Source organism: Camellia sinensis, chromosome 12 (genome assembly GCF_055761805.1).
Source record: "Camellia sinensis isolate YWXY chromosome 12, ASM5576180v1, whole genome shotgun sequence".
Classification (NCBI taxonomy): Eukaryota; Viridiplantae; Streptophyta; class Magnoliopsida; order Ericales; family Theaceae; genus Camellia; species Camellia sinensis.
In genome coordinates this window covers 88974259-89046347 of record NC_138972.1, presented here as the reverse complement: position 1 = coordinate 89046347, position 72089 = coordinate 88974259, and the positions used below count along the sequence as shown (strand labels likewise).

The 72089-nt window shown below is 35.4% G+C and overlaps 2 protein-coding genes across 5 annotated transcripts; both read right to left on the bottom strand.

Annotated features, from left to right (window-relative positions):
* Positions 1-15226: 15226 nt before the first annotated feature.
* LOC114265766 (phosphatidate cytidylyltransferase family protein) lies at positions 15227-24514 on the bottom strand. Its single transcript, XM_028206594.2, has 14 exons — positions 23873-24514; positions 23632-23744; positions 22600-22806; positions 22391-22495; positions 20735-20805; positions 20566-20646; positions 20262-20476; positions 18383-18572; positions 18212-18277; positions 17389-17477; positions 17178-17292; positions 16571-16622; positions 16391-16491; positions 15227-15745 (listed from the first exon to the last, which is right to left on the bottom strand). The coding sequence occupies exons 1-14, from the start codon at positions 24070-24072 to the stop codon at positions 15632-15634; spliced, it is 1719 nt and encodes a 572-aa protein (XP_028062395.2). The 5' UTR covers positions 24073-24514; the 3' UTR covers positions 15227-15631.
* Positions 24515-32244: 7730 nt separating this feature from the next.
* On the bottom strand, positions 32245-43038 carry LOC114265765 (ABC transporter G family member 3-like). 4 transcript variants are annotated; one of them, XM_082899179.1, is made up of 13 exons: positions 42777-42894; positions 42322-42401; positions 41762-42218; positions 41591-41670; positions 40575-40861; positions 38501-38672; positions 37843-37956; positions 37393-37521; positions 36921-37112; positions 36614-36700; positions 34455-34727; positions 33264-33371; positions 32245-32624 (listed from the first exon to the last, which is right to left on the bottom strand). In XM_082899179.1, the coding sequence occupies exons 3-13, from the start codon at positions 42135-42137 to the stop codon at positions 32370-32372; spliced, it is 2073 nt and encodes a 690-aa protein (XP_082755305.1). In that variant the 5' UTR covers positions 42138-42218; positions 42322-42401; positions 42777-42894; the 3' UTR covers positions 32245-32369. The 4 variants fall into 4 exon arrangements, with proteins under 4 accessions (XP_082755305.1, XP_082755306.1, XP_082755303.1 ...); XM_082899180.1 differs by lacking the exon at positions 42777-42894 and adding an exon at positions 42733-42771; XM_082899177.1 differs by having other exon boundaries at positions 41762-42401; positions 42777-43038.
* Positions 43039-72089: the final 29051 nt, after the last annotated feature.

Below are 72089 nucleotides of genomic sequence, written 5' to 3'. Positions count from 1 at the left end.
ACACATACTAACGTCTTTGTACATACTAAGAACATGGTAACGGTGCTTACATACGGCACAACAAAATAACAACGACAATGCAGAGCACATACACAATGGTCTTAAGCACACGCAAGGATTGTTGAATGTCTATGACATCAGCCCGCAATTGCATGGCAATTTCATCTCCGGGTGACGCATAGCCTTGGTTCTCATGGCTTCGTTCTTCATACCAACCAATCCAACTGACACAAGGCTGATGAGTGAAAAGTATGGAACTATTAGTTTCATGGGTTGTTAATGTTCATTAAGTTATGACCGGTAAAGATTGGGTCACTCACCACAGGGCGGGGACATACAAAGTAGAAACGCCCTGGATTCTTGGTGGACTTGGAAATCCTAACAATACACGGGCCATATCCACAGGCACACATTCGTCCTGGCCATGTACTGGAAGTTGCAGTAGAGGTGAACGACGCCATGCTACGATTTAATATAAAGTAAATTGACATGAATGAACATGAACACGATTGAGTACTCAAATTAATAAATCTATGTTGTAATATATTTTGATAATATTTTTTATGATAGGCAGCAAAATGGATTGGTGAGAATATATTTGTACTACATTTTTTATGATAGGCAGCAAAATGGATTGGTGAGAATATATTTGTACTATATTTACGTTTTTTAATATATTTATGATTAAATTTTTCATACTTACATGTAGTCATATCTGTTTAATAAAACTTTTACACTCTTTATTGTTGACCTCTAAATTTGTAATATATAATATTAATACATTAGTAATATCTGTCTAACATTTGTTTAAGATATATTGGAAATAAACTATTTTTTTAATATATTTTTAATATAAATTTGATATATTTTGTAATTTGTTGGTAATATATGTACATAATATATGTAGCTTCCTTCCCAAATGTAGTTCGAAAATAGTTATGGTGCTAATTAATTTATTTTTTAGAAATGAGAATTGACCATTTCGTGTTGAGTTAAAAATAAACGCAAATTAATACATCTAATCTGTAATATATTTTCAATATATATATTTTTTTATTTAGAAAACATTTTAGAATATATTTATGATATAGTTTTTCATAATTACATGTAGTCATATCTGTTTAATAAAACTTTTACACTCTTTATTGTTTACCTCTAAATTTGTAATATATAATATTAACACATTAGTAATATCTGTCTAACATTTGTTTAAGATATATTGAAAATAAACTATTTATTTAATATAATTTTAATATAAATTTGATATATTTTGTAATTTGTTGGTAATATATGTACATAATATATGTAGCTTCCTTCCCAAATGTAGTTCGAAAATAGTTATGGTGCTAATTAATTTATTTTTAGGAAATGAGAATTGACCCTTTCGTGTTGAGTTAAAAATAAACGCAAATTAATACATCTAATCTGTAATATATTTTCAATATATATATTTTTTTATTTAGAAAACATTTTGGAATATATTTATGATATAGTTTTTCATAATTAAATGTAGTCATATCTGTTTAATAAAACTTTTACACTCTTTATTGTTTACCTCTAAATTTGTAATATATAATATTAATACATTATTAATATCTGTCAAACATTTTTGTAATATATTTTTAGTCAACTGTTATTTTTCTATATTTCTAACATAAATTTCATATATTTTGTAATTTGTTGTTAATATATGTACATATATCTACCTTCCTTCCCAAATGTAGTTCAAAAAATATTTATGGTGCTAATTAATTTCCTTTTTAGAAATGAGAAATGAGTAGTTCATCCTGAGTAAAACATATATGCAAATTAAGACATCTAATTTGTAATATATTTTCAATATATTTTTTTTTTCATATTTTGAAAATATTTTCTGAATATATTTATGATATAGTTTTTCATAATTAAATTTTGTCATATCTGTGTAATAAAAGTTTTACACGCATACATTTTTAACTCTAATGTATTTTTAATAAACTGTTTGTTTAATATATTTCTAATATAAATATAATATATTTTGTAATTTGGTGTTAATATCTGTAGATAATATATCTACCTTCCTTCCCAAATTTAGTTGGAAAATATTTTTTATGTAATTAATTTATTTTCTTGAATTGAGAATTGACCATTTCGTCTTGAGTAAAAAATATACGCAAATTAATACATCTAATTTGTAATATATTTTCAATATATTTTTTTGGCTCTTTTTAAAACATTTATTCATATATTGATGATAAAGTTTTTCATAATTAAATTTTTACATATATGTGTAATAAAATTTTTACAGTCTTTACCTTGTAAATCAAAATTTCTAATATACATTTCACATATATTTTTTTAATATCTTCGTAATATATTTTTAATATATTGCTTAATTGATTACAATTTTTAATTTTTTTCTTTTTGGACCACAAGTTATATATATTTTGACAATTTGTTGTTAATATCTGTAACTTGTAACCCAGAGTTGGAATTATTTTTTTTATGTAATTAAAAAAAATTTCACAAATGGGAATTGAGCATTTCTATTACGCAACAATCAGGGGAATTGAGCATTTCACAAATGGGAATTTTTAATTTCTGTTAAGCACAAATGGGAATTGAGCAACTCACAAATGGGAACAGCATTTCTTATTTATATAAAAAAAATAAAAAAATAAAAAAAATATGGAGGATCTGCATTTGAAACTATAACCGAACAGATATTCCAATTCTAGACCAGATTTGCATTTCCGAACTTGTTTAAACAACGGTGCCTTCATACATATGGCCCAAATTTGTGATTCTGAAGCTCTATAAATCAGACCAACTATTTGAATCAGATCAGATATTATATATATATACAAATTTGCCCCAAATTTGTTGGATGCGAACAGATTTCGAACATCACAACAGATCTAAAAGACGAGATTTAGGGATGAGACAGATCGGTGGCCGGTCTGTGTATAATGTAAGTGTAATCAACCCAATAACGACCGTGAGCCAACAGATCGGCCATGAACCGATGCTGTTATGAACATAAACTACGCAGATGGGAAGAAGAGAAAACAAATCAGATAGGCCATAGATCATCACCTGCAGATCGGTTTGAGTGTGAGAGAGTTGGTTGTTGTTCGCCGCCGCGGTTTCGATCTCCGGTTGCGGTTTCGTCTGCCAAGGTCGATCCGACGGCCTCCAGTAGCTCCGTTCTTCTTCTCCTCAGCTTTGCAATGGGTGTGTATGAGCTCTAATGTGAGCCGCGTTTTGCAGATGGACAGATTTTAGCCTCTCGGGGCAATTCGGTAAATTCGCACCAGACAGCCTCGCCCAACACCCGCTCAATTCGATTTTGTCGTGACTTGGCTGAATTAGCCTTTTTTGTCGTGACTTGGCTACTTTAGCCTGGGATTGGCTTCCCAAACAGACGCAAAATTTGCCAAAGCATATAGAATTTGCCTAAATTAATCTCTGATTAACTATATATATGAGCCTTTCTCAGTCATTCTCTAACCTGCAGTACCTGAGGATTCTACTCTTGAACTTTAAACTTCGATTTGGTTCATTATAAGTATTGTGCTATCCAAAATTCAAAACAACTGTCTATGTAATAACTTACATTCTTGTCTTAGTCATGTTCATGTGTATTTGTATGATTTTGTTTTGTTAAGCTTACATTTGTAAACTTAGACTTGTTTTGCCTAGGTAAAGGTCATTGTCTTGTCTTGATACTATCATATTTTGCCTAAGTGTTATATACATGCTTTGTTCCTTGCTTAGTGTGTTAAGCCTAAGTCATCTCAAGCCTAGGTCATACTTTTGAACCTCTAACACCTAGGACCATCTTGGAACCACTTTGGTTGACCTCCAACTTCACCCTGGCATATTGGCCAAGATGTCATCATCTAGGCGTCCTAGACCTTTGATCCTTGCACCTAGCGATCTTGTTCCGGGATTGGTATGACCTAGACCGAGGTGTGGCACATCTAGGCCGAGGTGTGGCACAGCTAGGTCAAGTATTATCCTTCCTAGCCGAGATCATTGAGACCTTACTTGCCGAAGCCTTGTCTTAATTCGAGATCATTACTTGTCAGATTGCCCATGTCACCTTACTTGTTGTACACATTTTGTCATACTCTTGTCTTGTCACTCAGGCACCTTTTTTAGGAGGGCTAATCAGATGATGCCACGTGTCCTAAGAGTGGTTTAAGCCAGCTAGCAGTGAGGGAACCCATATCATTTTGTCATGTCTTTGTTCTTGAAGAGAGAGAAGCTCTAGGAGGAAGAAAAGTTCTTAGAGTGAGAGAACTAGATTCCAAGCTTGATTCTTAGAGTTTGAACCGTTAGATTTGCATCTTGAGGTTAGATTCTTGATCTACTCTTGTTGTTCTTTATATTTATCCGATCACATTATATGATCTAGCATGATTCATGAGCCATGCATTGGTTTAAAGTTTGTTTTAGAAAGAGAAAGTGATGTTCATGTGTTCTTAAAGAAAAATCATGTTATGACCCGAAAGTTTGTAACAAGCTCCATATTTTTGTGTTTGTTTTTCAAGAGATTTTTAACTATGGGTACCCAGGTCCATGTTTTTGAACTCATGCCATGAAATCTCATATTTTGTAATAAAAAGTTATAATTTTAGCATTCATGTTCTTTATGTTCTTCAAGGGAGGAACCCTAGATTTCCAAACTTCAGTTTTCCCTAGGTGTGGTTACCAAGACCACTCTTGCCTAGATCTCACACCTAGACCAAGCATCGTATCTCACCTTGACCTACCTTGCATGATCACTTGCACCGTTAGTCTATCTTGCATGCACACCTAGGCCGACCATGGTATACCTTTGCCGGCACCTTGTAACACCTCGACAGGCAGCTGCACACTGAAGCCTAGGTAACCACACCTCAGGCAAGAGGTGTGGGACCTCGGCCAAGACCTCCTGAGTTCACCCAATTAGGTCATTTTAGCTTAGATCATTTATGTGCATCCATTCCAAAACCTGGTTGGTACCCAGCATGTTTTCTCTAGATGAAAAATAGTGTTTTAACTCCCAGCACATGTTTTGTTTTGTCTTGACTTGGTTTTGAAAAGAAATGCCGGGATCATTTTCATTCATGTAAAACTTATTTTTAAAAATGCATTGCATAACCATCTTTGAGCATTCTTTCTTGTCTTCTTGAAATGCATTTAGTGGACTTTGCCATGTATTTGTAGGTCTTGGATCCTTGCTTTAATCCCCACACCCGAAGAGCTATGTAAGTAGTATTTTTAATAAAGCTATATTATAAAGTTTTGATAAAGCTTTGCTTTGTTTTGGAAAAGTATTTGATCAAATATGAATGATTATCCTTAGTTTTTGTATCAAGTATTATGTTTGTTTTGATGACATTCTTGGAAAGTCCTTAGTGTTAGGGAACTATAATGCAACTAGTACCCTTATTTGAGATATCTCTCTTATCACCGACGGTCTTGTACGGATGGGTTTGTCTAATCGATTCCGGTTCGATTATTCCCTTGTTTTGCCACTGACAGTTTTCCGCGTGGATTGTCTAACTAATTCCGGGTCTGCCACCAACGGTCGTGAACGAGTGTGCTTCGATTCCGAGACGGTTATTCCCTTGTTTTGTCCGGAATGTCATCCTTTGGTATTATGTAGATGTCATTAACATCCAAGAAGTTTTGAAAGACTTTGATTAATGAACTTGATTCATCCCATGTTTTGTACAAGTTATTATATGTATTTTTTTGATAAAGATCTCGGATATCATTCATTCAAACTTTTATTACTAATATTATTCATTGAGTATCCAAGTTCACCCTCTCCTTATACATATGTAGGTGACGAGCAAGAAGGCAGTAATGCCTAAGATGTTATTTGCAAGTTGTTTTCGGATTCATGTTTTGCCAGCATCTTAAAGATTATGCTTCTTAGCTTGTAATTCATTTCTTTTGTATATGTCGGCTTGAGAAGCCTTTTGATCAAGATGTAACATGTACTTTATTTTATTTGTATCCAAGTTGTAAAACCATTTTAAGATGTATGTCATTTCATTTGATTTATGCACAGCTCTTATGAACTACTTAGATTTAAATTTGCTTCCGCACATATAGGCCCCATCTATATAATAAGATAGGAGGGTTTTTGAAAATATACCAAATGTATTAGAGATACATTTAATCTCAAAGGCTCAGATCAACTCTAAGAAAAATCAATGGTTCAAATCAATAGATGATTCCCGCCCAAACAATTCCCCTCACCTTTCCACCTATCCACGTCTCCTCCCCACCTTCCCTCTTTATCTCTCTCTCCCTCTCTGTTCTTCTGGATCAGTTGAAATCTGATCTAGGTTGAAGAAGAAAAAGCAAAAGAGAACAATAGCAGGGGAGAGCAAGAGAGAAGAAGCAACGAAATCGCAGGGGAGATCAATCTCGGAGTTGGCTAGGGTTTCCGATTGAGCAAAAGAGAAGAAGCAGCTGTTATTATATAGATAGATATTCAAGTCTCAAAACCCTAACATATATATATATATATATATATGCTCAGATCTAGCTGGGAAGATCGTAGTTGGGAACAGACTCTGATTTATCGAGACATTAAAGCATGTAATGTATTGCTAGACTCCGAACTCAATGGCTGACCAGAGTGGTGGGAACAGTGGGTTATTTATCTCCGGAGTTGACTTGGACTGAAAAGTCGACTACAAGCTCCGACGTGTTCGTTCTTGGGGCTTTATTGCTTGAGGTTGTGTGTAGAAGAAGACCGATTGAATCGAAAGCTTTGCCAGAGGCGTTGATTTTGGTGGATTGGGCGTGAGAGGGCTGGAAAGTGGGTTCAATTTTGGAGGTGGTAGATCCAAGATTGGGAGGTGAGTTTGATGAAATTGAGGTTGTGGTGGTGGTGAAACTTGGTTGATGTGTTCGAATAATGTTCAGGTGAAGAGGCCGAGTATCAAACTTCGATGAGTCTCTCTCCAAGGTCTTCACCCTCACCGACCTCACAAATCGAAGATCGCAGATATTCATCGACACAACTCCGGTATAAATCGATACCAAGACACTGGAAAGCCTCTACGATGTGTTGTGAGTGAAGAGAAATGCGCCGCCGTCACCATGGTTTTCGATCGGATCTGTTGTGGATCGCTCTGATCGAGAGAGAGAGAGGAGTCTACCACCAACTTCACTACCACTAAACATCGACGCCGCCATCTACCACCAACTTCACTCTCTGCTTCGAACCCCCCTGGGAGCTCTCTGGTACCCCCTTCTCTCTCTCTCTCTCTCTGTATGTATATATATATATATATATGCTTCAAGTTTTTTATTTTTAATTTTAGTTGGATAAATTGTTGTTTGTTGGTGGAAGGTTATCAAAGAGACAACTGATTTTTGTAGCTCCTCACATCTTAAATTGTAGCCAATTCCAAGGTTATCAAAGAGATAGCTTTTTTCTTGGTTAGTAAATCTTTCTCTTTCTCTCTTTATATGGATGTGTCTGTTAATATTTTTGTGATATACATAGTTTTTTGGGTGGAAACCACATTGATGAACTTTGATAACTCCTTTTGGCCCTAAATAAAAATTGACATTGTAACTGTGTACTGAAATATGCTTCAGGTTTTTTATTTTTAATTTTAGTTGGATAAATTGTTGTTTGTTGGTGGAAGGCTATCAAAGAGATAGCTGATTTTTTAGATTGCAGCTCCTCACATTGTAAAGCTGAAGATAGCCATGTTATAGCCAATTCAAAGGTTATCAAATAAATAGCTTTTTTCTTGGTTTGTAAATCTTTCTCTTTCTCTCTTTAAATAGAAATTGACGTTGTAACTGTGTACTGAAATGTATATATTGAAATTTCTGACTGTAGGGGCAAAGTTTCAAGATCAAAAAATGTACCCATGTGTGCTCCCTACCACAGTTAGAGGGACTGTGTGTATTGAAATTTCTTTCATGAGTTGGCATATCTAAGTTTATACTTCAAAGAAATGTACCCATGTGTGCTCCCTCACTCTAAAATTCATTAATGTACCGATGGTTGCTGATTTTGTTTTCAAGTGCTAAACTTTTTCTGTGTTTTCGTTCTCTTCTCATTCTTATTTTATTATTTTTTTATAACTTTGTTTTCAACTCAATGAGGAGTTATCTTTGTTTGCTGCAGCATTGTCATCTAATTGTGATGATATAATAGATTTTACTTGCAAGAGTGATTGTGTTTTTCATGTTAAAAAATTGTCACTCACAATGGAGAGTTGAAACACTGATTGTATTTTATTTTATTTTTTGATCAGAGTGATTGTATTTTATTTTATTTTTTGATCAGAGTGATTGTATTTTATTTTATTTTTTGATCAGAGTGATTATGATTAATTGCTATTTACTGTCTGTTGATGGGAATCTTATATAATGGTCTTTCTAGCATGATTATTAGTAGCTGATTGGTGTAATTGGTTTGCTGTGCTTGGTTTAGCGTGTAGCATTTTCTTTTTATTCATTTATTTATTTATTATTTTTTTTTGGGGGAGGGGGGTCCCTAGCAAGAGTGTTTGGTTTGTTTTTCTATATGCTCATAGAAATTATTTTTGTGCTTTTTTGGCATTCATATTTGCGAGTTGTGATGTCACATATGTTTGGTTACTTATTGGTAGTTGTAAAGAAGTAACCTACTGTTAAGAGATGGAGGCTTCCCTTCCCTTGCATTGTAAAAGGGAAAGGTGAGAGAAATGGATAAAAAATTTAGCTTATATTTCATTGACATTTCCCTTACCTTTTTTTGTTTTTTTTTCTTCAAATTCCTATCCAAATCCATGATTTGTACTTTTATTTGGAACATATGATTTTTTTTTTATTGTTTTATAGTTGAAACCTATGTTATTTGATTTTGTTTTTGTTTCTGACGATTATTTGAGTTTCGATAGAGTTGTTTTGTGGCAATTCACTTCCCCTCTTTCAAATTCATTTTTTTTTTTTATAAAAATGTTTTAGTTGAACTGAAGGTGTTCAATGTTATGGTGATTATAGAACTTATCATTGCTTCTTATTTTTAGATTTTTTTGGACCTTTTATGTTATGGTGATGATGACTTAAATGTTTTTTTTTAAAAAAAAGATACAAAAGACATAAAGCAATTCAAGTATTGGTTTCTATTGTGGGTTAATACTCCTTATATCATAGTGGTACTTTTATATAATTTTCATTTTGTTATTCATATTTAGGGGCTTCTCTAAATTTCATCAATTTACATACAAGTTTAATTGTACTAATGCATTGTTCACAAGTTGTTTGACAAAATAAGTATGAGAGATTTTTCTTTTTTCTTTTCAATCTTTGAGATATATTATTTTTGAGTTTTAGCTGAAGTTCAAATGGAACCAACCACTGGAATAGAACAGCAGGGATTCATTGACTAAGGAAAAACAACAGTGGTGTTATAGGGTATGCTAGCCTTAAATCTCCTCTTGCAAAGGTACAATTTTCTCCTAACTGGTTTTTACATGAGTATTTGCTCATAAAAAAAAAATAATAAAAAATTGTATGTTGTTTTTGTGTTTGTGAATGGAGCAGAGTTGAAATGTTATAGTAACAACAGTGGATAGTGGAAGGAGAGCTCCGCAATAAATTTCTAGGCTTGAATGAGGAGAAGAGCTCTATTGATTTTGATGTAAGTGAGATTACCTTAAAAGTTGGTTTCTCGAACTCGGCTCACAAGGTAACGTGAACTGGTTTGTATCTCTCTATTTGGTTGTTTGACAATGCCAAAATCCAGTCCAGTGTTTTTTTCCTGGTTTCATTCAGATTTTAGTTTTTTTTTCCCCCGATTTTCCCTGCTCTATTTTTTACCCAAAATAATCTGCTGTTGTGTGTGCAATCTTTTTTTATTTTGTATTCAAAGTTTGATTTTTTTTAAATAAAGTATTTGTAAATGGAAAGTAATTTTTTTTCCAAACTTAGAATATGTTTTGTTCTCTCATTTTTGGGTGTTTGGGTTGTTTTCATGCATCCTTTCTTTCCAGGTCAGTTTTTTTTGGGTTTTTGTTTCACTCATCTGTGTTTTTATTTTTGTTGATTGATTGTTTTAATTGATAGGAAGGTTCCAATATCCAAGTTAGTTTTTTTTTTGTTTAATTTTTAAATGGAAAAGCATTAAACTTAAAATCTGTTGGGTGTTTGTTCCATTGGGTTGTTTTTTTTTACGATTTCCCTGCTCTGTTATTTTATTTTATTTTATTTTTGTGTTCAAAGTTTGATTTTTTTTAAATGGAAAAGTATTTGTAATGGAAATGTATGTTTTAAAATGGAAAACTTAGAATCTGTTGGCTTCAAACTTAGTATATGTACAGAAAAGCATCAAACTTAGAATTTGTTGGGTGTTTGTAACATTGGGTTGTTTTTTTTTTACGATTTCCTTGCTCTGTTTTTTTTTATTATTATTTTGTATTCAAAGTTTGATTTTTTTAAATGGAAAAGTATTTATAATGGAAAAGTATTGATTGCTAATGAAACTTCCAATCTGTTGGGTTCAGATTGTAATGGAAACTTAGTATATGTATATGTATATGTATTTTAATATCAAATGGGTTTTATTCTGTAATGTGTCCATTCATATTTTTTTTAGAATCTGTTGGGTTCAAATTGTAATGGAAATAACCTGTTTGTTTTTTAGAATCTGTTGGGTTTATATATTTTTTTAGAATCTGTTGGTTTAAGTCTTTTTCCCCTTTCAATGTTGTCTCTCCCCTTCTCTCTCTGTTGGGCTGTGACTGATATAAACAAACAGGTTATTTTAGGGTTTTGTTTACGGGTCATTTATGTTTTTTTTTTTTAAATCAATCTAATACATATTAATTCACTGGAAACTCCCACAACTTTTGAGTTTGTGATTTTTTTATTTTTTATTTTTAGATAACAGGGTTTGGTCAAAACCTCCCACTTGAGGGCATTGTAAAAATTATATCTGATAACATTGTATTTTCCAGTGAAGCAGTGTTGATGTGATAAAATTGTCACTTGGCTGGTTCGGTCTTTTATTAAATAGAATGATCATTGTGATTTTTTTCCCAGTTAAATTTTTGGGCATTGTAAAAATTAACTCAACTAACTGGTTGGGGGCTGAGAGTAGGTTTTTATTGATCCCATAACCCTGAAATATTGAATATACCATCTCACAAATTTTATAAGATAATAAGCCTGAAGATATGCAGGTAAGGATGTCTAAAACCAACCTTTTTTCCTTCGCGTCTTTTCATTTTTTTGAGGTTCCCATTGAAGTTGTTCTTTGTTTACATTCTTTGCAGCCTATCCCCAATCAAAAGATCCACTGGAGATCGCTTCATGGTCTCCCTAACAGGTAAATCCCTCTGATTATAACTATTAAATTATTTATTCCTTGAAGTATTTTTATTGGCTGTTGTAAACTCCCACAGCTTCTGAGTTTGTGAAACTCCCATAATTGTTTGAGTTTGTGAAATTGTTTTTCCAGTGATGCAGTTATATCTGGTAACATTGTATTTTTCAGTGATGCATTGTTGATGTGCTAAAATTGTCACTTCTGTTTTTGATTAAATATAATGATCATTGTAATTTTTTTTCCCAGTTAAATTTTTGGGCATTGTAAAAATTAATTCAACTAACTGGTTGGGGGCTGAGGGAAGGATTTTACTGATCCCATCTCACAGATAATAAGCCTGAAATATTCAATTCTCTTTATCCCATCTCACAAATTTTAGAAGATAATAAGCTTGAAGATATGCAGGTAAGGATGTCTAAAACCTACCTTTTTTTCCTTCGCGTCTTTTCATTTTTGTGAGGTTCCCATTGAAGTTTTTCTTTGTTTACATTCTTTGCAGCTCATCCCCTTCCCTAACAGGTAAATCCCTCTAATTCTAACTAATTAAATTATTTATTCCCTCAAGTCTTTTTATTGACTGTTGTAAACTCTCACAATTGTTTGAGTTTGTAATTTTTTTTCCCCCAGATAACATTGTATTTTCCATAATATAATCAAATCCAATTTTTTGACTTTCATTGGAAACTCCCACAGCTTCTGAGTTTATGAAATTTTGTAAGTTTGTGAAACTCCCACAATATTTTTAGTTTGTCAATTTTTTTTCCAGATAACATTGTATTTTCCAGTGATACAGGGCTTGGTCAAAACCTCTCACTAGAGGGCATTGTAAAAATTATATCCGATTACATTGTATTTTCCAGTGATGCAGTGTTGATGTGATAAAATTGTTGCTTGGCTGGTTCTGTTTTTTATTAAATAGAATGATCATTGTAATTTTTTTTCCCAGTTAAATTTAAGGTACCTAATTGTCTTATTAATATAATAACCCACATTCTGTTGGACCCTTTTTATGAGCTTGCATTTATCGATTCAACAATCTTACAGGGTCATCCAAGAGCAATATAAGTATATCTTGATTTGACCTGAAAACAAATTTATTCCAATACAAATTTTGTTGCATGACACCTGTCTAATATAAGTTTGTCGTGCTGAAAAATGCTGATATGTGAATATTCTCTCTTAGATGTTTGGTACCCATAGGACTACTGACTAACTGGGAAATGTTATGGCGTGATTCCCAAATTGGTGTGGTTTATCAATTCAATAGACAGATATCTGAATGTCTTATTGGTCACTGAAGGGTAGAGTTTAGAGAAGATAGTGAGGAAATGGTATTAACAGAAGCTAAGCTTTAATCTGCTCCAAATTCATGCAAAGCTGATGCTTTATGGCTTCTTTTAGAACTATAATATGCTCCTTGGTTCTTCTTTGATTTCTCTCTCCCTGTTCCGTCACTAGGATACCTATAAAAAACATTGTATTTTCCAGTGATACAGGGTTTGGTTAAAACCTCCCACTTGAGGGCATTGTAAAAATGATATTTGATCATTGTAATTTTTTTTCCCAATTAAATTCTTCAGTTTCAGTTCCTTTTTTTGCTTTATGTATCTGTTTGCTAACCACATGTTTCCTCTCATTGCGGTTTGAAATTATTTAGCTGAAATTGCTCGCTCCTCTTTCTTTGTTGACTTCATTGTCTTTACCAGTTACCAAACATAAAATTCCGACTCCGGAGCATGAACTGAACTGATTCTCACCAAGATAATCTCTTTATCCTCATATTTCTGCTCTGTTTTGTTACCCACAAAAGGTGCAAAAAACAAAAACATTTGAACAACTCTTTTGGGTTTAGGTTTACCTTTCATTAAAATAGTAATTTGTTAGAAATTTTTTTTTCCCTTCAAGTCACTACTTGACTCTTAGTGGTTTGTTTGGTTGCTCAGAAAACGATACAAAAATAAAGGAATCTAATTCTGAATAATCTGAACTATTAACCCCAAATGTTGACAAAACTTTAGCTTTATGAAACACCAAAGCACCACGATTGTATTTTCCATAATGCAATTTCACAATTTCTATGCAATTCCAATATTAATTTCTTTATTATTTGTTTTTTATACTTATCTGAATTAATAATTTTAATCTCACTAAAGATTTATCTGTAACAAACGCACGCTCAATAATCTCATCTCATGTCCTGTAAAACCCAAAAACACTGCAAAGACATTGCTTGCACGATCTCTTGAACAAACAAACAATGGAAAATAAAATTGAACAAGCAATTGAACAGACTCAAAATCAAGATGGTACAAAGAATGCATACTAAAGCAGCAGCACCATAATCTTCATTCAAATATAACAATTTTTATAAATTCTATCATCATAACATAAATCAATCAAACCCAGATGAATTCACACACATGTATCGACACATTAAAAAAATACTTTCAATTGTTTAGTAAAAGTAAATCAACTCCACCCACATTAAAATAAAAATACACTTTTTTTTATTACTTGGAATGGACGCATTTGATGGAGAAATGAAAATCGAAAGAAAACGCATTACCTTAAATTCTGTAGTGACTTATTAATGCTTCTTAATTAATTATTGAAGTGATTAATAATTTCAATTGTGTTTTAAATTGAATTATAAGATAGGCGATAAATTTATTTTATTCCCTTCTTGCAATTCAAAACAGTAGGTATGGTTTAACCAATGTGTTTTTTTAGTTTTTTCCCAGTATGTATAGTTTGTTTCATTGTGTTTTCAATTGTATTTTCCATTGTTTGTTTGTTCAATTGTATTTTTTCCATTTTTTATTATGAACTTGGGGTTGTTTGTTCTATTGTTCTTGGGAATGTTCTATTATATTTTCAATGTGCTGGGTTAGTTTTATTTGATAGTTGGTATAAATTGCTAATGAAACGGTTTTTGTTTTTGTTTTTTGTTTTTTTGGCATAAATTTATGTTTAGACTTTCTAAATAATAAATGGTTAACGGATTTTAATTTCATCTCTATAAAATTGAAATCAGTTGGGAAAGAGAAGAGTTCAAATTTGGACAATTGTTGTGCTCCGATTTTAATACTCTTCATGTTGCTAGGGCTGATTTTAATTTTATCATTTTAATGTGATTGTTAAAATACATCATTGATGGGTTTAAAATTAAATAACCAAATACAAGTTCTTTAAAAAGAAAAATATTTTAATATAGATATATAACTGCATTTTAATCTTAATATTATTTACACCGTGCCTTTAGGCACGGGCATACGCTAGTATATTTATATTCTAATTGTGTGAATTTTTGTAAGTTGGCCTTTGATAATCTCGAATTACTGGCCATCACAACACCATTCTACTAGGGCCGGAATGGGATCGTGACAGTCTAAGAGCAATAAACAAGTCGACTAGTGAGAAATTTAAGTTTTGACTTAAAATGTTAACAATTTTTAAAATATAGGGTTGTTTGGGATGACCTAAATAAGTGTACTTTTTATCTTTTTATGAAAAAATGTGCAGAAAAGTAGAAAGATGATGTGACAGAAAAAAGATAAAAACATAAAAAATGTGTACTTATTTAAGATAGCCAAACTTATTGCTTACCTTTCAAATCGAACTCAAACAAGCTTTAATTGCTTGAATCAAGAGCTGAACTTTAAGTCCATTAACTTTTTATAATGTATATAACTAAGCCAAGCTGAGTTGCAAGTTGTTAAAGTTAATTTAAAAACTTAAACTTTAAAATGTAAACTTGACTTATTTCCGTAACGAGCTCAACGACATGCGGCATATCTTAAATTTAAGAATTAATTCATTCCAAGAACCCCATCTAATAGTGGAGAGAATAATTGAGACACAAACAGAAGGCCTTGAAAAAGAAAAAAAAAATTGAAAAATGAAAAATAGTGCGAGACAACAAGGCTCATTGGATGTTTCATTAATTGACATTGTTTGAATAAAAAATCACAGTTCTCACTCCCTATCTCTATAGTATCACTCTTTTCAATTTCTTCCCAGATATGTGTATGTAAAGGTTAGCCCTTCATATGTACACTGAAAAAAAACAAATTCCTAGTACAACATGAAGATTGAATTAAGCCTAAGCCTAATCAAAATGTTGTCTAAAACAACGAAGATCAGATAGACCTATTGTACAAGCCGAGTAACTTTTAAGTTATACCTACCAAGAAAAAGGTGTGCTCAAAGAAGCCGAAAATCAAGAAAAATGGACATTGTGAAAGAATTTGGTTATTGCCGTCTTGAGAAATTAATGTATGTTTATTTTTACCGGTCATTGAAACTCTGCAGTTACAGACAGAGAAGGCTGTAAAAAACGAGGGGTATGAAGGCATTATCAAGTTGTGCAGTGTAGGCCTCCAACAAACCACTAACGATCACAGCTATGAGAAGAGAGAACCAGTGCTGCACATAGTGTCATCAAAGACATTAGGAACGGTATTATCATTCACAAGGTGAAAATCAAAATTCGCAGATAAGCACTTCCAAATTAAGGCACAAGAAGTGGAAGTGATTCAATCACTATAAGAAATGGGGCAAGGTAATGACGTGAATAATACAAATCCACATTCCCGTAAGTACTAAACACTAACGACTCGACCATGGATCCAATTTCATAGTAAGTGGGGGTTTGCAAGGGGGCTTGCCCGACGAAGGAGGGGTTTGGCGGGGCTAGCCTCCCAACCCGAATTTCGGAGAAGAGTATTTATGATATTTATGCACTTGTGACCTATTACCCTAATTTCTATGTATATATAGTTGAGGGGAGGAGGCTATCTTGTGTAATCTCTTGTAACCTTTCAGATCACAATAAAAACCGTAGCAGCCATGCATGTAGCCCTAGTTTCAGGTGAACCACGTAAATCTTGTGTTCTTCATGTGTGCATCTGATTTGCTTGTGCGCTTGTTCATTTCATGTTTCACCAATCCAGATTCCTAACAATGCTAATAACTGGAACGCTTAAAAATGTGTGTCCAAGCATGCATGCCTATGTGCAGGTGTCTATTTAGTTTTTTGTGTGTGTATGTGTATGAGAGAGAGAGAGAGACCTGAGTAAAAATATATCCTGTTGTTGCTAGAAGTGGAAGGAGAACTGAGCAAGCTGCCAGGACCGATGTGATGCCAGCTGCAGTACCTTCGACGGTTTTCTCTATCAAATAAAAAAGTGAACACACATTAAAGAGGCTAAACAACAACAAAAAAAAACTAGCAGGAGAAACCATACTTACTGCCTGTTTTGCTCCACCTGAGGACACCATACTTATGGCCAACCATTGATGCCTAGACATAAAAGCCAAACCAATCTGGTTAATGTACAAAAATAACCAGATGTTTCTCAAGTAAAACAAGTAATGTCATGTTTGGATCTTGAATTTGGGAGGGAAAAGCAAGTGAAATAGAAACTTCTTTTTTCTTCATTCCTTGAATGAAATAGAAACTAATTCCTTCTTTTTTCTTTTCCCTCCACAAATTCAAGATCCAAACACAACATCAAAGCACATCCTGCACCATCTTACCTTAATTAATAGGTTCTTTTATTTATCTTTTTTTTTTTTTTTTTTTTGGGGGGGGGGGGGGGGTGGGTAGGAGAGTTGGAGTGAAGAATATTAAGTCAATAACCAAATGGTGTAATTGGTAGAAACTAGACAGGACAACTTTGTTTCAAACAGAATTTCATAGATTTACAAATTCTGAACTATTTTTAGCTAAATTAAATTCATATCTTGCTAAGTAAATTTGGAAATATTCTGAGCATACACAAATGAGAAAACTCACTTAAGATTGCAATTTCACCAAAATGTGAACATAATAGTACATAGAAACTAGAAAACACACCATTGTATCTCCAATTCCAAGGCTCAAAATTCCAGCAAAAGGGGCAAGAGGTCGATCATTGAACCCAGAAGACATCCAGATAGGAAGTGCACAGCCCAATAAGAGTGAAAAATGGCTGAAAAATGAAAAACACATCAAATTAGGAATTAATTATTATTCACAAGGAAAATATGCTACATCTTCTATGCAATATGATGAAAACATGTCATACCTAACAATAAGAAGATCTGAGTCACGGTGGTCTGTAAACGCATTCATAAACTGATGTACGAGTGGCCCCAAAGGCTGAATTCTCCATACCTGTCTACAAAAGTTATGGTTATGCAAGCTTTATCAAAACCATTATAACGTGTTTAAGCATCTAAAACGAACTAAGACCCAGTTTGCAATAAGAACAATTAGAGTGTTGCAAGGAGTCACTTTTGGGAGATAAATGCAAAACAGCTTTCACAAATCTGTCAAAACAAGTTGGGATAAACTTTTTAGATTAACTTATGGATGGATGACGAAATGATATCCCCCATAATTTGGATTTCTATAAAAGAAATGAATTAAAAATAAATAAAAGCAATGAATCTTGTGTCATGATAGGCAATTTACAAATCACAATATCTGAAAGCATTTTCATTCATTCTCTGCAAGATTTGCAGTATATCCCCCAATATCCATGGAAGCATGGTTAGCTTGTTAATTATGTCCTGGATATCATTTTCAATAATTTCAAACAAGCATTTGATATACCATATGCAAAGTAAACATGTAAAATTACAAAGTGCTCCTGAAGTTTAACAATTTCCAATGTTCCACAAAATTTGCCCACACTTTCCCCTTTTATTTATTTTTATTTTATTTTCTTACAATGCATAAATACTTTAATTTCATGTGCAATAAGTTCTACAGACTGCAGTGTTGACATTTGAACCCAAGAATATTAGACATGAGCAAAGGCAATGACTTTCAGCACCGTCATTTTTCTAGTATATAGCAAAGAAAAAAATCAAGAACAATAGTACGTGCAAATTCAATGAACTTACTCGAACAATTTCCAAGACCAAGAATACCGCCAAAGCTGCACCAAATGCCAGATCAAGAAACTTCGGCTGGAAACAAAAATGAAGTCCACATAACTTCAAAAACTACTTGGAGAACTAACTAAATTAAAAAGAAAGGATACAGAGAAGATTATTGTGTGAATCCCAAATCACCTGGAAGATAAGAGCAGGCAGAAACATTAAAACAGCCATCAGATGGTAGTATTTTCGAAGAAGAATCCTCTCAATCTTACTATTCTTTGAAATGTTGTAAAACCGTTGGACAGACACACATATAAGAGCCACCCAGTAGATACACAATGAAAGCCTCTTATGCGGTTCCGAGAAAACAAAATTAATCACCCTGGAAAAAATTAAAAACAATAAGATGCAACATATATATGTTTTTCAAACCAAACAACTTCATATACTAGATAGCTACAAACAAACTAGAATTCTTACCCACAATATTGTAATGGAACTGATTTATAATGATAGAGGCTAACCATTACAAGTGTAAATGAATAATTACATGGCAACCAACCTAGGAAGCACGGATACGGATACGGATACGGGATACGGATACGATACGATACGGATACGGCGATACGACAAAATTTGAAAAACTAAGATACGGGTACGGCGGGGATACGTTCATAAAAAATATTTTTTAACAATTTTTAGTAATGCAGTATGCATAAAAATAAAACCTAAAGCAAAAGACAACTTGATAAAGAAGAAAGATTCTTATAAAACTAAGAGTCTTCAAGGTCAATAGCTTCAACTTGTTCCCCTTCATCATTGAATATCACAAGATCTTAGCTAAAGCCAAAAAACCATTCTTAAATAAAAATTTCAGCAAATATACTTTTTTAAGTCATCAATGATAGCCTAGGAAGCACGGATACGAATATGGTGATATGGGGATGTGGATATGGCGATATGTCAAATTTTGAAAAAGTACGATACGGGTACAGCGGGGATACATTCATAATTTTTATTTTTTTTATATAATTTTAATAATGTAATATGCATGAAAATAAAACTTAAAGTGAATTAATAAATAAGTAGAGGGATTCCTATTAACCTAAAAGTGCTCAAACATTCATAAAACATCCAAAACTAAAAGCAAAAGCAAAAGCAAAAGCAAATGCAAATGCAAATGCAAATTAAACATCATCCTTACATGCCAACACCAAAAAAAGAATGAGAGCAGAGAGAAGAAATGTGAGAGAGTGAAAAAGCGAGAGAGAAGTGAGAGAGACAACAAGGATACATCAATTTGACAAATTCTATTACTTTAACTCTCAGTATATTCCTCTTATCAAAGAACTAAACAAAATATTATAAGTAATATATAACTTCGAGTATCCGATACTTCAAAATTAAGTATCCGATACTTCAAAATTAATAAAAAATTAATTAAGAAGTATCTGATACTTTTAAGAAGTATCCGATACGTATCCGCGAGTATCCGAGGAGTATCGGTATCCGATAAGTATCCGATACGGATACGTCACCATTTTTGAAGTATCCGTGCTTCATAGCAACCAACCAAACTCGGGCCTGACCTGAGCCTAAACTTTATCCTGAATTGGCATGCCTAAGATGTACCCAAGCTTAAATGAATGAACTCGGATTAGGCATTTTTTGCGAATAAACCCCAAAAAAAATAATAATTATTATGAAACGAGAGAAATTCATTCAAGCAGAGGTTTTCGTTATTCACATGACTTGTTAAGCATATCAACAGGTCTAACCACCGTTTTCCTATGTATATATAAAGAGCAAAAACAGAGCCTAGTTGACTCGTGCCAGTTGGTTTCAAAACAACATATAATATAATAATTTCTCTCTATTCTAATAACAAAGTGGACCATTTAGGGGGGAAAACTCAAACCCTTTCTACCTTCACGACAAGTATCATGATGAAGTCAAAATGGAGCTAAAGTATGTGGCATTATTAACATGGAAATATATTACAATAGCATGGGAAAATATTGAACAAAGGATGCACATATAGTCTCAAAATATATTATAAAGTACATCGTACCATAACAAAGGATGTACGTGAAAATCTTGAACGAGCTGCATCCATATTGGACCAATTCCAAACAAGATAAATGCCAGAGAAGCATAGAAAATAACAGATTTTCCAATCTCATGGTATGCCCTTGCTTTGGAGTATGCTGAAGTTGTAAACCATTCCCAAATGTGGAGAACAAATTTAAAGAACATTGGAAAAAGAAGAAGGCCAACAACCATGCCCTGCAGGAAAGGGGAGAAAACTTTAGGATCCAGCTGCTTCCTTTTTTTCGTGTTTTTTTTTTTTTTTTCTCACCTGGGAACAATCATACCTGAATAATGATGCTTATCTCACTTCTTTTGATTCCATATTGTACATATATCAATTCTGATGGTACCAAGTATCCATGAATCTGCTCAAAAATTGTTGCTTGTAAGAACTATCAAGCATTTCAAAGAAACTAACCATTTTTTATTTTTAGTGATTTTTTAAGAACTAACCTTTGCAAAGGTAAGTGCAAACATGTCCCCAAAATAGATAACAAGACCAGAAGTCACCAAAAGGGCCTCCCCTAAGAAGAGAGAAAATCCAATAAATTACCAAGTAGAGTACAAGAAAATCTTAATTGACTAACCAAATAACAACAGTAAGCCCTCAAAAATAGAAGAAAGGCAACTGATGAAATAGCATTATCATTCTCACAAGAAAATTAAACTTAAGCACTAATGGCTGGAACAGAGTAAGATTGGGAAACTTGAAAAGAAACAATATACATTCTGAAACAGGAAACAGAAATTCAAGTGGACAATGATGTTCCAGAGTACCACTGTTTTACAATGTTTTAGATGATTGCAAAAATCAACTTTAATTCAGGACTTCTAGTGAAGAAAACCAGTTAGTCTAACAAGATACTGAGCACCCAACCTCAACATGACTACACAATCAATCAGTGCCATTTATGATGCCATACTCTCTTAAAGGAATAAAAATCACTGGACCATTAACCTACCATATTGACTCAATAAATCTCTTGGAAAACACTCATTATAATCTCCCAAATGTAAAAAAAACAATCGTCAAAAATTGACACAACTCCCACTTAAAATTAGAGAAGTATCTGAAAAATAAAATTACATTAGAAACAAATTGAACAATTCAATTAAATCATTTCACATTGGTCTAAGTTTTTCATGATTACTCAATGATATTAGGATGGAATCTGTATCCTGAAAGCACCAACCTAGCTATGTTTGTCCATTCATGCTTGAAAATTTGAATATTTTATTTCACAGTGTTTATTATAGTGCGCGTGCGCTTGTTGCTCAAAGTTTATGATCAGCAGATTCTTATCATAAGCAATATAAATCCCTTCCTGGCTTCCAAATCAAATAATAAGTGAAAAAAAGTAAGTACAAGGTTGGCCATGCTTCATGATACAAACTACTGGGCTTCTGAGAGAAACAAGCCATGAGATTGCCATAACTAAGCTGAGATGGATTCCTGGTGAAAAAATAGGTAATGAGCAAATATGGGAGAAAGCTGGCTGAATCAACTTGACCCTACGACAATATGGTTCCATCTTTGATCGACTATACCTTGCTTGGCTCAAAAAAAAAATCTCAATTGTGCCCAATTCCACATATTCACAATCAAATATATTGGATCACACAAAGTTGAGGGGCAAAAAAGGGAATCCTGTAGCTGAATCCACGAAGTGACGATTGGAGCTTGATAGGTCAACTGAGACTTAACCAATACTCTTTCAAATAGAATTTGAGAGACAGAAATTATACATATTATATATGTGAGTTGTTAGATGAGGCAAAACAGGATTACACAAAGAAACAACCATTTGAACAAGGGAAAAGCATAATTTTCGCGAGCAAAAGCCTAACAGGCACAGGCTTCTAATTTTCTACCTAAAATTAGATGGTTACCACATACACAGGGCCATGGAACAACAGTGTTTAAGAGCAGAAATAGAAGGTAAGTCAATCTTTTGTCTAATACACAACATCAAAATTCATGCGTTGTAAAAGCTTGCAAATGTTTTAAGTGCTATCCATGCATAATCGTATTATATTTCTTGTTGTCTACCAACAAACAGTTAACTGTAGTCACTCAACAAATGAAGATTATAGAATAGCATAACATACCAATGGAGGCACAAAATGGGAAAGTTCGAACCACATGCTGAATTAATTTCACAGCAGCAAAGCCCTCGCATAGCACCCACAATAACTTTAACGCTGTGAACCAGCCTGTAAAAATAGTATTAACATATGAGTGATGTTTAAACAGATAGTTAAAACTCCATATAACAAAGTACATAAATTTTAAAGTGGGAGCAGAATCAAAAGATTACCAAAATGAGATTTTGTAGCAAAAAACACACAACAGACTGCCGCATAAAAGGCTAGGCAACTTAAGCTAAACTTCACACCCCAGCCACTTTGTGCGGAAATGGGATCTGTATTGTTGGGTGACTGCCAAAGAATGAAGCCAAGGAAACCAAGCACACCGAAGCAGCAGGCAAATGTTGCCCAATATTGCAGCTGCAGATATTCAAACTCTGCAGAAGGAAAAAAATGAATGGAACTGCCAAACACAAAAAAAGAACAACGATAATAGAATAAAGTACATAAAATATCTGAAAAGGAAAAGAAATTAAAAATAAATAAATTGATGCACAACCATTTTAATAGAGAGACAATAGCCAAAATAATCCAAATATGCTCAATTACGATAACATGAATGATCTACTGTAGCCATTTTTATTTGATACTTAATTATGCAATAATATGCAGGAAGTATTATACTTCATTGTGAAGTGATTATAAACATTTAAGGAAATTACCAAAAAAAATCCCAAGGTTTGAACCTTGTAACAAAATAAATCTTAGGTTTTTAATTTTGTTAATGTAAACCCCAGACTTTTTATTTGTTCTCAATCTAAACCATTTAACTATTTCCGTTAAGTAAAATCAATAGAAAAATGGGAATTGTGGTCTTTAAACCAAATGAAAAATGGCATTTTAAACATTTGATGCATATCCATCCAGGTTGAGTATAATGACTAAAATCCTCTTTTTCCGTCGATTTTACTTAACAAAAATAGGGGAATGGTTTATATTGAAAACAAATCAAAAGATTAAGGTTTAAATTAACAAAATTGAAAAACTCATGATTTATTTTGTTACAAGGCTAATTGTCCCTAAATATTTTGGCATTATTAGCTCTTTAATGACAATCCATAAGTCTGTCATTGGCTTAACCCTTAACTAAATTAACTAAAGTATTGTACACATATCAAAGTGAATTTTGAAATACACAAAATTTGAAGATTTTATACTAGCAACAGCAGCATTCAATTTGATTTTAAGCACACTAAACGTACCTTGATTTCCAAGTTGATGAAACGACAGAGCTCTCGATAGCTGTATCAACCTCGAAAGCATAAGACCGGGCAGCGTAACCGCCCCAAGTAGAATCCCTGATGAAGCCCCTTTCCTAAACAAAAATTATATCACATCAAACAAACACACAATCCAATCTTGACCACAACGAATTCCCAAAAAATATATATATATATAGATAAACCCTAAGATATAGAATTAAGTTGAAGGGGGGAATTGTACCTGGTCTTGAATCGGGAGAGGGAATTGGAGGAGGATTCGGAGAAGATCTCGATGGAGAGGGAGAAGAGGGTGAGGAGAGAGAGGGAGAGGGATTCGGAGAGGAGAGAGAGAGGAGCGGCGAAGAGGAGAGGAGCGATGAAGAGCACAACCACGGCTCTCTCGCCGTTGAACACCGACGAAGAAGCCATAGTTGTTGCCATTTTTTTTTTTTTTTTTTTTTTTTGGTTTTTTGACTTTGCAACCAACGAATATAGTTTGAATTGAAAGACGAACAATTCAGACTACCAAAATAAGAAGAAGGTGCACAGAAGATGATGATGAGAGAGAGGGTGGGTTTGGCGCGCACCGGACCGACGGTGGCCGTGTACTGTACCTAATTCTATGAGCAGTTATGGTTCCATACGGTTTGTCCAATTGGCAAAAACACTGTGTGCCTACTAGAGGGGTGCGTGGTTTTCGATGTTATGACGTGGTTGATGACGTGGAGCTAAACTAGAACTTTTGCATTGCAGCAGATTCCTACCCATCTTCCAGGCCCGATCCTCACAATTTCACAGAGAAAAAAATTGAGACATCTAATTTTAAAATTTTAAGAAGAATTTTAATGATGTAGTAAGAAGGGAACCCCTATATATAATGTAATGTGTATATTTATAATTTTTTTTATCACATCACTAATGTCCTTTTGAAAATTTCAAAATTAAAATTTTTTATCTTTATTGTTTCACAAATATCAGTCCTAATTTCACCATGTTTTGCTGAACCACCCACCCCCTAAATTCACCCACCCTACCCTACCCTACCGATTACCAAACACACAAAAAAATAATTAAATAATCAAAAAATTGATTGGTGATAAAAAAAAAAAAAAAAAAATAGGTAAACACTCTCTAAATTTTGATTAAAATATGAATCATTTGGAAATTACTTTTTACACCTTGAGGTTTTTAATTTAATAACAAATTATTCTTTTTATTAATAAATTATGGGCAAATTATAAACACCCCCTCGAAATTTGGTGAAAGATTTTCTCCTGAGGTTTGAGAAATTACATCCCGCCCTCTGAGATTTATATTTTCATAACAAATTGTCCCCTGGGGTTTTTATTTTCATACAGATTTCCCCCTAATTTTTCCTAATTTGTTATGAAAATTTGACCCTCAGGGGGTAATTTGTAATTTCTCAAACCTCAGGGAGAAATCTGTATTTTTATCAAACCTCGAGGGGGTGTTTGTAATTTGCCCATAAATTATAAAGTTAATTTACAGTTTTTAATAATATTATAAATATATTTCAATTAATAATTTAGGTAATTTTATTATTGTATAGGAAAGTAATTATGAATTTTATTTTTTTAATTAATTCTATTATAAAAAATCTGACAATGAGGTATTTGAAATTTTTTAAGTTATAGAAAAAAAAATTATACTTTAAGTAAATTTTAAGAAATATATTTATAATTTACCAAAAATAATTGTACGAGTAGTTAAAAGACGCAAGAGATGTAAATGGATAAATTTCACTGACACCCTCCTGAAGTTTTTATTTAATATAGATCTCTTTTCACGTTTGAAAAATTACGCTTATCTCCTGTCAGATTAAAATAACATATTTGTTCCTTAGTCTTTATGCATATTAAATAATAAAATAATGTTCATATTTTGTTCATGTTGTTTTAAGAGAGATAAAAATTATCTTCTTTGGTTTAACTCACACAAAAAAATTGAAATTTTTTATTTTGGGTGTTTTTTTATTTTTATTGAATTTTTTTTGTACGGGAAAGAAATATATCTTCTCGTATAATCCTGTTGACCAAGTCCACGCTCCTCCGTACGACGTCGCTTTACCACCTGAAAACACAAACGTGAGCTAGCCGGCGGGTGTGTGCCGGAAACCTCTCCGATGCCTAAGTCAGAAAACTTGACAAATAGACAAAGCTCAATGTTCTCAGAAAGTAAAAATTATGTTGTGTTCTGTTACCTCCTTCAAGGTGATGTTTGAGAGCTTTTATAGGTTTCGTGTAGCCCAATCCTATTAGGACTTTTATTCCTCCATGCAGAGTCCTTCTAGGATTGATACTCTTAAGGATAATTGCTTATCCTTTTACACCCCCCACTGCTTAAACCAAGTGGGATGGTTTTCGTTATGGCCGAACTATAACATGACCGGAATAACATTGGCTATGCCGAACCGCAGAATACGCCATACTAACAATAGTTCGGTTCTGCTTGCTACACATTACCTCGGTTCTCCTCTGCTCCACCCATGGTGTGTTTGGACCGAAACAACGACTCTCGACCGGTATAACTCCAAGACCGGTACACCTCTAAAGCCGATGTAAACTTCAAGACCGGTCTGATCCCAGGCTGTTCCAGGACCGAAGTACATTTACAACCTTTCAGCCGAAGTAACTCTATCTTCTATTGAGCCGAAGTAACTTTTACCTCTCATGGCCGGAGTAACTACACTTCTCCTGGGCCGGAGTAACCACACTTCTCCTGGGCCGGAGTAGCATTGCGGCCTTCCCACCCAGTCCTTCGCACTTTGGGCCACAAAGCCCATCACATAGCTCGGCCCAATTTTTACCAAAAATTACCCTCTCATTTTTAATAGTTTAAGTAAATTATTTATTTTTTAAATACACCTAATCTAGATATACTTAAGAAATATAATATTTTGTAATTTTTTTAAATTCATCAAATACAAAATATATATATATATATATAAATATAAAAATTCAGTAATACTGTAATAAATGTGGGTGAATAGACGAGAAAGAAAAATAATGGTGAAAATAAAAAATGAAAAATTCTATTCATATATAAAATTTATTCAAAAAATATCATAAAAATATTATGATAGTGATGTTGTAAATATAAATCATATTTATAGGTGTTTTATTTTAAAGTGAAAGATCACCATTAAGTTATATCATTGTGTTTGAAATTTTATATAAAATTTATATTTGTATATTATCACTCAATAAGAATATGTTCAGATAGAATTTAATGATAAAAATTTATAGAATATACTCCTGATGATAGAAATAACAAATGATAGAAAAAATGGCAAAATGATAATTTAAAAAAATTTAAGATATGACATCAGCAATTCAGATGTCAATTTGTAATTTCAGAAAGAAAAATGTAATTTTTTAAACATGAAGAAGAATCTGTATTAAACAGAAACTTCGAAGATGTCAGTATAATTTACCCAATGTAAATTGTATAAGAGTATTGATTAAAAGTTCTAAAATTAGAACTCTAATTTTTGCTCCAGTGGTATGATATGAAAAAAAATATATAAAATAAAACATAAACAAATAAATATAAACATCATATCACATCTAGAGATGGCAATTGGAATCTAGCCTAACGGGGACCTGACCCCCTGACCCCGAATTGAGCGGTTATTTCCCAAAAAATACCCTCGACAGGCTAGGGATGGTATTAAAAAATGTATCCCCGGTGATGTTCGGGCCGGGGATACATGTTTCAGTCCTGGACCCGGCCCGACCCCGATTCCCGCCCCGTATGAATAGGGATGGCAATCTGAACCCGGCCCGACGGTGACCCGACCCCCCGACCCCGAATTTAGCGGTTATTCCCCGAAAAATATCCCCTATGAGCCGGGGATGGTATTAAAAAAAAATTCCCCGATGATGTTCGGGCCGGGAACGGGGATACATATCCTAGCCCCGAACCCGGCCCGGCCCCGCCCCCAACCCCCGCCCCGAATAGCCCCGATGTAAAATTACCATTATGCCCAGTATATATATATATGTGTATGCTTAGGTTTAATTCACTTCACTTCATTCACACACTCACAGATTGGGTGTTGCTCTCTCTCTTTCTCTCTCTCACCGCTTAGGGTTTCACCTCTCCCTCTCTCACAACGACGGCACGGCAGTGCCGCTTATCCCTCGCCGCTGCTGCTTTCCCCTCTCTCTCTCTCACACACACGATGGCTGTCACTTTCGCTGCTCCCTCACTGCCGCTGCTTTCGCCTCCCTCTCTCACTCTCTCACGCACGACGTCGATGGCTGTCGCTCCTTCCTCACCGCCGCTCGTGAACAGATCGTGACCGTTGCCACCGATCACCGATCTGAACAGATCGTGAACCGTTGCCACTGATCGTGAAACGTGAAGCTCTCTGAACAGATCTGAACAAATTGTTAATGATGCTGATAGATATATATATATATATATATATATATAAATATGTCTGTGTGTGTGTGAGATGAACAATCTCAGATCTCTCTTTTTTTTTCTTTTTCTTTTTTTCTTTTTTATGTTGTTGATGATGATGATATATACAATTTTAGATTTTTTTTTTTTTTAAGTTGTTGAAGATGATTGTTGTTGAAATAAACTGAAAAACAGATTTTTTTTTTTTTTTTGTGTTGAACAAATATACTGAAAAACATATTTATTTATTTTTTTTGTGTTGAACAAAATTATTAAAAAAAAAACAAACAAACAAACAAGTCGGGGATTTTCGGGGTCGGGGAAACCCGATCCCCGTTGGGGGGCGGGGGCGGGGGGGTTGATGGCGTCCCCGTCGGGGATCGGGGACGGGGACGGGGATTTTTTTACCATCGGAGATCGGGGACGGGGAGGGTGATCCCCGGCCCCGCCCCGTTGCCATTCCTACGTATGAACCCCGATGTGAAATTACTATTTTGCCATCCTTATAAATATGTGCGCATATAGGGTTTGGTTGAAACACTCTACTCTCACACACAAAACACAAACACACGTTGCGCTCTCTCTCTCTCTCCGCCATTGCCAAGAGCTTAGGGTTTTGCCTCCCCCTCTTTCTCTCACACAACGAACGACGGTTGCCACTTCTCCATCACCACCGATCCTCCATTACCGTTGCTCATACCTCACCGCCGATCATTATCCCTCACTATTGCTCTCTCTCTCTCTTTCCGCCGTTGTCAAGAACTTTAGGGTTTCGCCTCCCTTTTTCTCTTTCACACAACGAACGACGGTTGCCCCTCCTCCGTCACCACCGATCTGAAGCCACCACCACCACCACCGATCCCTCCGTTACCATTGATTTGAAGCCACAACCATGACCAGGACCGTGAAGCCATCGATCGATGTCTTGATAACGAACCATGAACAGATCGTGGTCCGATTGATGTCTTGATCAACGGACAAATCGTGAAGCCCCTCTCTCTCTCTCTCTCTCTATCTATATATATATATATATCTGTTGTTGATTGATGAGCAATTTTTTTTTTCTAAGTTGTTATCTATATTATATCTGTTGTTGTTGATGAACAATATTATATCTGTTGTATGTGTGTGTTGAATAGATTTGTATACATATAGATTTATTTTATTTTATTTTTTTTGTTCTTGTGTTTGTATTTGTGTTGAACAGATTTGTTGGAGATTTTTCGGGGTTGGAGAAACCTGATCCCCGTTAGGGGGACGGGGACAGGGGAGGTTAAGGGTTTCCCGCTGGGGATCGGGGCCGGGACTGGAAATTTTGTTACTGTCAGAGATCAGGAACAGAGAGAGTCATCCCCAACCTCGCCCTACCCCGTTACCATTCCTAATTACATCCCCCTATTAACCTCTAAAATTAACGCTGTCAATTATTTTTGATTATTTAGTGAGATGGGAAGTAATCGGCCTTTTAGCTCCACCTGGACTTCCAATGCCGTCAAACCGCGTAATGGATAGGAGGAACTTTAGGTCAGCCTCAGGAAGTAATTTTTTTAACTTAAAAATTAAAAAGTTATTAAAAAAATTAAAAAGTCAAAAATTTATTTTAAAAAGTCAAAAATTTATCTTTCTCTTTACCTTTATATACTTTTTTGTAAAAAATTAAAAAATTATTTCAAACATACTAATTTTTTTACATCATATTTTAGTCAAAAAATCATTTAAAAAAACATATTCCCAACCAAGGCCTAAAAATTTCACTTCAAATATTAGTATATTAATTTAATTGGCATTTTTCATATTGTTTTTTGAGGCCCTATCCGGCCATGTTTGGGGTTTAATTTTATTGACTAAAATAATTAATATAAAAAATTAAAATAGACAATAAAATAAAATACTATATCTTACATATCAATTAAATTTTTTTTTTTTCACAACTATTAATTCAACTACCCAAAAAAAAAAAAAAATTCACAAATCATTCCAAACATAACTTTTTTTCATCTCGTAAAATAGTTAAAAAGTCAAAAAAAAAAAAAAAAAAAAAAACCAAATTCCCAAATGAGGCCTAAGTTGTCAAAATATTTGTGTAAAAAAGTTATTTTCATAAATGTGTAGTAAAGTTCAAGTAAAAGGAACGAAAATTTATTCACCGTAGTGTTTTGAGAAGTTGGTAAAAAATTGATTTTTTAGTTTTTTTGTGATTTTTTAGCTTTTTTATGTTAAAAAAACTGGTTTTTTTGTGACTTTTTTTTGTGTAAAAAACTAAAAAAATAAAAAAAATTGACTTTTTACTACATTCCCAAAACCCCTAATCTTAATACGTTTAAAAAGTATAATTGTTTGAGAAGTTGACTATTTTTATTGACTATTTAGCTTTTTGACCATTTTAACCTAGTTAGAAAAATTTTGTTTGGAAAGTTGGTTGACTTTTTTTTTGTAGTTGATTTAATGATTGTGAGAAAAAAAGTGAAATGATTATGGATTGAATGTGACATTTTTATCTTATTAACTATTTTAACATATTTTATCTTTTAGGTGACTATTTTAACCCAACACTCTTCTCAAATTTGTGAGAACAGAAAACTTACAAAAATTTACTAAATACAAAAAAAAACCAAATTTTAATACATTTTCATATTTTGTTATATTCAATGAATTTTTAAAAAAAAATTGTACAATTTAAGCATATTAAGATTAAGTAGATTTAAAAATTCAACAATGCTACAGACCCTCAAAAAACGCAATCTCACAACCCTCACTCACCTATGATTGGTTAAGGAAGACAAGAAAAAAAACAAAAACAAAAAAATAAAAACACATGATTGGTCCACATCATTTTGGGGTCATGAAAATCCCCAACTTTGGAGGTCCCAAGCATTTTCCTTATAAAAAAAATTTAAAAAAAAAAATTGATTGAAAATTTTAAAAAAATAATTAAAAATAAAAAAAATACGAATTCAAAACTCATAAAACTGTTATTGAAAACTCAAAACCACATAGAATGATTATTTTTCATGTATATTCATTTGTTAAGAAAAAAATTTATTTTATTTGTAAAATTTTGTAATTTTTATGGGACAAGTTTTGAGAAAAAAATGCTCTTAATCAAAAGTTACAGACTTGGGTATTCATAACTTTATTGCTGAGGATCTAAAGGTGTGATGAAGGAAAAATCAGGGTTTGGGCTCAGGAGACAACGGTGTTCCCTTTACTTGTAATATAACTTCACTAACAAATTAGTATCCTAAAATCTTGGCCAAAAGAAATATTTATTGCCAATTGAATATGAAAAAAATTATACGAAAGTGAATTTCAAATATTATTCATTTTGTTTAATTATATTTATTGTTTATAAAAAAATTAAATTAATCTAATAATTATAACTCGTGATTTTTTTAGATTTACCTAAAAATTGAAGGACATATTTTATAAAATTAAACAAATATTATTCAAATATATGACATTATAGATGGATATAATTTTAAAAAAAAATAAATAAATAACGTACGGAACTATTTTTGTCCTGCTTATGGAGCCTAAAAGCAAACAAATGTGTCAATATGTAATATTTTTATTTCTAAAAATAACGTAAATAAATAAATAAAAACATATCATTGGAAAGCAAGAAGGTACTTTTAGCGTTTGATTTCTTATTATCCATTTTTAACTTAACTAGAAAGTCACACCATTCAAGCAGGTTTAATGCAATGCTAACATCAACTTGTAGAACCCAACTATGTGTTGTTTGGGAAGGGCTAAAGTGGCTATTTTAGCCACAAAAGATAAAATAGGCTATTTTAGCCACAAAAAACAAAGCATCACATCCAACTCATAATCATTATACTCTTCTCTCATAAAAAAAGTCAAAAAATCCTTCACAAACCAAACTTTTTAGCCTAGGCTAAAATAGTCAAAAAAGTCAAAAAGCCAAAAAACCAACCCACTTCCCAAACGGAGGCATAAATGCCCAAATTAGGCAATAAATTCACGTTCTACAAGAAAATATTCAATGTTCCTGAAGCAAGTCTAGGTAGCACTCCAAATGAATAGTCATTAGTTTAAATCATGACATTCACTATTTTTGTGTAAGAATTTTAGGAGACAAAGTGTTGTGAATTTTAAAATGAAATAAAACATTGAGCATTGAATAATTTCTCCTGTTCTCCACCCTAAGAAAACCACATAAGCTTGCACAAAATATTTCTGTATTCCATTCCATGTTTCTTTCCTTGTACAAAAACAATAGCAATGCCAGCAAAATTTACAAAATCTGAACCACCAAAGGATGCATATTATAAGTACACTTACATTCATCATGCATTGTTTGTGTTCTGATTACGCTGGAAAAATCTAAAAGCAGGTAAGTTTTTTCTGACATGAAATTGAAGCAAAACAAAGACAAGAATACGATACCCAACCGCCATGAGGGACAACCATAGTAAACTTTGCCACTTGGATTTACCATCAGGAGAGACATCATAGGCGCTTCGAAGAGCCTGATAACCTGATATTGACCTTACCTGCCCGACTGCAAAGGATGTCCCGATGTACTCGTTCTCCAAGAGCCCCTGAAACACAAGCAATAATAGATTTGAGATCCATTCATCACCACCAGAAGAAGGCTCTATTCCTCGTTATGGATTTCAGTTTTTAAAAATTAATTTGTTTGCGTCTATTGAATTCATGGGTTTCCTGAATAGTTTTATTTTTCAAAATCTAAAATATGGATTGTATAATACCTAATATAAGGCTGATGCAAGCATGATATCAACATTTTCCGTCTGAAGTTGTTAACAGCAGTTATAGAAAGGGATCATATTTAATTCATGTGTGAAGTATAAAGATGTAATTGAAACAAATTAGAGATTAGGAATCAAAATGAAATGTGTGGTATATTTTATGGACTATTTGTGTAATTTATCCTAATAATAACCAAGAGTTTGCTAACTACTCCCATGTACTTGGAAACTGTGGGGTAATTCAAATCTATTACATTTTATAATTATAAAATAAATAAATAAATAAATAAAATAATGATCACTATTTTTAGTGGCCAATGATTCTGAAACAAGAAAAGAACTCAAATAACAAAAATTTGACAATAAAATCAATGTTAGCAAAATCATGGGATAGATTAGAGGGAACCCAAGAGTGTTGTCCATTGAATCAAAGCAGAAAACGGAAATGCCATAAAAAGTTCAACTTGCCTTGATAGAGTAAGTGTGGAAAGCAATATAGGATACTGGGTACATCCATACTGGTCCAGGCAAAGCACTTCGGATTCTGAAATAGCCCGCTGAAAGCATCATTATCACCTGCAATATCATAGATACCAACCATTCACTAAAAAAGAGTTAAGCAATCAGGCAAATTCTGAAATAACAAGCATATTTTGACCTTGAATTGATTTTAAGAAAACGGATCAGAATGAAAGCTTAATGTAACAAAATAAATTGGATCTGAAAGCTGACTTAGCTCTCATTTTATTTTGAAAATTAGGAATCACCACCTAATATTGACTTCGTGTTAGGTCACCCCAAAACAAATTTAAAAAAAAAACCAGCTCTGTTTGGATGTCAAGAAAATATTATTTTGGAAAACTCACTGGACACCTATTTCTTTATTGTGACATTTATTTTGGTCATATGAACCAAGACTACTTCAAGTTTACTGTTACCAGTAGGAAAGATGTTACATACCACATTGCCCTTTCAGTACTGAATTCCTAAATCTGTTAATCTGTAAGTTATTGAGACAAGTAATGAAATGTAGACAATGAGACGCAAGCAATATATAAGAAATATGATTTGAACTTTGGGTTTGGGGAGATCAATGAACACTATTTGTGCATTGAATGTAATGTCCTATTTTACTTAAAATCTTTTTATTTTGTAGAAAGGCTATAAGAAAATCATGCTATAGTTCGTTTGCACGCAACCAGTTGTCAGATTCAATTCCTATCATCACATGAAGCTATGATTTTCTGACTAGTTTTCTAAAAAACAATTAAGGGTTAAAATCCACACGCAATGAGTCCCAAAAACGTTTATAAGGGACTCATAGAAAAAGTTTAAAATAAAAGGTCCATGACCAACTAATTAATTCAAAACCTCTCAGTGCATCAAAAACAAAATTTAGTATATGTTACCACTACCATCTAACCAAGAAAATAAGTCAGACTGCTCATGAAAGTAAGGAACCTTCTTTCACCAGGGGAGAGAGAGAGAGAGAGAGAGAGACAGATGGTTAACATAAGAAACGAGAGAGATTAATAATGAGAACATAACAATAAACCATAAATTAGTAGTCAAAACCAAGATCCAAGAATGCTTGTGTGAACTATGCTGAATCACCCCAAAATAACAAATTTTAAAGTTGTTTCAGGTATTGCTACTTACATGTATGCACACTAGTGTCAAGATGCTCCAGAAGACGTCTTGAGAAATGGTAACAACAGACAGCATTAGTCCTTCATTTACTAAGAGGCATATGAAGAAATTCAGCACAAAGTACATCAACAAGCTGAATTGGTCTTGCAGCCCTATGAAGAAATAGAAGGCAACACTGGATGAAACGGAGATAAGGAACAAGAACGGGATACTTGAGAGGAGTTGCCCAAGTAAGAAAACGAACGCTCCCGTATGCTGGTTTGATTGTTCACATGCATATATCTGAATAATAGACGGCAATTTCATTAGGCCATTAATTAAATAAAAGGCATTTAAGTGAAGCAATTATGCAACTTCTCATGCCATTTGTTGTCCAAAATCAGAAACAGTACTTAAGATGTCTAAAATTTTATTGAAATTTATGTTATGTTTCTATATATCTAAGGCGGTTTTATAATTTTGTCTTTTTTGTAAAGAGGACTGCTATATATCACTTCTTTTTTTCACCTTTTGATATCACCAACGGGGTATGTGGCAAGATATTATTTGTTTTCATAAATTCCTTAATAATTGTCTTCAAATAAAAGAACCAATCATGAGTATCCATATAGACGGTGGTACAAAATGGTGACAAAAGACCGGTGATATATGGCATTTCTCTTTGGTAAATGTTTTGAAGTTTTATTTTCAAGAAATGATCCAACTCACAGGGCTGAAAAACTGAAAATCAAAATTACAAAGGTTGACATGCGTACAAGCTACTAAGACCCCATTTGGTTAAACAGATTTCAAATGAATGGATTTGCGCTTCAAATTTGCAAATACATGGGAGAGTTAATTATTTGAGTGGGATTGAAGACCTAAGGAGGAGGACTGCAGTAGAGATGTTTTATTAGAATCCTTGTATAACTACAATCCTTCCGGTAATAGATTCGAAATAACACTTTTAGAATCTGTTTGGATTCAAATCAAGGGATTTGAGATTAAAAATATTTGATAGTTAACTATTATAGGTGGAGAGAAAAACAATGAAAGAAGTTTAGGTGAGATAAAATATATGTATTTTAGTAGGATCCTTGTAGCTAAAAGAGAATCCTTAGCATGATTTCAAATAACTATATAGTTATTTCAAATCCATCATGATAAAACTATTTAATTCAATCTTGAAATTCATAGGTAAACTATCAAATCTAAATTTGAGTTACTTTCCTAGAATTAAGGTCAAAATCAATATACATCCAAACAGACCCTTATTTGAAATCCACTCATAATAATAAGTCACCTAAATCCTTCCATCCATCACATCAAATCTAAATATAAGTTATAATTTTTAAGGAATACTCCCTACATGATTAAAGTCAAATCTGTTCATTTCAAATTGATGAAAGCTAAATATAACCTCAATATTACAATTACAATTACAATTACAATTTCAATTTCAATTTTCTCCGAGTCTTCCTAATTTGAAATAAAAATATAGGAGGGACTCGTACAAAACCACATGGAATCCTCAAATTGATTATTTGCATGTTCCACAGTGAGTGAACTTCAGATTAAGGCACAGCCGTTTTTTTTTGGTATATACTTGTGAATTACATAGAAATTGGTTATCTATTTTGCTTAGCCATGTATTTCAAATTTAGAATATTAGTGTGTAAAAATTTCAAGATGATTGGTTTTGAAAGTAATAACTAAGCCCTTGAAGATTGATGGAATTCTCTAGATATGCTGCCTCACAATCAACTGAAAAAACATCATTATGTTCATTAGATGAGAGTAAAGCTATTGAAAGGAACTTAAAAGCCGACATTGTTTAGGCAATGCAAATTGCTATTACTACAGCATTTTAGGCATATAATCATGGAACAAATCAGTAATTGTAATCCAATTCCCTTAATCATCCTTTAGTTGTATTAAATCTTCTTTTATCCTATTCACCCAAAAAAATCTTCTTTTATCCTTCACACAATCTATATGTCTCTGTCATCAACAGTTATGAATTATCAACTTTCTTAAATGCTAAGCATGATGGCAAAATACCCACTTTAACAAGGAATGAATGTAGCAAAGTTTGTTGAAGACGAGCTGCCATGCCAAGGAACTACATATTGGCAATTTCTTAGGCTACTTGAAGTTAACATAAACTAGAAAATAACAACTCCTCTTACCTTGATTTCTTTTGCTTGTGCAGGTACTCCAGCAATGCTTAGAAGTGAAGTAAATGATATAAATACAAATATTGCTGCAACTCTAGTCTGCAATTTCAGAGGTTAACATAAAGAAAAGATAAAGCTTGTCAAAAGCAAAACAGAACAAGAAGATGCAATCCGACAAGCGCAAGAGCAACAAGAATGACAAGGTCCAGATGAGCACAGCACAGATCAAACCTCTTTCATGAAATGCATATTATCTTAATTATCATCCAACATTTTGCAATGAACGAAAGGTGTTTGATTTTGAATTCATAAAACTCACCATGACAGATGACAAGGAATGCCCTAATCCAGAAAATACTGTACCAATACAGACTGTAAGAAGCATATAGAGAATCAGCCGAAGCCAGTAGTATTTCCACTCTCTTGACATAATCAATAAGGATCTCCAAGTCAAGACTGCAATTCGTGTGGCAATGCTTGCCTTCCCCTTGCTTTTGAGAGATGAGCCTTCCTGTAGTAATAGTTGGCATGCAACAACCAAGTTAGGGAAGATGATATCTTATAGAAGCTCCACATGACAATTAAGGCCTCTCATTTTGGGCTTGGACAGTCATGCATGGTAAAAGTGCAATCAGCAAGATTTAGGACTAAGGATTAGATAGCAGGAAAAAAAATGTCAAGAAAACCAGACATTAGATACTGGTGTAGTTTGGGCATTGCTTCAGTTGTAAATTAAAATAATTTGGGAGCTTCTATTCGAACACCATAAAATTCTCAGTTCATAGCCATACCTTCTCTGTGAGTTTTAATATCATAGTCTCAACTGCAGTGGCATCTGCTGATGATTTATAAGTTGCTTCGAGGGTGCGAATTGCAATGGCAGTGTCCACGTTTACAGATGAAAAATCTCCCTGGTCATCCTGTGAACATAATTTATTCCATGTACAGTAAATATATACCAAGAGGAGGAAAAGAAAAAAATTGTGTTGAAATTTTCAGTATTATATATAGTTTATCTTACAAGGCCACAAACATCAGAAAACAAGGAATAAAATTGTGCACCACAAAAAGGTTGAAAACTACCATTCAACCTCCAAGTTATAGATCCCCAACCCGATCAATAAAAATCAACAACCTTAAAAATCTTACTAGCTTTTATTAATAGTTTAATACTTGAACCTACTTTATAAAGAAGTTCAAGCTATAAGAATTAAGACAACTGCAAGAACAGAAGCAAGTACCTGCCAATTTTTACACATTGCAATGATCCTGTCAAAGTCTGTATTTATCGCGCGTAAGAAATGATCAGAAGGACTTTGCATAATTGGGCAAGGGAATCCCGCATTTGAAAAGTGCTTCATCAACCAAAGGTAGGTTAGATAAAAGAACTCATAACACTCAGAAAAATAAATGAAATTTTCAAATCTTCAAACATAGCAATATTATTCATATTCTCATCACTCCTTGCCATCTTATTGACTGCAATTGATAATAGTAATAATAATGATGTTGCGCAAAATCATGGTTTCAATTACACAATAAAGCAAAAATTAGAAGATCAAGCACACAGAAAACACAAGATATACATGGTTCAGCAAGTATTAAAAATCCACTATACGCATCCTGACCCAAAAATAATAATATATACCGTGCTGCCCATGGACCCTCGCAAAGGGCCTGGGTGAATCTCAGTTGGGCCTTTTACTCCAGCTCCGAGCCTCAGCCCTCCACCTCCGTAAAAAGGCCCTTTACAGTACAGTAAATTCAAGACACCTCACAACTAACAATGTTCAAACTTGAAAGTAACCCCCACATATGATGGGCTCACAGACTGTGGAATAAAATCCTTTACACTGACCGAAGATTGAAGAAGGAGAATGATATCCAGTGATGTATTACCTGCAAACAAGCCAATGTCTCTCCAAAAAACAGTGTGTTTCCATTTGAAAGCAGACAGATTCGATCAAAGAGGCCAAACACTTCTGTACTACTCTGGTAGATAGTAAATATAAGAGTGCAACCTGTGTTTGCAAGCTTCTTTAATGTAACCATCATCAGAAGTGCAGAGACACTGAAAAAAGAGCCAAACCATTTAGCTATGATCAGAGAAAAGCTTATATCACACAACAGATGGACAAAGCACTTCTAGAAGCTGTGACCAACCTCACTGAATCTCACAAAAGAGATCATCAAGGCACCAACCCATAAATCACCCGGACAATTGCAATCAAGAATAAAATCAATAAACAAAAAAACCGACAAAAGAAACAATACAATCAGATCATTAATTCCGCCGAGTCCTTCAGAATAAAATGGAAGAATGTTTTGAAAGAAACAACAGAATGTAATATCAAGTCAGCCTACTATTCCAATTAGATTCACACTAGCACACACAATCCAAATTTGTCAGACAACTTATGAATAGAGTCTGCCATTCAACATAGATCACAAATTGCAACGCTAGTGACAACAGGTCACAAATTGCCATTCAACATACACAAGTGTATGGGACGGAATAAGCATCTAATCTAGTTTATTTCCCCAGAACCAGGATGAAGATAAGCTGTTTACTCCTACCACTACACAGTTACCATTGCATGATACACCATATATAGTCCGCACAAAATCATATGATCTTTAACATTTATGTACAACACAAAATAAGATACTAACAAAAACTCTTAAAATTTCCCATAGTTTGCAACTTTTGGCAGTTCTTTGAACAAGGTATGAAATATATTGGTTCAAAAGTCGTTAACAAATATTTTTAAATAAATCTAATTCTAATAAATTTGAATTTTTTCATTTTCCTTTTTCTTTACTTTCTTCTTAAAGAAAGTGGTAGTGGCAATGATGATGATGACACAATGAAAACAAGAATGAGGATCTCTACCCATGCAATGCTCCAAATCAATTTATTTCTTTTTTTATCGTCTTCAGAAAACAAGAAAATCAATTATGTATAACATTCTTTTTAACATGGATTAGACATTGAAAGAGTTGACATACAGCTCCATGAATTCTCAAAGCTATTATTGGAACTCAGAACTTGACATTAAAATGATGTCATGACATTTCAAAATCTAAAATAGCCTATGATTTTAAAACATGTAATTGCACCAACAGAAATATAAGGTTTCTTTTTGGTTGTCTCCAGTTAACATACAATGTTACTTTACATGTTCTTCAATATCTTTTACACCAAATAATATAGATGTTACATCTTACAAATTTAGATGACCTAAAGACACTTTTTTTTTTTATCAGCACCTAAAGTCTACAATGCAAGATATTACAAAATTAATGGGTTCGTTTGGTTTGTATTTCTAAAAAATTTTTGGAAAATTTTTTCTACAAATAAGTTTTTAAAAGTAATTAAACCAAACAAATTTTTCCAAAAAAATTTCTCAAAACTTGTAAACCAAACAAGTTTTCCAAACAAATCTCTCTCTCACACACATCTAATCAATCACTTTTTTCAAAACTCTCTCTCAAAATAATTTTCCAAAACATCTTTTGAAAAAAATCAAACCAAACAACTTTTCGTACTTTTTATCTTTAAAACACATCTCTCAAACACAAACCAAACATACCCAATATCTCTGATAGTTCACATCTCATCAAAACAACAGTAAATATCTGTGTATGTATATAAGCTTCTCAATATTGCGTTTTTTTCTAGATCATTCGTGAAAATCTCAGTGTATCTTATTGATAAATAATAATAATAATAATAAATAAAAAACTATGCGAATGTGTCTTAAGAAAGCAGGTAAATAGAATTCAGAAGCAGAAAATATGAATTGAAACATATGGTTCAGCCCTTGTGTGTGCTAAAAGTAATAGTGTTTTAGGAAGGTTGCATTTATGAACTGTAGATCACTTAGCCCTTGTGTGTGCTACAAGTAATAATGTTTTAGGAAGGTTACATTTATGAACTGTAGATCACTTAGGAACACAAATATAAAAACACCTGTCAAGATGATAAAGAGGCTCATCTATAAAGAGAATATGTGGTCTTGTGACAAGTTCCCGGGCAATGCTGACACGCCTTCTCTCACCATTTGGAAGACCCTTCATGTAACAGTGACCACCTATGAGCTTATTTGCATAATCACCCAGTGACATAGCAACGATGGCGTCCTCTACCACGCTCTTTTGCTGACAGAAGAAACCAGGAAGCTGAAGCAGTGCTGAGTAGTATAGGAATTCACGCACAGTCAGGGATCCAATAAGCGTGGTTTTCCTCTCAACAAATCCCTGAATTGGGGGGGGGGGGGGGGGGGGGGGGGAGTGCCACGTCAAAATTTACAAACTGGCAAAAGAACAAAGTAATAACTATCAATTCAATGCACTGTAGATGTTGATAGATTTTTAATTGCCCTTGATAAAATAGTCCAATCTGATGAAGAACAATATCTAGAACGGTTAAAGAAATAATTTCCTGGTAAAAGATTGGTTCAAATGCCTAAAGAAAAAGATGTGAAGGCTACAAACAAAACAGTTCTTCAACTTCTAAGGGTGCCTCACAAATTTAAGATCACAGGTGGAACTGATAGAAGAAGGGTTCTTGATATTGGCTATATAATAAGAGAGATGGAATCACAGAAGGGATGAGGTTCAAACAATTAAGTGGATTTTTCACAAGTTTTGACAGAGTTTGGTTTAAGAGAGGAGTGGAGATCACACACAATCAGTGAAATCTTCTCTTACTAATGGTTGATGCGCAGAGATACAAATCCAGTGCACTGGGCATAAGAATTGTGGACACAAATTACTATCCAAGAAAGTCCCACACACTGCTCAGTTAGTAACATAGACTGCATTACAATTCATATACTTAAATAGGTAGAAACATAATTACTTGGGATTTGATAGGGAATGAAGAATGCAATACCATGTCAATATAGGGTACATAGCAGCCTAAAATAGTTCATAGAGAAAATAAAAACCATACAAATAACTATTCTAAAATAGTTTAGAACTTACATAGGACCCATATGGCAGGCGTGATTTCACTCCATTCACAAACACCTCACCATACATTTTGGCCGAGTCATGCAACCTTCCTTAATTACAAAGAAACTGTCATTTTAGTTTTAGTGCATCTGAATAATCAAGTGCACTTCTAGTATTGACAATCAATTGAATGCTACCAACCTGCAAGAGCTCTCAATAGTGTCGATTTACCAGATTTGGCAGGACCCATAATTACGGTAATCGTCCCTGGTAATGTGTAACCATTTGAACTCTTCACAACCTTATTAGAGTACTTCCTTTTCCCATTTATAGTAACAGTCAAGTCCTTCCACGCAACTGAAGCCCCTGCAACCTTTCTCGCAACAACTGCACCCTCTGGTAATGGTGGGGACGGCAAGGACCCACTATTACGCTTTGAAAAAGTTGGGGAGGCTGGAGTGGTTGCAGCATCAATGGAGTCACCTCTTTCCTCCACCCTAACATCGACATCTGTATCTTCCCAGTCTGGTGAATCCTCAAATGAGATGGGTTGTCTAACCGAACCGGGTTTTCGCATATAAAAAAAATTACTTGAAGGCGCCCCACTCACAGGACTACTTGCTGATGAAGATGGCGATCTATAGTTATCTGATTGAGACTGTATTTCTTCCATTTGAATTATTAAAATACTAAGTTGGAGAAAATAGCAAGGTACAAACACATAAACAAAGCTATTTAATAACTCCAAAATTTAACATTACATCTATTCACATTGTTTTCAGCTGAGCGAATCAGAACCCCACATGTGTTCAATCTAGTCGATCAATCAATACAAATATACCTGCATCCAAAGAAAATTAAGTTCATGAATGCAATACCCAAATTTCTTCTTCAAGAGTGGTTTGAATAAATTCAGTTAAATGCTCATTTTGATTCCTGATAAACAGTAAGAGATGGAGATATACTGAAAATTAAATGTTTTTCATTGGTTTAAGCTTAAAGAACACAAACTAAACGTGTCAATTGACTCATTTTCTTTACTCTACACAATTTTTATCGTGAATACACAAATACCATACACATATATACTCATAGAAGAAAATATTTGAATGATTCGATTCATTGGATATGAAACACTCATAAGAAGGGAAAATCATAACAAGGAATCGAACCAAGCAAGGAGTAGAGGGAGAGAAAAGTGAGAGTACTAACTAACCTGGATGGATCTGGGAGGGAGCTCAAGGAGAGAGTGAAGAGAGAGAGAGAGAGACGACGTTTGTCTGCAGCGTAAAAACATGGGAAAGTTGCTGCTCCTGTAGGACCCACACGGTTCCTCGTTTCGTTTTGGTGGCGAAAGAAGATCGGACTACTGCTTCGTTCGAAGTAGGACCCGTTGTATTTTATGATATTTTGTTTGGTAAAAAATATAGGTAGGTAAACTATTATATTAAGGAGATTGAGTGTCTCTAAAATATATAATGATTGATTAAATAGTATGAACACCTGTTACTAGAGTATTTTATAAGTTTTTTTAGATTGTAAAAAAGTTTTGCTATATAATCAAATTTGATCTTGACCGAATCATCTGAATTTATATATATTAATTGTTTAGTCGCTCATCCGACAAATGTGGATTGACAAGAGTAACAATCATTGTTAATAAGAGTGATGCCACTCATCTGACTTACATACTCAAATTCAATGTATCAATTATTTTTCATTTTAAAATTAATTTAAATTTTATTTATGATAAATTACAAATATATTTTTTGAAGTTTGCATTAAATGTAGATTGTCAAAAATTACAAATGCTCTCTTATTAAAAAAATTTATTTAACAAAATTAATTATAAAAAAAAAATGAAATCCCTAACTACTCTACTGTACAATAATAAAATTATTATAATTATTAACTGTAATAAATTTTTGATATCATTAAAAATTATTATTTGACTTGATAATTTGTTAATAAAATTGACCATTTGTTATGAAATTAAAAATTTCAAGAAAAATATATGTAATTTTCAAAATCACAAAAGATAAATTATATTTTAAACAAACCTTATAAACTGCAATTGTAATTTATTCTTTAATTTATTTATAAAATAATTAATTGTAATTTAATTTTTAACAGGGCTAACACATTCAAACTTTAATAGTTTATTTTTAGGAGAAATTAGTGAAAGATCCCTGCCAAATTTTGAGTAGCAGGAAAGATCTAATATATATTTTTTTATTAGCTAAGGTCCTTCACCACTAGCCCAGCAACCTCTTTTTCTCGTTTTCGACTCTCTCTCTCTCTCTCTCTTCATCCACTGAACCACTGACCCTCTCTACCTTTACACTGTTGTAGTATCGCTTCGTTATCACTAGTCGCTAGTCTGACAACCACCCCTCACCACCGATCTCCCTTCAACAGCTGCTCAGACCTTAGATTGCACTGTCCTGAACGTTTAAAACCCTAGAAGTATATTCACATACTCCATAAGCTAAGATTGAATGTAGTGACCCAGGTTCAAGAACACAAGAGAACCAAAAGCATAGAAAATTGAAACTTTTCAAAGAGATAAAGAGAGAGAAACAAGAGGATTGCAAATTAGAGAGTGCTTAGGATGGCTTTAGAGTCTTGCCTTTCCTTTGTTCGTGAATGTCACTGGGCAAGTAAATCGAAAATAGTGCTTTATTTTGGAAGCAAACCAAAACAGTGCTCTATTATGGGTTATTGTGAACAAATGTAAGGTTATATTCAAGAAGTTCAATTTTTTTGCTAAATTGAAGCAAGTTTGTTTTTACTGTTTTTTATTTGTGATTTTAATTTTCTCTGGATTAAATGTATAAATTTGGAAATTAATTGGAATTGTGTTCAAATATGGATTTCTTAGTGATTTTCTCTGTATTTTTGTGGAATAGTTAGCAATTCTCTGTGATTTTCTTTGTGTTTAACATGCTTATAAGTTTTTAATTTTATCTGAACTTTTATTTGTAATTTGTAATTTTATCTGGACATGCAAGTGTGTGATGGCTAAAGAAGATCAACATGATAGAGAAATTCCATAAAAAATCAAATAGGCTTGAGAAATCAACATGCAAGTAAATTTCTCTAACTACATCTGCAGAGAAATTTTAGAGAAAATCAAATGTGTTAGAGAAATCAACATGCAAGTAAATTTTTCTAACTACATTTGCAGAGAAATTTTATATACAACCCAAATTGCAAGTGTGTGATGGCTAAAGAAGATTAACATGACGACAAAGAAATTTTAGAGAAAATCAAATGTGCCAGAGAAATCAACATGCGGATGTGTAATGTGTCCAGTGAAAATCAAATACACAAGAGTAAATTTCTTTGACTACATTTGCAAAAAACATTTATAGGCAGGTTAGAGAAATTCTAAAATTTCCCTATAAAAATTGAAATTTCTCTGTGGGAGGATCAAAATTTCTCTGAGTCGGACCGAAATTTCTATAAGTCGAATTTTCTCTGTAAAAATGTTGAAGGACCCAACTACTATGAAAATATTATATTTCCTTTATCTTATAAAATCTTAATATCAGGGACCTTAAAAAAAATTCTCCTTATTTTTATAGTGCACTTATTGAGCTCAGTAATAGATTATTCATGTGTAATTAAAAGTTTTAAAAAGTGTTTAAACTTTACTCATTAATCTAATAAGGGGTTGTTTGGAGCAGACTTTTTATTTTAAGTGACTATTTTATTCTTTAGCTTAAAATATGAGATGAAAAGAACTACTATGTTTTTTGGGTAAATAATAGTTTGACCTCCTGTGGTTTACCCAAAAAACAAAGAACTCCCCTGTAGTTTTATTTGTAACATTTAAATCGCCAGACTTGATACCACGTTGTAATTTTTAACGAACGTAATAAAAGTGCATGAAACGACGTCGTTTTGTGCACTGCCTGATAAAAAAATAAAAAAGAAAAAAAAGGAAAAAACGGGAATGAAAGGTAGAGAAAGAGAGAGAGATGGATAATCATATATATAAATATGTATATACATAGTTAGAGCATTGGAGAAATAAAAACAAGCTTGGGGATTGAAACCCAGAGAATGAAAGAGGCTTCAAGCAGAGGGATAGGATGTTTATGAGGGTGGTTGCTCCTCTCTATAATCTGTATAATACACAACAAGAAGCCTGTGGTTTCATTTTATTATATCTCCAATAATGAACAACCTTTTGGGTGGAGAAGTTATTTTGGTGGTCTTGGATTTGGATTTGGATTTGGATTTGGAGGTGTGTGTGTGTGTGTGTGTGTGTTTTGATCTCTGATCATTCCATATATATATATTATAGTTTTCTTTGAACTTTTATTTGTAATTTGTAATTTTCTCTGGACATGCAAGTGCGTGATGACCAAAAAAGATCAACATGGCAGAGAAATTTTAGAAAAAATCATATGCTAGAGAAATCAATATGCAATTAAATTTCTTTAACTACATCTGCAGATTTTTTTTAGAGAAAATCAAATGTGTTAGAGAAATTGACATGCAAGTAAATTTATCTGACTAGATTTGCAAAGAAAATTTATATACAAGTCAGATTGCAAGTGTGTAATGGCCAAAGAATATCAACATGATGGTAGAATTTTTTTAGAGAAAATCAAATGTGCCGGTGAAATCAACATGCAGGTGTGTAATGTATCTAGTGAAAATTAAATACACAATAGTAAATTTCTCTGACTACATTTGCAGAGAAATTTTATAGACAAGTTAGAGAAATTAAAAAATTTATCTGTGAAATCAGAGAAATTCTCTGTGTTGGGATCAAAATTTCTCTGAATCGGGACTGAAATTTGTTTGAGTCGAATTTTCTTTGTGAAAATGTTGAAGATCTTATAAAATCTTAGTATTAGGGACCTTAAAAAAAATTCTCCTTATTTTTACATTGTATTGAGCTCAATAATAGATTATTCATGTTTAATTAAAAATTTTAAAAAGCGTTTAAACTTGACTTATTAATCTAATAAGGGGTTGTTTGGAATAAACTCCTTTTTTTTTTAGTAACTTTTAAATTTTTTAGCTCAAATATGAGAAAATAACTACTATTTTTTAAGGAGGGAATTACTATGTTTGAATTTATTTTTTTATTTTATTTTATTTTTTTAAGAAAGCATATGTAAAAAATTAAAGTGGATGAAAACAATCATTCGACTCTTAAACTAAAATGGTGTGTTGTCAAATAAGCCCAAATTAATTTTCAATAAACTTCTGCGTTTAGGATGATATATTTTAACTAAATGGTAAATTACACTAACACTTCATGAGATTTGGTTAAATAATATCACTTTTTGACGTTTTAAAAATTACATTTCTATTCTTATGATTAATAGTATCATTTCACAAACCTCCCTACTTATATAAAAGGCAACAACTCATAGAACAAAAATAGAGTAAATTACACTGAAAAAAAAAAGGAAAGGAAAGGGAGAAAAAAAAAAACAGAAGAAGTAAAGCAAAGCAATAAATAGAGAGTACATGAGTTCAATATCTTTATTTTGTCTAAATAATTACAATAATAGGGAATTAGTGTAATTTCTCATACGTCAGGAGGTGATATGCATTAAACTCAAATCTCATGAGGTATAAGTGTAATATATCCTTAACTAAAATAGTCAATAAAGATAAAAAAAAATGTTAAAATAATTAATAAGACAAAATTTTACATCTTATACATTAATCAATCACTTTTTTCTATTACAACTATCATCTAATTACAAAAAAAATTTACAAATCATCCAAAAAAAAAAAAAAAATCATAAAGTAACTAAAAAATCAAAAAATTAACTAAAACAGTCAAGTTCCCAAACGAGAGTTAAATATATTTGAACTTAAGTAGTTTGTAATTCAAAGCCCGGCCCATCAACCCACCCGAGGCTCAATGTCATTTTTGGTGAAAAAAATAAAATTTTGATGAAAAAAAAAAAAAAGGTTAGGCTTGCTCTAGGTTTGCCCAAAACTCGAGCTTAGGCCCAGGCATACATACTGGACTAACTCAAGGCCGGAGTACGCCTAGGCTTAGGATTATGTCTAATTTTTTGGCACATAGGTCGCCTTGAATTTTGAAGGGAGGCTGAATAGTCTGATTGTAGACCAGTCCAAAAATGAAGTCAGATGAGCCGGACCGAATCAAATTTATACCCTATATAAATGGGTGCTTTTGTGAATTTTTTTTTTGAGGATATAACGCTACCCGATAAATGCTCTCCCTTGTAAGCAAGCAAAGGGTGCTTAACGTGTAATGATTAACTAAACATAAATAATTAGCATAATTCTAGAGCTGCAAGTCAAGCTTCGTAAGAAACACACCAAGTACCTTTCCGATGTATCCAAAAAAAAAAAGAAAAAGTAAGAAACACACCAAGAATCTCAACGCCTTGGCTTCAACGTGACAAGCGTCAAAAATCTGTTTGGTTTGGAGTTTTTTTTAAAGGTAATTTATTGAGTTTTTAATCCGTTTATTTTTAGTTAAAAATTTTATTGATAAATTTTATTTAGAAGTATTTTAACTTAAGAAGTTTATGAAGGAATTTTTTAATTCACGTAATCTAATGTATCTATACTTTTATTCTATAAAGTGATTTTTTCTTAATTTACACTATTTTTTTGGATTCTTATGCCCTTATATTTAATATTGATATTTAATGTTGGGTTGGTTGGGGGGAGAGAAAGGGAATGATCAAGGCATAGGAAATTTCATACACCAATTAAATAACATTGATATTATTATTTTATAGGATAATGTTTGGGAGCTCGAAACATTGTCCCCCCGAATCCCCCTAATGCCCAAAACGACGTCGTTTTGGGCATTAGGTTTTTTTTTTTTTTTTTTTTCTTCTTCTTCCATTTTCGACCATTTTTCGAGCTCAAACGCAGGGGATGAGGCAGAGGGAGAGAGAGAGAGAGGGAGAGCGGAGAGGAGAGAGGGAAAGAGAGGGAGAGAAGAGAGAAGAAGGAGACACACACACAAATGGCCCCTGCATTCCGGCCGAGCGGCCGATCGTCGAGTTCATCCGATCGTCGAGCTCCGCCGATCGTCGAGCTCCGCCGATCGTCGCATTCCGGCCGAGCGTCCGCGTCTGCCTTCTTCCTCCGCCCCTGCCTTCTCTTCTTCTTTTTTCTTCTTTCTTTCTTCTTCTTTCTTCTTCTCTTCCTTCTTTCTGCGTCTGATTCTGATTTTCTGATTGAAAAAAAAAAAAAAAAAAAAATCAAACGACGAAACGACGTCGTTTCGTAATTAGGGGGATTCGGGGGGACTCAATTCGAGCTCTCTAGCACTACTCTATTTTATATTATTATATAATTTGAATATATTTTTAATTAACAACACATTAAAAACAATGTGAATATTTTCTCTCATTTGATGTGAACGTTCGCAACACCTTTTCAAAAAATTATCTCTCATCTAATATAGTAATGTGAACGTTTACAACATGTGAACCTTCTTATTTTTAATTGACAACACATTAAAAATAACGTTCATTATATTTCTAATTGACAACACATTCTTATTCACAACATGTAGTGACGTGAACCTTCACAATATGTAAACATTCTTTCCCATCTAATGTAGTGATGTCAACATTCACATTCATATGTTTTAGTATGAATATTCACATCATGTAATTAACAACACAATGACAAAAATTCATTTCAAATTAATGTGAATATAATGATGTGAATATTCATTTCAATAATATGATGTGAATATTCACATCATGTAATCAACAACACAATGATAAAAAATCATTTTATATTAATATGAGTGTAATGACCGTCATCATCTTGATGCATGAGAACTATCAAAACATAAGGACAATCAACATAATAGGGGCAGGAGAAATTGAGGGTGTGTTGGTCTTCTTACCTCAAGACCTCAAATAAGATGGAGTAGTTAAAAAGAATATAGGTTAAGTGGAATAAAAGTGATGATTTCTAAAAAAAACTCCCCTTTTAGTTAGTTGTTTCAATATTTTAAACATTTTTTTTTATATTTATTTAATCAATACACGGTTAAATGTACTAAATTTGTGCAATTTTTTTTTTAAAAAAATTCATTGAATACAATTAAATATAAAAATTTAATACATTTTTTTATATTTTGATGTATTCAATGAATTTTTAAAAATTATGTGTACAAATTATATATATTTTTTTAATGTATGTTGATTAAGTGGATCCAAAAAGTAAAAAAAAAAATGATTAAAATGTTAAAATTTTATTAAAAATATAAATTGAAAACTCAAAAAAACTGTTTTTGAAAATTTCAAACAAAACATAGTTATTTAACCCATTTCTTGAAACAATAAACATTGCACACTCTAAAAAAAATAAAAAAAATAATATAAAATATTTAAAAAATAAAATTAGGTCACCTTTAAAATAAATTTACTTCTCTTATTTTATTTTCATTGTATTTTTTTTTTGAATATTGGTGAATCCAAAATTATGATATTCTTCCTTAGGATAATAGGATTTTTTTTATTTTTATTTTTTTTTAACACCCAAGCTTTCAATTAAAGAGGCAAATTGGTTACATCAGAATTAAGAAGAGAAACTAGAGGAGCAGGAGGGCATACAACCCAAGTTACAGGTAAGGTCTTAGAGAAACAAGCCTTAGCAACCTAGTGTACTGCTTCATTGTTGTGTCTGCTGGTCCAGGAAAAATATAAGGAGTGTGTGGAAATAAGTCCTCGAATGTCCAAAATAATGGCACTATACTCCCATGGCGGAACTGTTTCGGATACGCAGAGAGAGATCATCGATTTGTTGTCACTTTCGATTTTCACTCGCGAGAGATTAAGTGCTTTAGCCATAAGACACGTTAGACGCACTGAATGTGCCTCAGCTTGTGCTGCAGACGAAGCCTTGCAAGTTTGAGCACAACCAGTCAGAAGGTGTCCCTTTGAATCTCGAAGGATTACAGCCAAGACAGCTGATGAGGAAGACTGACAGAAAGCTGCATCACAATTGAATTTGACGCTAGTGTGGGAAAGTGGCTACCAACCTAAATGGGAAGTACGGTTAGGGACGGCAGTGGCCTGATTGTGAGGGTTGAAAGAGCCAATTAGAGCGTCATGTTCCTGCCAGAAGTGAGTGATCTTTTGCAATATGCCATGAGGGTCCACCATTTGATGATTGAAAACAAAATCATTTCTAGTTTTCTAGATGAACCAAGCAATAGTGGCAGCTGAGCTGATGATACATTTGGATTTAGACTTCGAATTACCTCCCTGCAAAAGGGCATTGGTCCACTTGGCCACATTTGTAATCGAGCCGGGATTCACTCGCATATTTAGAGAGCTGCCGAACCAAACAACTTTTGTCCATGGGCATCCGAACAGGAGATGCTCCACAGTTTCATCCTCTTTCCTGCAAATAGGACATACACCCGAAGCTGCACATTTATGTCGAAACAGACCCAGCTTTGTTGCCAACAAATTATTACAGACTCTCCACCAAAAGTGACGGATTTTGGGAGGGATATCAAGAGCCCAAAGTGAGTTCCAAAAATTTGCACCAAGGATGAGAGATCCGGAGGGCTTAGAAGGGCCATTGGAGTTGTGGCACAACTGCTCTGTTAAGGCATAGCCGGACTTAACTGAATAAACTCCTGATGGATTGTGGTGCCAAATTAAAAGATCATCTCTGTGAACTGCTGCAATGGGGATAGTAAGGACAGCCTCTTTCTCTTCTGGCGAAAGCCATTCTTTGAGAAGATCATGTTTCCATATTTTGCGATTAGGGTCAATAGCTTCAACCACTATTTGGATAGTACAGTGAGGTGGTTTCTGAGAAGCAATTTTGAAGTCTTTTGTAGAGGGTACCCACTTGTCCTTTCAAAAGTGTGCAAGGTTGCCATTTTGAATTTGCCATCGAAGTCCCGGTTGGAGAAGTGCCCTGCCCTTGAGTAGGCTAGACCAAACCCAAGATGATCTCGTGCCTCTGGATGCTTGCAAGAGATTAGAATATGGAAAGTAGAGGCGTTTTTACACACGAGCCCAGAAGGAGGTGGGATTCATGAGGAGGCGCCAACTTTGCTTAGCGAGTAAGGCTTGATTAAACGCTTTGAAATCACGGAATCCCATCCCTCCTTGATGTTTGGGAATTGTCATATGATCCCAACTGGTCTAAGAAATGCCTTTGTTGTCTGGATCCCCTTTCCACCAATAGTTCCGAACGAGGGAATTTAGCATAGAACAAAATGAGTGTGGCATTTCAAAGCAAGACATGGCATAGGACGGTAAAGCCTGAACAACGGCTTTGATAAGAGTTTCCTTATTGGCCGGAGATAAAAGTTTAGATTTCCAACCTTGCACTTTGCACAACGCTTTTTCAATCAAACTCCCAAAAGTGTCAGCTTTAGATCTGCCCCAAGAAGAAGGTAGGTCCAGGTATTTAGCTTGGAGATTGGCTTGTGAAACACCTAAAGAAGAGCAGATGGAACTTTGGGTAAGTGCAGATGCATTGGAAGATAACAACACTCCGGATTTATCAAAATTAATGAGTTGTCCAGAAGCTTCACTGTACAGGTGCAAGGTGGCCAGTATATGTTGGCATTCATTCTGATTGGCCCTGAGGAAGAGAATAGCATCATCAGCAAAGAAAATGTGGGAGATGACTGGGCAGGTTCTTCGCATTTTCAGCCCTAAAATCCCTTGAGAGTAGATATCCCGAGTTATAAGGTTGGAAAACACATCAGCCACCATAAGAAAAAGATAAGGTGAGAGTGGGTCGCCTTGGCGGAGGCCACAAGAGGGGTTGATGGAAGTGCACTTAGCTCCATTAATGAAGATTGAAAACCTCACTGTTGTGACACATTCCATGACTAAATTCACCCAATTCCCATGGAAACCCATTTTTAGCATCACAGCTTGCAAAAAATCCCATTGGATTCTATCATAGGCCTTGTTGAAATCCAGCTTGAGGGCCATGTCCGCATGTTTGCCAGTTTTCTTCTGCTTCAAATAGTGGAAGGCCTCATGGGCGATAAGAATGCTGTCTTGAATAAGTCTGCCGGGGACAAAGGCTACTTGTTGAGGGGATATGAGATGCTTCAGGATTTTTTTCAATCTATTTGCTATGACTTTGGTGATGACTTTCATACTGAAATTACAGAGGCTGATTGGGCGAAATTGTGTGAGACTAGTAAGGGCGGCCACCTTGGGAATTAAGATCAAATTTGTATGATTAAGGCCTCTTAAGAGGGACCCATTTGTGAAGAAAAGTTTGATTGTTGCACACATCTCTGGACCCACGATATCCCAGTGTTTCTGATAAAAGAGCCTAGGGAAACCATTAGGTCCTGGGGCCTTTAGAGATCCTAGCTGAAAGGTAGCACATTTAATCTCATCATCCATGACTGGCCTCAGTAAAGCATCATTCATTTCCGAAGAAACCATATGGTTGACCACTGAAAGTGCCTCCTCAAAGTGTCTAGGGTCCTTAGCTTGGAATAAAGTAGAGAAATAACTATGGAGATGGTGGTTAATCTCATGATCCGTCTCTAGCCAGACTCCACTTCCATTCTGGATTTTGACCAATTGATTCCTTTGTCGACGTTGGGCCACTGTTGCATGAAAAAAGGCCGAATTTCGATCGCCATAACTGAGCCAGTTAATTCGGGAACGCTGATGTTGGTACATCTCTTCATGAAGTAAAGTAGCCTCTATCTCTGCTTGGATTAGACGAATCTGAGATCCAGTTTCCAACGAGTAGAGGAGAGACTGATAGTGAAGTAGTTTTGCCCATAAGTCACTCAACTTGAGCCTATTATTACCAAAGGCTTCTTGGCTCCAGATTGTAAGGCCCCGCTTACAATAAGCTAGTTTCTGTGAAAGCTAATGCATAAGAGAGCCTGAATGTTGTTTCCGCCAATTAAACGCAATGATCTCAGCACAGTCTGGTTATGTTGTCCACAGGGATTCGAATTTAAATTGGTGGGGAACCTTTTTTGGTGGGATTGTGCAATGAAGGAGTACCGGGCAGTGATCTGATCCCACAAAAGCTTCATTGTGGAGTTGGGCAAAGGGGTACAAAAGGCGCCAGTCGACTGTTGCAAAGGCTTTATCCAATCTTTCCCTCAAGTGACACACCCCTTGTTGATTATTAGTCCATATATACGGGGCCCCTTTAAATTCAAGGTCCATGAATTCACATTCTGCTAAGAGATCCTGGAATTGCTCCATTTTGAACTTGTTACAAGCAACTGAACCTTGTTTTTCCCATGACATGCCCACTTCATTAAGGTCACCAATGTAGAGCCAGGGGTATTTGTTCTCCAACGCAATCTTTTTAAGATATTTCCAAAAGGCTTGGCGATCCGGCCATCTAGGAGGAGCATAGACAACGGTGGCAATCCAATCTTTAGAATTTGTCCCTTTGGAGATGATGCATCTGTAACAACCCTCACCACTGTTCACCGATAAACTACCGATTATTGCTAAACTGAGACTGATTATGATTGGTAATTGAACTGATTGAAATACTAGACTAACTGACTGGAATCTGAAACTGAATTGATTAAGTATACCTGTTATATTGCATTTCTATCTGTTATCTGTTTGATTATCTGTTCATGTTTTTATGTTTAAACTGCAAATTGAAGGCCTTATCGGCGGCCGAACCGGAAATTGATTAGTGTTTTACGATCATCATAATTTATATGATTTTATGGTGTATTTATCTGAAATTTAATTTGGTATGGTTTAATTAGATTAAAATGAGCTTAATCCCATAAGTTGCATTATCTACCATTTTGCCATGCCTAGGGACCCTCTAACTAAACACTTTATGCTTCATACGCACTTGACCAAAACATCTTCTTTAGCCATTTTTGAGAGACATAGCCGACTAGAGTGAGAGAGTGAGAGGATAGGAGTGATTTCAACTCTATTTTGTGGATTGGCTTGAAGAACTTGAAGAATTGAAGTATAGATTGCAAATTGAGCTCCCTTATCTTGCATTGGAGACTTAAGGTAGTATAATTACCCTCTTGTTATGATTTGAGCTTGTTCTTGCATGATTCATATCTAAATTAAGGGAGTGAGTCTAGAACTAGCTTAAGTTGTTGAATTAAAGCTTAATCTTTGCATGCATGGAATACTCCTGCATTTTGAAGTTGTTCTTCATAAATTTGGTATATGCATGTTCATGTTTTTGCAAATGGACCATGAATTCACCATGATTTTAGAAGGATTGGCTCAATTGAGCTAGCATTTGAAGCTTTGAAGTTGTTGAATTCATGCATGTTACACATTCATCATGTTCTTGAAATGTTGTTTGAAATTGGGTTTCTTTGAACTACTTTTGGGCTTTGATTTTTACAATTGAGCTTTGAATCATGTTAAACTATGAGTTTTGAAGTGTTTTCCAGAAAATGAGCCCAAGATGATCGAATTTGGTGTTTGAAACTTGATTTTGAGCTTGAGGTTCGAATCTGGGAATTCCAGATTTTGAACTCACGCTCGAGCGGGGTGACTGGCGCTCGAGCGTGGAAATCATGCTCCCAACATTTTGTTCTATTTTTGAGTCAGCTCGAGCGGGGTAATTTACGCTCGAGCGGGACCTTGTGTTTTACGCTCGAGCGGGTGTCGAGCGCCCAATAGAGCGTGGATTTCATCTATCCAGCACTTTTGACTGTTTTGAGGTATGCTCGAGCGGTTGAGTCTGCACTCGAGCGGAAACCTTTGTCTGCATGCCCACTTGAGCGGATTAATCTACGCTCGAGCGGAACTCCTGTTTTCTGAAAATGCTTTTAAAGTGCATCTTTGCATCCTCATTTCATCCTAGGCATTCTTAGGCCTAATTTAAGGCATCTTAATGAGGGTATGGATGTAGAACCACACCGAGGCAAGTTAGGGATTAAACTATTATCTTTCCCAACTTTGTAGCTTAGTGTGTGTTCAATCTGTAAACTGTGTAGGGTTGGCGACTGGGGACGCGCTCTAGCTTTACTGTAGCTCAGAATTTTGTGAGTAACAACTGTGTAAAGATATGTTCAAAAATGATTATCTTCTGAACAATTGAACTGTACTGTTTCTGAATTGATATTGTTAATAGAGTGAATGTATGTCCTCTATTCTGAACTGTATTGTGGCATCCTTAGCAACTACTGTTACTGACTGTTACTGTTACAGAGATCTCTGTCGGTTTCCTTATTGAAACCACTACTGTTTACTGATTGATGGCCATCATTGACTGTTCGGTCTTTCTAGACTTACTATTTACTGTACTATTATGCTAATGGATACACCACTGTTAAAATTCACCTACTACACACCTACCACTACCACCTACTACACACTCACCTACTTCACCTACTCTCCACCTACTCCTCACCTACTCCATACCTACTACACACTCACCTATTTTCTTCCCACATCCTCTCTTCTATATATAGGAATCATGAATCATTGTAATAAAAATCAACATATCAATCAATAATATCAATCATCAATACATATTTCATTCTCTCTATTTTTCCATACATCAAATTTAACATGGTATCAGAGCAGGTTTAGAACCTAATATTTTCGCTTCACCGGCGGGCGGCAACCTCACCTTAGCCGTCCGCCGGACCTCAACCTATTCCGCTTATTTTCTACACATACCTTCACTAAGTTGTAATGGCTCTCGAAGCTCTCAACTCACCCACCGCAGCAACCTCTTGGTTTTCAAAGCCTGTCTATAAGTGTCGTGTATGCGACAAGGCCTTCGGCTCCTACCAAGCCCTACGCGGTCACAGGCCAGTCACCGGAAGCAAGCCGGAGGAACCGACGACCAGAGATCTAGGCACATCGGAGCTCGATTTCGCCGACCAACGCCGATGCCGACTCGTCTGCGACACCACTACTGCTGCTTCGGTTGGCCAGCTCCGACAACAACTCTGCTGCGGTATCACGGTTGTTGCTTGCTTGCGAGCTCGGTTCGCACCTGCCCTGCGCACGTCCGGTGGTATATCAGACATCTTCGAGCTTATCGCCGTAACTCTCACAACCCTCTTGTCTCTGTTGTTGTTGTTGAGACTGAGAAAGAAGTCTAATAAGCTTCTCAAACACTCTCGAGCCCAGAGGCTGCTTCTTGAACCACTGCATTCTCTTCCACGTGAGACGTAAAGCTGTCGTTTCTGTAACCCATCACGAGCTCTACGGCCATGGCTTCACAACCATCAGAGACAGAGGCACAGCTTTCAATCAATAAAGTTATTATTATTATTATCTCAAATAATCAATACATACACTCATGTTTTTCAGTCCACTTTTGAACCCATCCTCACCCCACTTTCCTTTTCTTTTTTTATTTTATTTTTCGTACTCATTATCAGTCCACTTTTGAACCCATCCCCACTCATCCACCCCCCACTTTCCTTTTCTTTATTTTATTTTATTTTTCGTAATCAAAAAAAAAAAAAAAACCTGCCGACCTTAACAGGAAGCTTTGGAGCCTCCCCATATCTCTAGCAACTTTTTATTTATTTTATAATAATAATCATAATTATTATTATTTTCTCTCCCCTCCAGCACACCCACAATCTTTTTTTTTTTTTAATATTTCAGCCTTTTCCTTATTTTTTATTCTTCAACTCACCTGGCATGTCTCTTCCTGATTTTTATTTTCGTTTCTCATCATCACATTACACTCATCTTTTATCCCCCATTTCTTTTAATACTTCCCATTCTTTCTTTTCAATCTGTTCCTCATTGATTTTATATCAAAAAAAAATAAATAAATAAATAAATAACATAAAAACAAAAAAAAATAATCATATATATATATATATATCTATATATTTTGATTACTTTTCACACCTATATTCTTTCTATTTCTTTCTTTTTTATTTCTCTTTCATTTTATTTTTTCATCTTTTTTTTTCCTTATTATTTCTTTGCACGAACAAAAAAAAAAAAAAATCACACCTATATTCTTTCTATTTCTTTCTTTTTTATTTCTCTTTCATTTTATTTTTTCATCTTTTTTTTTCCTTATTATTTCTTTGCACGAACAAAAAAAAAAAAAAAAGAGGAAGAAGACGAACTACACACCATCTTATTTTATTCATGTCGGGGCTCACCCCGATCACCATTTTACACCACAAAAAAAAAAACAAAACAAAACAAAAAAAAAACCAAAAAAAAAAAAAAACAACACACAACACCCCAAGATTTGTTTTCTTTTCTGCAGCCGGCCACCCACCGACCTCACTTCTTCGCCTATTCCGCCGGCCTTTTCTTCTTGCCTCCGTCCTGGGTGGCCATTGACGGTGTTGTCTCCGTGCTTCCTAATCCACCGAGCACATTCACACCCTCCTGCTCCTCCGCTGCAGCATATGATGGACCTCCAAATCGGAACATAACGGTGGCCTTCCGCTTCAGCTCCTTATTTTCCGCCTTTAGTACACTTATCTCTGCCCGCGCATCCTTATACATGCGTTGGAGCAGAGCCAGCTGGGCGTTTAACTGCTGCACCTCATTTGTCCTACTCTGCAGCCGGTGCGACAGGTTTGTGACCGCCGTCATGGTCTCTACACATGACTTCAAAGTATACTGATTGGCCTCAATATCAGTTTGCACCGCCATTTTTTGCTCCACCGACCGCATCGGAAAGTTCAACGGAGCAAAACCAGAGGCGCTTGGTTGAGGTTCACTGGCCACCGCACCAGTTATCTCTCTTGTTGACTCATTGAGGTCGGGAAAGAGAGTGAGCAGACCACGGGACGAAGAGGCCATATTCTGGGTAGCTGAACGGGAAGACGATGCCATGTTATGGGTTGCTGAGTTTTTTCAGAGAAGGGTTGAATCTAGAGTATTTACAGAGTATCTCTCTCAGAACACAAAGAGTTTTTTCAGAGGTTTTTTAGCAGTTTTTTGTCTCTGCCTCAGCCTCAGCCTCCGCTTCGGTTTATAAAGACCATGATGAAGAGGCAGACACGCGCATCATGCGCCGCTCGGCGCTAGACAACAACATGGGCGCGCCTTTTGATGGCACGCTTTTTTATGGATTGGGCACGCCTTTTGATGGCACACCTTTTGATAGATTGGGCACACCTTTTGAGGGTGCGACTTTTTAAGGGTCCGACAAGACTCTGTAAACTGTCCCGATATTGATTCCGATTAGCTCCCTTCATGGGTCCGACAAGACTCTGTAAACTGTCCCGACATTGATTCCGGTTAGCTCCTTCATGGGTCCGACAAGACTCTGTAAACTGTCCCGACATTGATTCCGGTTAGTTTCTACATGGGTCCGACAAGACTCTGTAAACTGTCCTGACATTGATTCCGGTTAGCTCCTTCATGGGTTTGACAAGACTCTGTAAACTGTCGGCAAGACTCTGTAAACTGTCACAACAACTGTCACAACATTGTCTGCTACAACGGTCCGACATGACCCCATAAACTGTCTTCTACACCGTTATGACACCACCATACAGTGTTCTCTACAACGTTATGACACCCCCATACAGTGTCCTCTACAACGTTATGACACCCCATACAGTGTCCTCTACAACGTTATGACACCACCATCCAGTGTCTTCACCAATGGTCTGATACGACCATACAGTGTCTCCTATCCTCTTTTATTTTTATGTATTTTCTTGTTTTGTTACTCTCTCCAAACTCAAGTTGGTTAGTTCCTATCCCCCTTGAGTTTGCGGGGGGCTGTTAAAATTCACCTACTACACACCTACCACTACCACCTACTACACACTCACCTACTTCACCTACTCTCCACCTACTCCTCACCTACTCCATACCTACTACACACTCACCTATTCTCTTCATACATCCTCTCTTCTATATATAGGAATCATGAATCATTGTAATAAAAATCAACATATCAATCAATAATATCAATCATCAATACATATTTTATTCTCTCTATTTTTCCATACATCAAATTTAACAACCACATATGACTGAATGACTGATATATTGAATCAATGAACTGCTTCCATTACTGTGAGGACATTCATTCTTAACCTCTTTACGCATTGTGTTATTCACTGGGCTTTAGCTCACTGCTCATAGATATATGTAGGTATACAAGCACCAGACCGTGGCTAGAACCGTCGGCGTAACTCCTGTTTTGTCAAGCCAACCACTGTGCCTCACTGCGAGGTTCCGAGCTTGTCAAGCTATGGCTTAGGGGTGTTTTAAATTCCCCCATCTGTTTTGTAGTAACTGCGTAGAACTGTATAGACTGTTACTGTACTGTTTAATAGGGATTAGGTCCCTGATCTGAATGTGTTATAAATGTTGTACATACTGTTCTGCACTGTGTATATGTGTATATGAAAAGTTTTTTTGGCATACAGACTGTCACGGGTCATTGGACATTGTTTATTTACTGTATTGGCTTCCGCCAGGCCCCTGTACTCTGTTTCACTGTATTACTGTTAAGCAGGCCTTCGGTAATATCGGATTACTGGCCGGTTACGGTGCTAAACCCATAGGGGTGGGTTTGGGCTGTGACAGAGTGGTATCAGAGCGATACTTACCACGAGTTATACCGCACACACGTGTCCAAATGAGGTATAGGATGTCCTGGAAAAGCGATTAGGGCATTACATGAGCATGATAAGTGTGTGGCTATGACATGACTGAAATATGCTAATGTGTTAATCTGTTTAAATAAATGACTGCCTATGTTGATAAATGTTATAACTGCCTATAGTGAAATGGATAATGCAAGAACTGCAAACGAATCTGAATCCTCATCTTCTGAGGCAAGAATGACAAGACTAGAAATAATGATGGAACAAATAACTGAAAGACTAGATCAACAACAGAATCAACAGCCCACACCTCCTCTTCTGATACAGCCGAAACAGAATGTGAATGTTAATGATGGGGACATAATTGCTCTCACCCAAAAGTTCAGTAAAATGAAACCGTCGTCCTTTCATGGAGGTCTTGAACCGTTAAAAGCTGAAGCATGGGTTCTTAAGACTGAAAAGTTATTTGAGGTGTTTCCGTGCTCCGAAGCACATAAAGTACTGTTAGCTACCTTTACCTTGCAAGAAGAGACCAGAAGGTGGTGGATGCTTATTCGCGATGACAACACTGTAATGACTTGGGCTCAATTCAAAGGAGCCTTCTTTGAAAAGTACTTCCCTCAGTGTGTCAGAGACAGAAAAGTAATTAAATTTGAACAGCTGAGACAGGGCACAATGTCCGTTGCTGAATATGAAACAAAGTTCACCGAGCTTGCTAGATATGCACCATACATGGTGGACACTGATTATAAGAAGGCCATAAAGTTTGAAGGCAACCTTAATGTTGCAATATTGGACAGAATTAATGTTTTGAAGCTACCGAATTATGTAAATGTTCTTGACCGAGCTTTGATGGCTGAATCGAACATCGAGGCACTGAAAACTGAAACACCAGCGTCTGAATGGCGTGGTAAAAGGCAGGGTTTTAAATTCAAGAAAGGCAAGAATAACCTATTGAACAAGAAACAGAATACAGGGTCAACAACTAGCCCCAGCCAAGGGAGTGGTTTCATACCACCCTGTTCTGAGTGTGGTAGGAAGCATAAAGCAGTCTGTTACAAAATATCTGGAGCCTGTTACAGGTGTGGCAAGGTGGGCCACATGGTTAAAGACTGCCCCTCTGTTCCACAAGCCAATAATAAAGCTGCACCAAGCGTGGCAGTATCAACTGTTGCACCAAAATCGAACCCCAAAGCTACCGGGAAAGAGCCCATGAGGCAGGGCCGAGTGTTCGCCCTAGTACCAGGAGACGTGTAGAATACCGAGACTGTTGTGTCAGGTATTCTCTCTATTTGTACTCAAAATGCTTATGTACTAATTGATTCAGGGTCTACGCATTCATATGTGTCGCATGCTTTTTCGCGAAAACTGAATAGACCATTAGAACCCATGAATTATCTGTTAGCTGTATCATCACCGGTTGGGGGATCCATGACTTGTGCATATATGTACCCTGCTTGTGAAATTATTGTTGGAGATGCACATTTGTTTATTGACTTACTGCCACTGAACATTTATCATTTTGATGTAATATTGGGAATGGAATGGTTAACGAAATACTATGCTACTATAGACTGTGTAATGAAACAAGTAGTTTTTCGTCCACTTGGTTTACCCAAATTTGTATTTAATGGGGTCGGAGTAGTACCTCCTCCGTATGTGATTTCATCTGTGGAAGCTTGTAAATTGATTAAGAAGGGATATAAAGGGTATCTGTGTTCTGTATTGACTGTATCTACTGATGATAATGCTAATGTGAACAGTATTCCCATAGTCAGAGAATTCCCAGATGTTTTTCCAGATAATCTGCCAGGGGATTTGATTGACAGGGAGATTGAATTTACCGTTGATATGATTCCGGGAACACAGCCAGTATCTAAAGCTCCTTACCGAATGGCTCCAACCAAACTGAAAGAATTAAAAGTGCAACTACAAGAACTGTTAGACAAAAAGTTCATCAGGCCTAGTACTTCACCGTGGGGTGCACCTGTTTTGTTTGTGAAAAAGAAAGACGGCTCACTGAGACTGTGTATTGATTACCGTGAACTGAACAAGGTAACTGTGAAAAATAAATATCCATTGCCACGTATTGATGACTTATTTGATCAGTTACATGGTGCTCAAGTGTTCTCTAAGATCGACCTCAGATCATGATACCATTAGTTGAAAGTTAAACTAGAAGACATTGACAAAACTGCTTTTCGAACGAGGTATGGACATTACGAATTTTTAGTTATGCCTTTCGGAGTTACCAATGCACCTGCTGCATTTATGGACCTCATGAACAGAATCTTTAAACCATACCTTGATGACTTTATTGTTGTATTCATTGATGACATACTGATTTACTCCAAAAGTATAGAAGAACATGAACATCATCTGAGACTTGCCCTACCGACCCTAAGAGAACAGAAACTTTATGCTAAACTATCTAAATGCGAATTTTGGCTTGATCATGTTATGTTTTTGGGGCATGTTGTTAGCAAAGATGGAATTTCTGTTGATCTGCAGAAAATTGAAGCTGTAGTAAACTGGCCTAGACCAACAAATGTGACGGAAATCCGAAGCTTTTTGGGACTAGCCGGGTATTACAGAAGATTTGTCAAAGATTTCTTCAAAATTGCCTTACCATTGACTCAACTGACACAAAAAGGGATATCATTTGACTGGACTGACCAAAGGGAATCTGCTTTCCAAGAGCTGAAAACTCGACTTGTAACTGCATCGATTCTTACCCTACCTTTAGGTATGGATGGTTTTACTGTATTTAGTGATTCTTCTCATAAGGGTTTAGGATGTGTTTTAATGTAGAATGGGAGAGTTATTGCCTATGTTTCCCGACAACTGAGACCGCATGAAAAGAACTACCCAACCCATGACTTGGAACTTGCCGCAGTAGTGTTTGCATTGAAAATCTGGCGTCACTATCTGTATGGGGCGACATGTGAGGTGTATACAGATCATAAGAGTCTAAAATAATTCTTCACACAAAAAGAACTAAACATAAGACAGCGGAGATGGTTATAACTGATTAAAGACTATGACCTACAGATTTTGTACCATCCGGGAAAAGCCAACACCGTTGCCGATACACTGAGCCGAAAATCAATTGGAAATTTAGCCTATTTGCTCACCGGACAGAAAGAATTACTTTGTGACCTTGAAAAATCTAAAATTGAAATTGTTTTGCGAGAACAAGGTGGAACAATAGCTGCTATTTCTGCTCAACCGGCACTGATTGAAGAAATTAAAGAGAAACAACAATCGGATGACTTCTTGAAGAAGATCATCGAAGAAAGGGAAACTAAACCAAGACCGGGTTTCAAATTTGAAAATAATGTACTGGAATTTCAAGAAAGACTGTGTGCACCAAATGATACTGAACTGAAAAGAAGAGTTCTGCACGAAGGCCACAATTCAAAACTGTCTATCCATCCAGGGAACACAAAAAATGTACCAAGATTTGAAATTGAATTTCTGGTGGCCGGGAATGAAGAAAGAAATTGCTGATTTTGTATCGAAATGTCTGCATTGCCAACAAGTCAAAGCTGAACATCAACGACCCGCAGGCTTATTGCAACCCTTACCTATATCGGAGTGGAAATGGGAACGTATCACCATGGATTTTATTGTGGGATTGCCTCACTCCAGTAAAGGTATGGACTCAATTTGGGTTATTATTGATAGACTGACTAAATTTGCTCACTTATTACCTGTTAAGACAATTTATAATGCGGACAAATTGGCTATACTTTATATTGATGAAATTGTTAGACTGCATGGAGTGCCTGTGTATAGCGATCCCGGTTGTCTCTTTACTGTTCTGTTATATTCCGGACTCGGTTCCGTGGAGTTGGTAGTTGTATCTATCTTGTTGTCATCCTTTAATTCTATTTGTTTGAGTTCTAGGATGTGTTGGACATGTTTCGAACAGGTAGGTTGAACCTTGGTCTGAAATCTTGTTGCCAGGTTTTTGGTCGTTTCGCTCAAGCGGGCCTTGTTGCGCTCGAGCGGAGATTGCACGCTCCTAGTTTTTCGTGTCCCTGCAAAACTTCTGCAGGTGTGATTTTTACGCTCGAGCAGGTGCTGTGGCCCTCGAGCGGGTTGTACTTTTTGGTGTAAGTTCTGGGAGGGGGAAATCTACGCTCGAGCGGACTGGTTTTCGCGCTCGAGCGGATGTACTTTATTCTTGTGTCTTGGCGCTCGAGCGGGCCTTCTTGCGCTCGAGCGTACCTAGTTTTTTGTTCTTGACGCTCGAGCGTTGTGTTCTCCGCTCGAGTGGGAATGTCGTATATCAGTTAGCAGCTGGGCATTTTAAAATCACTTTTTACATTCTCTCTCTCTCTCTTACTTTCTAAAAAGCTATTTTGAGAGCTTCTCTCTCTAGAAACTCCCTTCTCTCTAGGGTTTGATCTAGTTAGAGTGTCTCTCTATCCTCCGGCCTTTGTAAAAAGTGTGTTGATCGTCAAGGGCTTCGTGTTGATCCGAGAATCGTAGTGTTTGGAGCATTTTCGCTTTATTCTCCTTCTTCGTTTGAGCTCTAACTTCGAGGTAGGGATATCCTACTCCTTCTCATGAGTTTTGTCTTTGAATTTTAGCATTTTTATGAGTTGGGGGTTATTGGGTAATTTTGAAAAAGCTTGGGCCTTTGTGTAACTTTACAAAAGTTGGGATTTTGTTATATAAACTTGTATGCATGTTTGGCATAGAGAAATGAAATCAATATTGGTTTATTGGTAAAAATGAAACCTTGGGGTTGTGATGTTAATTATGGGAAATGCTCTAATTACATTGATAAATTAATTGGGATAATTAATTTGAAGAAAAGAAGAATTAACTAGAGAATGTAGGAATTGGATGTGTATGGGATTAAAGGGTGTAGTTTGATTCGTTCATAGCTCACCTAGTTGAAATGTTGATTATAAATCCATTTGGTGCATTTATTTTCAGTATAGAAATAACTGCTTTGGGCTATCAGTGGAGGATAGTCTTGATTGTTGTAGACACTGCATGATGATTAGACAAACTAAAACTAATCGATTGAGTATGCTATTGAATATAGCAACTGGAATAGTACATTAATTCTATGTATTGATTGAATGTATATGACCTATGTTTATATACATGTGTTGTGTGGGAGGAGATAGGGGATGTACTCCACGGTTTAGGGGAAGATAGGGGATGGACCTCTAAACCGGATTTTGTGTGACATTGATACAGCACTACAATGTGTATCAAGTGTTGATTATGAGAGTGTTTGAATTGATTTGATATAGCATTAAAATGTATATCGTTATTAATTGTAAAGTATAGAAGTGATTCTATGTTATGTTGATACAGCACCGAAATGTGTATCTTTCGCAAAGTGTATGAATGATTTAAGTGTTATTAATACAACATTAAAATGTGTATCCCTCAGGAATTTTGAAAGTGTTTTAAAGATGAGTCTAAATCTCATTAAGCTATTTGGCTAGGTGTTGAGCCTTGTTTTCAAAATCAAAGTTAGAAAAGATATGAGAAATGAAATATAACATGGACTTAATGTCATGAAATCGGAATGTGATATATGTGGATATATCTGTGTTGACCATCTATCAACTGCTAACCTTTTAGTCATTGTTCATGGCTGGTTTAGTGTATTTTTACTGGGCTGTGGCTCACTCTTTATGGGACATCATTTTCAGGTACAGGTAGCATGCCACCTCCAAGGACATAGCTTGGGAGGCTAGAGGTAGACTGACTGCACGTTATTTGATTTTCTTGATGTATTACATGTAAATTCAAGCCAAGGGCTTAATATGTATTGAGTTAGCACTCTTCTTTTTGTAACCAAGTATTAACTTGGAAAGCTGTAAGCCCGTAGGGCATTTGCTTTTGTTGTTAATATGTAATACTTTTGTAAAGAACTACTCTGATGAATAAAAGAATATTTATCTTTTATACCAATGCATGTCTAAATTGTTGGGTTTAAATGTTTTTTTTTTTTGAGGGCGTTACAATGTGTCCATTGTTTCTGACAGAGATTCGAAGTTTGCATTGAGATTTTGGCAAAGCCTACAGACTGCATTGGGTATTGAATTGAGACTGAGTAGTGCTTATTATCCTCAGACAGATGGCCAGTCAGAAAGGCCTATCCAGACTCTGGAGGATTTACTGAGAATGTGTGTCCTTGATTTTCAGGGAAACTGGGAAAGCCATTTGCCTTTAGCTGAATTCGCCTACAATAACAGTTTTCATTCGAGCATTGGTATGGCGCCTTTCGAAGCATTGTATGGCAAAAAATGTAGATCTCCGATTTGCTGGGCAGAAGTTGGAGATGGCCTTTGCTTGGGCCCGAGATTGTATATGAAACGACTGAGAAAGTGAAACTGATACAACAGAGACTGAAAACTGCACAGAGCAGACAGAAAAGTTATGCAGATGTCAGAAGACGAGACAGAGAATATGAAGTAGGTGATCACGTTTTTTTGAAAGTGACACCGATGAAAGGCCAGACTCGTTTTGGAGTCAAAGGCAAGTTAGCGCCAAGATATGTTGGACCGTATGAGATTATTGAGAAAATCAATCCGGTGGCATATCAAGTTGCGCTTCCTCCTGAAATGGGGCATATGCACAACGTCTTCCACATTTCTATGTTGAGGGATTACCTCCGGGATCCTTTCCATGTGATAGAGCCTACTCGTGTAGTGCTGAGTAATGACTACACTTACGAGGACTGGCAAAACCATGGTGACGTGTATGCCACTTGGGAAAGGGAAGAGGACATGGCCAAAAGATACCCTGAACTGTTTTCACTGATTCCTGTTTTCTTCCTGACTGAAGGTAACTCGAGTTTAAAGGACTAAACTCCTTTTAAGGAGGGGAGGCTGTAACAACCCTCACCACTGTTCACCGATAAACTACCGATTACTGCTAAACTGAGACTAATTATGATTGATAATTGAACTGATTGAAATACTAAACTGACTGACTGGAATCTGAAACTGAATTGATTAAGTATACCTGCTATATTGCATTTCTATCTTGTCACGACCCAAACCCGGCCCTATGGGTTTAACACCGTAACCGGCCAGTAATCCGAGATTACCGAAGGCCTGCTTAACAGTAATACAGTAAAACAGAGTACAGGGCCTGGCGGAAGCCAATACAGTAATTAAACAATGTCCAATGAGCTGTGACAGTCTGTATGCCAAAAAGATTTTTCATGCATTCATACATATACAAACAGTACAGTCTATACAAAATTTACAGTCACACAGTACAGGGACCTAATCCCTTGATAACAGTACAGTAACACTCGGTCTATACAGAACAGTAAAACAGTACAGAAGGGGGAATTGTAAAAGACCCCTAAGCCTTAACAGGTAGGCTCGGAACCTCGCAGTGAGGCACATAGGCTGGCTTGACAAAACTGGAGTCTAACCCACGCTCCTAGCTCCGATCTGGTGGCTGAGCACCTACATATATATATAAACAGTGAGCTAAAGCCCAGTGAATAACATAAAGCGTAAAGGGGTTTTGAATGAATGTCCTTACGGTAATGAAAACAGTTCAATTCAATCAGTATTTTAGTTGTTCAGTACAGTAAACAGTCATATGTGGTACATCCATTAGCATAACAGTAACAGTAGGTCTTAAAAGACCGAACAGTAATGATGGCCATCAGTCAGTAAACAGTAGTGGCTCCACGAGGGAACCGACAGAGATCTCTGTAACAGTAACAGTAACAGTAAACAGTAGGTACTAAGGATGCCACAGTACAGTTCAGAAATAAAGGACATACATTCATTCAGTAATACCAGTTCAGTAAACAGTTCAGTTCAGTATTCAAAAGATATCAGTTGAACATATCTTTATACAATTGTTACTCACAGAGTTCTGGGCTACAGTATGCTAGAGCGTGTCTCCCCAGGTTCAATATAGCAATCTACACTTTAATTCCAAGCAATTCAAGCCAAATCAACAAGAACAATTCCCTCTCTCTCTAACTCTCCTCTCATGGTCGGCTAAGCTCAGGAGAAATGGCTGATGGAAATGTTGTGAGTCAAGGATGCAAGGCTCTAGCATCACTAGGTAGTGTGCCACTAAGGGTGGCAATATGGTAAATAAACCAAACTCTTTAATTAGCTTATTTTAATCTAATTTAATCATGCCTAATCAGTTTTCAGATAATTATACCATAAAATCACATTAATTATGAGGATCATAAAACACTAATCAATTCCGATTTCGGCCGCCGATAAGGCCTTCAATTAGCAGTTTAAACATATAAGTATGAACAGATAATCATACAGTCAAACAGATAGAATGCAATTTAACTAACATATACTCAATCAATTCAGTTTCCAATTTCAGTCAGTCAGTTCATTACTTTTAATCAGTTCATTTATCATTCAGTTATCAGTCATTATCAGTTCCGTTTAGCAGTAATCGGTAATCAATCAGTCATTAATCAGTAAACAGTATGAGGGTTGTTACAGTCTCCCCTCCTTATAAAGAGTTTAGTCCTCTAAACTCGAGTTACCTTCATTCTGGAAGAAAACAGGGTTCAGTGGAAACAGTTCAGGATATCGTTTGGCCATGTCATCTTCCCTTTCCCAAGTGACATACACGCCACCGTGGTTCTGCCAGTCAACTTTCACTAACGGGATCTCTTTGTTCCTCAGTTTCTTGATCCGTCGGTTTACAATCTGTATAGGCCGTTCTTCGTAAGTGTAGTCATCACTCAACACTACGTGGGTAGGCTCTATTACATGGAACGGATCCCAGAGATAATCTCTTAACATAGAAATGTGGAAAACATTATGCATGTGTTCCATTTCAGGAGGGAGCGCAACTTGATACGCCACCGGATTGATTTTCTCAATAATCTCATATGGTCCGACGTATCTTGGCGCTAACTTGCCTTTGACTCCAAAACGAGTCTGGCCCTTCATCGGTGTCGCTTTCACAAAAACGTGATCACCCACTTCATATTCTCTGTCCCGTCTTCTGACATCTGCGTAACTTTTCTGTCTACTCTGTGCAGTTTTCAGTCTTTGCTGTATCAGTTTCACTTTCTCAGTTGTTTCATACACAATCTCGGGCCCAAGCAAAGGCCCATCTCCAACTTCTGCCCAGCAAATCGGAGATCTACATCTTCTGCCATACAATGCCTCGAAGGGCGCCATACCAATACTCGAATGGTAGCTGTTATTGTAGGCGAATTCAACTAATGGCAGATGACTTTCCCAGTCTCCCTGAAAATCAAGGACACACATTCTCAGTAAATCCTCTAGAGTTTGGATGGTCCTTTCTGATTGGCCATCTGTCTGAGGATGATAGGCACTACTCAGTCTCAGTTCAGTACCCAGTGCAGTTTGTAGGCTTTGCCAAAACCTCGATGTAAACTTCGAATCCCTGTCAGAAACAATAGACACAGGCACTCCATGCAGTCTTACAATTTCATCAATATAGATAGCAGCCAATTTATCCGCATTATAGATTGTCTTGACAGGTAAGAAGTGAGCAGATTTGGTTAGTCTATCAACAATAACCCAAATTGAATCCATACCTTTTCTGGAGCGAGGTAATCCCACAATAAAATCCATGGTGATATGCTCCCATTTCCACTCTGGTATGGATAAAGGCTGCAATAAGCCTGCGGGTCGTTGATGTTCAGCTTTGACTTGTTGGCAATGAAGACATTTGGATACAAAATCAGCAATTTCTTTCTTCATTCCCGGCCACCAGAAATTCTGTTTCAGATCTTGGTACATTTTCGTATTCCCCGGATGGATAGACAGTTTCGAATTGTGGCCTTCTTGCAGAACTCTTCTTTTTAGTTCGGTATCATTTGGTACACACAGTCTTTCTTGAAATTTCAGTACATTATTCTCAAATTTGAATCCCGGTCTCGGTTTAGATTCTCTTTCTTCGATGATCTTCTTTAAGAAGTCATCCAGTTGCTGTTTCTCTTTAATTTCTTCAATCAATGCCGGTTGAGCAGAAATAGCAGCTAAGGTTCCACCTTGTTCTCGTAAAACAATTTCAATTTCAGATTTTTCAAGGTCACAAAGCAACTCTTTCTGTCCGGTGAGCAAACATGCTAGATTTCCAATCGATTTCCGGCTCAATGCATCGGCAACGGTATTGGCTTTTCCCGGATGGTACAGTATCTGTAGGTCATAATCTTTAATCAGTTCTAGCCATCTCCGCTGTCTCATGTTCAGTTCTTTCTGTGTGAAGAAATACTTTAAACTCTTATGGTCGGTGTATACTTCACATGTCACCCCGTACAGATAGTGACGCCAGATTTTCAGTGCAAATACTACTGCAGCAAGTTCCAGATCATGGGTCGGGTAGTTCTTTTCGTGCGGTCTCAGTTGCCGGGAAGCATAAGCAATAACCTTCCCATTCTGCATTAAAACACATCCCAAACCCTTATGAGAAGCATCACTAAATACAGTATAACCATCCGTACCTGAAGGTAAGGTAAGAACCGGTGCAGTCACTAATCGAGTTTTCAACTCCTGGAAAGCAGATTCTCTTTGGTCAGTCCAGTCAAATGATGTCCCCTTCTGAGTTAACTGAGTCAATGGTAGGGCAATTTTGGAGAAATCTTTGACGAATCTTCTGTAATATCCAGCCAGTCCCAAAAAGCTTCGGACTTCAGTCACATTTGTTGGTCTAGGCCAGTTCACTACAGCTTCAATTTTCTGCGGGTCAACAGAAATTCCATTTTTACTAACAACATGCCCCAAAAACATAACATGGTCAAGCCAAAATTCACATTTAGACAGTTTAGCATACAGTTTCTGTCCTCTTAAGGTTTGTAGGGCAAGTCTCAGATGATGTTCATGCTGTTCTATGCTTTTGGAGTAAATCAATATGTCATCGATAAATACAACAATAAAGTCATCAAGGTACGGTTTAAAAATTCTGTTCATGAGGTCCATAAAAGCAGCAGGGGCATTCGTGACTCCGAATGGCATAACTAAGAATTCATAATGGCCATACCTTGTTCTAAAAGCAGATTTATCAATGTCTTCTGGTTTAACCTTCAGTTGATGATACCCCGATCTGAGATCGATTTTGGAAAACACTTGTGCACCCTGTAACTGATCAAATAAATCATCAATACGCGGTAATGGGTATTTATTCTTTACAGTTACCTTATTCAGTTCACGGTAGTCAATGCACAGTCTCAGTGAGCCATCTTTCTTCTTGACAAACAAAACAGGAGCACCCCATGGCGAAGTGCTAGGTCTAATGAACTTTTTGTCTAACAGTTCTTGCAATTGCACTTTCAGTTCTTTCAGTTCAGTTGGAGCCATTCGGTAAGGAGCTTTAGAAACTGGTTGTGTTCCGGGAATCACATCAACGGTAAATTCAATCTCCCTGTCAGTCAAATCTCCTGGAAGATTATCTGGAAAAACATCTGGAAATTCTCTGACTATAGGAATGCAATTCACATCAGTTTTAACACTATCATCAGTAGACACAGTCAGTACAGAACACAGATATCCTTTACACCCCTTTCTAATTAATTTAACAGCTTTCACTGACGAAATCAAATACGAAGGAGGTACTACTCCACTCCCATTAAACACAAATTCAGGCAAACCAGGTGGACGGAAAACAACTTGCTTGGTCACACAGTCAATAGTGGCATGATATTTTTGTAACCAATTCATCCCCAATATTACGTCAAAATGATCAATGTTCAATGGCAGTAAATCAATAAACAGATGCATATCCCCAACAATAATTTCACATGCGGGGTACATATAAGCACATGTCATGGATCCCCCTACGGGTGATGATACGGCTAGCAGATAGTTCATAGGTTCTAAGGGTCTATTCAATTTCCGTGAAAAAGCATGCGATACATAAGAATGTGTAGACCCCGAATCAATCAATACATATGCATTTTGCGTACAGATAGAGAGGATACCTGACACAACGGTCTCAGTGTTTTGCACGTCTCCCGGTACTAGGGCAAACACTCGGCCTTGCCTCATGGGCTCTTTCCCGGTAGCT

Bases quoted from the DNA above. Each gene is read 5' to 3' on its own strand.
- LOC114265766 (XM_028206594.2), bottom strand. From the start codon at position 24,072: ATGGCAACAACTATGGCTTCTTCGTCGGTGTTCAACGGCGAGAGAGCC. The intron at 23,745-23,872 runs GTACAATTCCCC...ATTTTTGTTTAG, and splicing joins CTCTCCCGATTCAAGACCAG to GAAAGGGGCTTCATCAGGGA. The intron at 22,496-22,599 runs GTAATCTTTTGA...CTATTTTTACAG, and splicing joins TGCTACAAAATCTCATTTTG to GCTGGTTCACAGCGTTAAAG.
- LOC114265765 (XM_082899177.1), bottom strand. From the start codon at position 42,233: ATGGAAGAAATACAGTCTCAATCAGATAACTATAGATCGCCATCTTCA. The intron at 34,728-36,613 runs GTAAGAGGAGTT...TCTATTATTCAG, and splicing joins CACAAGCAAAAGAAATCAAG to ATATATGCATGTGAACAATC. The intron at 33,372-34,454 runs GTAAGTAGCAAT...ATGATATTGCAG, and splicing joins TGACACTAGTGTGCATACAT to GTGATAATGATGCTTTCAGC.